This window comes from Aquila chrysaetos, chromosome 2, assembly GCF_900496995.4.
Source record: "Aquila chrysaetos chrysaetos chromosome 2, bAquChr1.4, whole genome shotgun sequence".
NCBI classification, from domain to species: Eukaryota; Metazoa; Chordata; class Aves; order Accipitriformes; family Accipitridae; genus Aquila; species Aquila chrysaetos.
Genome location: NC_044005.1, coordinates 33,400,473 through 33,472,561, shown reverse-complemented (window position 1 = coordinate 33,472,561; position 72,089 = coordinate 33,400,473). Strand labels below are relative to the sequence as shown.

Genomic DNA, 72,089 nt, shown 5'->3' with positions numbered 1-72,089 from the left:
ATACTTACAATACACCTAATTTCATTGTTTCAGTGCATGCCTGAAACACCCATTATACAAGAAACAGCGACACACATGAACATAGCCTACCTCAAGAGAAAAAAAGGCACCTCAAGTGCTTTCAAGTGTCTGGGAATGGAAGCCAGCAACACTGTCAAAGCTTGCATAATGCAGTTCACGATGTAATTACTGTCTTAATTTCCTGTGGAATATACACCAGTGTCTAAAAAGTGGTAAACCTGAAAGAAAGATTGATAAGGTCTATGTTATTGAAATATTAAAATAAACAACAAAATAAATTTTAAAAGCCTCTCCCAATCCTGCTCTTTCCTTCTGTGAAGAACTCAGCATTCCTACCAAAGACTCCAAGGAGTTATTTAGGTAAGCCTAGACAATTTATTTTTTATTTATTTGTGTATACTTTCTCTCTATCGTGTGACCTCAACTATAACAAGAGTACTCTTCAGTAAGTGTGGTTCCAGAATACGTCAACTTTATTAAGACCAATGTGATCTCTAAGGCAGATTAGGCCATACAAAGTTGAAAGTTGAGTAGGGTGACATACTCAGTAATAGTACTAAAACAAGAAGGTAAAAGGCAAGGAAAGCCCACCAATGAATGCAAAGTTCTCAGGTAAGAAATCAGTGAATCATTCCTACTCATAAAATAGACAACATATGAAAACTTTTCTAGTGACATTTCCTCAAATGTTTCATTACTGCTTACATAGAGATACACATGATCAGAATAGACCAGATTTTTATCTCAGTCTCATCAGCGTTGCTTTGCAAAAATCTGATTATTTCACTAGAATCAGGACTTATTTATTTTATTGATTTATTTTGAGCCATGTCGGTATGCATGACAAGAGCTGTGTGCTGTTATTCATGGAAAATACAGCTTCGTGTTACTTTCTCTCTTTTTAAAAAATAATTTTAGGAATTATAAATAAGAAATTCAGGCATTGTACTCAAAGGAAAACTGGAGAAGATGATTTTATATTAAAATCTGAAATGAACCACATTAAAAAAAAAGAAGAAACTTTTAAATTGCTGTTTTCTTAAAGACTTACATGGCCTTATTAAATCTGGAACCAGTGAAGAAGAATGAAGCAGCTGTTAGGAGTCTGAACAGAAACCAAACAGCCTCTTAAGAGCTTTATTGTTTTCTTTTTGTTCTTAGAGATTTATTTTATTTTATCCCATGGCAGTTTAGGAAAGAACAAGAGGAAAACATTTGCTGATGAGAATGAAAACAAGCATCAAAATTGAAACAACTGAAATGAAAACACTGTTATTGTTTCATTTCTTTAGGATACATCTTCATGCAGAACATTGGACACCTGTCAAAGACTAAAGAGATACTGATGAGATTCAGAGCCAGATTTTCAAAGAAAAAGTTCCATGAGCCAGTGGAGCTTGATTTTCAACATTTCTGCTGTACAAGAACTCTCCCTTAGTAAAGGCATTAATAAAGTCTCTCTCCCATATCTGGCTGCCTATTTTCATAAAAGTCACAGGAAATTTGACAGATGTGAGAGAGGCTCTTTCTCTCACATGCAGAATTTGACCATCTATGCCTTGTTACCTGAGCTCAAAAAACCCTGTGTCCTTGCATTAGCATTAAACTGAAGTAGTGCAAATTGCAACACAAGCAATGAGACAAGAACAAAGCCATTTTGAGGCGGATCCTGGAGATCAAGTATGTTCAGAAAAGCACAATCACAAATATAAGTTTGCCTGCCTTTCCATATTTGTTATGAGACATGCAGACTAGCTCCTGAGCACACAGTACCAAGCCCAATATCCGTTTCATTAAAATATTCTTATTGGTTAAAGGAAGGTTGGTGCTTTGGAAGAATTGCAGCTTGCAGATTGCATTCTATGTCACTAACCTTAGAAAAGATTTGATCATTAGTGCTGGCTGATGGGTGGTAGGTGGCTTCCACAGCACTTGCCATTTGCAGACTAGCAGAGTGGCTGCTTGGAAGATAACTGTTCTGTTTAGCTGCAATTTTTTCATCATATTTATGAATTCTGTTAAAAACAGTACACATAGTAATACTAATTACTTGCAACTAATATGCTAACAAATACAGTGATGTTACTCATGAATATGAATGGCAGAGGAAGTAACAACACAGGCAGAAGGTCTTGTAATGCAAAAGAAGCCATGTTTCTTAAAATAACCTTCCTTATATAGATCTATATGCAGTAAATCTATCATGTTTTCTAGAAAGGTTTACAAAATATTTACCAAATAAGCCTTGGGGGCCTTGAACACAAAAGTTTTTTCTGTTTCTGCCACATTTGTGGTATATGTTGGGGCAGGAATAGTTGTATCAAGGAAGGGGAAAGCAATATGCTAGAGTCACAGCAAAGCCAGTACTCTGCTGGTAAAAGCAGGCTGAGTTTTATCTGAGGAGCAGGGCTGGATTTTGCTGCTTTAATTTATGCTATTTCCATGTAAATAACGGTCAAAGATCTTAGCTTCTGATGGCTGACATTGACTGTGGGCTGACTCAGCCTACATAACACAAAAAGAGGGCCAGAAAGTGATAGCAGATGCCACCTTGCACTGTAATCCTTCCTAACTAACAAATGTAATTGATACTAAATGGACTACAGGCATTTTAGAAACCAATATAAATTCAGAAAAGTTAGGAAAAATAGGATTAGTAATGGAGTGAGGAACTGAGAAGTGTTTCTTGTTTGCAGCAGCAAAGTGTATATCAGCTGCAAAACCTATTCACAGTACAGGAATGAAAGAGATAAAAAATAAAGATTACTGTACCAACGTATTCATCAGGTTGACATTACCTTAATATAGCAGAATATTCTTTCTCCAGCAGAGTGGCTGATGTTGGCAGTACTACAGTAAGGCTGGCAACTTACATTAGTTCATTTTGCTTGTATTCCTTTTGGGAATATGCATGCTGTATCTTGCCTAATTTGCTTTGCATTGATATGGCACAAAGATACAAAGCATAAAAATGAATCCAAGCAACAACCAGATACCGCATATATTAATGGGCTCAGCCTGGAGGGATACTAGAGCAGAGATGATGCTGTACTGAAAACTGATATGGACAAACTGACTAAATAAGAATATCAAGCTATTTATATAACATTAATCCATTGACTTGAGAAGCTGAAGGTTCCTGGGAGACCACAGTTTGTTCTAATAAGTTTTATTCCAGCTGCTGGGTTAGTACAAAGCAGAAAGTTATTATGAGGAAATATATGCATGTGGAAATATCAGCTTCTGCCTCAGGTAATTTAAAACTTATTCACATCCTCTTTATTCTCGTTTATAGAAAAAGGATAATCCACCTAATGAATCAACCCCAGTGTTTTGAGGGCTGTTATTCTTCCCATAATTTGAAGGACCAATTTAGATATGAGGTGTATGAGACCACATTTAACACATTCCTAAGTAGATCCAAGCTGTTACAAGTGACTTACAGAGCAGAGCAGGAAGTACAATTTTCACCAGGTAGTGATATTTCAGTGCAAAAGTGTCATTTTATACATGTCTTCTGACACCGGTTTTCCTTTTCTAAAGCAAAATCTTCCTTGTTGCAAACTGAAATGTGGTAACCATGAATACAGTTCCAGCCTTTTGAAATATATGAACACCCCTGCAAAGAATTAAAATCAAAATCATATTGTCTTCTACTTACTGGAGAAATCAACTGCCTAGCCACAGAAAGGTGATGGCAACTTTCAAATTATAAATGATTCACAGGATTTGGAATATTTAGACTATTTTAATTGTTATAAGGGAAATAATTTGGAAGATGAATATTTAGAAGCCTCACAACCATTATATAATTTTCATAGAAAGCAGAAGATGAAAGAAACAGTATCAGAGTGAGAATTAAATGAAGACGATTATCTGAAAACTAGAGCAACTCAAGAGCAATTGAAATAATGATGTATCCAAGTACTTTGCAATGTGCTCTGGAGAGACCCAAACCTGATGTTTCATTAAAAAATGCCCTGGATATGAGCACATGTATGCAAGGGGAAAGGAAAAAGATATTTTTTTTTTTTATCCATACAAAGTAGATAAATAAATGAAACACATAAATTCTGTTCTACTCAGAACACAGGCTTGAAATTTTTCTGTTTGAAAGGCCTACCCCTCTCTGGGATCTCTTGAAGTCATGCCCTTATGCCATGACTGAATAAACACCTCAGCCTTGGATGACACCCTTTCACCGAAAAAACTGCAGTGGATATTCTTGGATAGAAAATATTCCAACCTTCCTAAAAATTATATTTTCCAAAGTCATTCTGTCCTGCAGTAAAGCTGACCACTATCAGACTTCCATGCTCCTCAGTGATAAAGACAGGTGCCAGCCTGCATTTACCCTTGAAGCTTTCTCTAATACAGCTACTCTACCTTGACGAACTTGCTGTCCAGACGAGGTTTTCTATCCACATGAGAGAGACACAGCAGTCTTAAATGCAGCCCTCTGACAGGTAAAAGAAGTAAAATTGACTTGACAGCTTTGCACTGCAAATATAAGCCACCCTAAACTCAAAGAACATCAATAAATTCCACAGGACTCCTGTTCAAAATAAATCTAGGGTTTTTTGCAGTTTCAACTCATAGACTGCTGCACTGAAGTTGTCTTCTTGCTAGAAATCACCAACACGTCACTTCATTTTGACAGACATGGCTGAGAACTTGGCCTGAAATTTCTTCTGGTTTCAGTCATTTGTTGTCTATTGCTGAAAAATGAATTATTTAACTTCCTTCCAAGCAAAGGGCAGAAACTCATGACTGACATGTCTCATTTATAATTTATAACAAAGAAGTCAGATTTTCAGTGATAGGCACCTGTTGCACTTAAAACTAGGTTTGCTGATAGATACTATGCATGGCTGTAACAAATCAGATTTCCCAACACCTGAATGCTGACTAGCATTATTTATAGCATGTCTTTCATTTTCTCCTCAATAATTTAGTGCCAAGTGTTGGTCTCTGAATGACTAATAGGAACCCAACCAGATGGCAATCAGGATAGTATTCTGATTAAAGTTGATTTTAAGAGTGCTAGAATTGAGTTTAGCAAAATACTATGATTGAAGTTATAAAGACTTTGGATTTTCTTTTTCTGTCAGGCATACCAGTCTTACATGTGTCTGTGGTACTTCTATCACCCTATTCTTACGGTATTTTAATGCTGCACACTTTACCCTTTTTATAATAGCCTAAAAGGGAAAGGAAATGTCATTATGCTCATTTTACTGGTGTGGCGAGAATTGAAGCATAGGAAGATTAAAAGTGGGATAAGTCTCACCTCACTTTAAGTATCTAGTCCAAACTACTTATAGGAGAGAAAGACTCTCTCTAAAGGTGGTTCATCCTATCCTAAAAGAGGTGGAAGAAGTTGCCTGCTTACATTGTCCTCCAGTGATTAGATAGATCGAGATTAATCAGGTAACTTGGTTGGTCAGCCTGCCTCGTTTTCAGACCACTACAGGTAGGCAAGAAAAATTCTACTAGGTGATTTGTTCAAGGTCAGAGAGAAAGTCTACAGCACATCAAGGAACTTCACCTAGATATTACATTTCTCACATTAGCACCTTAATTGCCAGACCAGACTTTCTCTTTAAACTTCTGTTAACTTCTTTCTGTGAGACAATTTACCATCACTGCTCAAATCTTTGACAAAGAAAAAAGATTGGTATAAAATCTCATTTCTCTTTCATTATATGCTGAAGTGCAGCCTGTGATTAATTGGCTTCATTTTCACAGTTTTAAAACAGGGACTTTATGAACTTTGGAAATAAAATACTGAAGAAGTTTCAAAAAGAAATTAAAGAAAATGCCTTAGAATTCCTGTATATATTTTCTGTCAGTATTGGAATTGAATTGCATAATAGCTATTAATGTTAACACATTCATTGTGCATGCTGGTGGGCTGACTCAGAAAACCAAGGCTCAAAGATTAGAGCACAGAAGGTGTTTTCTTCAGAGAGTAATGTCTTTAAGAAGAAATCTACACAGAAGACCTGACTCCCTGCCAAAGTCTTGTTCCCTTACCTCCTCTCCAGTTCTGTGATCTTAAGTAAGTACCAAACTCTATCCTGTTTGCAATCTCCAATTTATCATTTTCTCTCTATTCACCTGTGCAATAGGAAGCAGGTAATGGAGATTAACTCTGTTAGCCATTGCCTTGATTGTGTGTTCAAAACTATAAATTCAGCATTTTCAAGAGAAGTGTATCTGAGGCTTCTTTCTGTACGATACTAATTATTTTCTTTTTCATATTTATAACTCTGTATAGTGGTATAGCTTCAGTTGATGAATGCAGGAGTTCAATATTGGGTTATTGGTGACATTTACAGCTCAAAATTCCCAAGACAGTATCTAGTATGTCCTTCAGATATAGCTCTTGCTTCCTTTGAATAGCATTTGAGCAGCATGCATGCAGGTATCATTTACATTTACACTTCAGTCTAGAATACAGATTTTTATGTTGCTTACAAATGTTTCAATGAATTATACTGTACTTGGGTTGAAATGAATGGCAAAAATCTCTTATTTGTGTTAAAGTGAACCTGATAATGTGGGAGGGATTCATGTCACCTAACATTAAACAACATGGTGCAGACATAAGGAACTAACTCCGGGAATAGTCCTTGGAAAAAAGGGCAATTGCAGGAAAGTGTTCACTGGAAATATTTTGCTTCTTTACATTAGGGTTATTCACCCCAAATGCCTATTTTTTTCTTCAGCCTTTTTAAAAGAGCTCTGGACAGATACTCTGATGTAGGCTTTTTCATTACAGGTGCCTACATTCAAAAACAACAAAAAAAAACCTGAAACAAAAACAGAACAAACCCCTCCCCTTTAATAGTTTGGTTCAACTCAAAAAAAATCAACAATAGTTTTGTCCTTGGCTTCATTAGATCAGCTTCTCAGAGACAATGGAATGCCTTTGAATGAACAGAAAGTAGGATTACATGCTAAAAAGGGTCACTATCTATCTTCTCAGAAATCTGAAAAAATTAAGACCTTGGTAGATATAATATTAACTCTTATGAGAAAAACCTACAGAATAACAGAGGTATAATCAGAAGTTCTTTGATTTGCTAGAAATTCATAATTTTATCCTAGAAAACCATCCCATGGAAATCAATATAAAAAAAAAAAATCTACTGAATTCAGTTATGTGTAACATGTTTATACATTTTCTAATATATGTTAATATTTTCTCTTCTTCCCACAACTGAAAAGATGTGAATCCCAGTTGCTATTTTTAGACAAAGCTAAGCTGCAAGGAATGCTATTAGCAGCAAGTGGAGCTAGCAATTCCTCTGAAAATTGGGCACCTTAATTGTCCAAGTTCAGTGCTTTGAATATTGAACTACATGCTGTAGTGGTTAAAGCGCTGACCCATTCAAACCAACTTCTTAAATGGCAGGGTCAATGCCACAGTGAGTTGATAGGGTAAAAAAAGAAGAAACTGCTAAATGATTATAGAATTCTAGTATTATGCACAGTTTTAATATGGCGAGATGCCCAGGGCTCATAAAAGATAAATGAGTTTTGAAGTGGGGGGAGAGGAGGATAGTGTTGTTAAATTTAATAGAAGTTCTTTTTTCTTCTTCTTTTTTTTTTTTTTTTTTTTTTTTTTTACTGGCAAGGGAATGCGAAAGACATCAAAGCAGTTTTCAGTTTTCCTATAAATCTATAAGAAAATGAATTTCAGCAGCAACTTTTCTGCTTTTATTACTAAAGTTCTTTCAGAACCTGAAAGGGAGTATAATTCAGTGCCTTTCAAATTGCTTTGGAGAAATATAATAAATCCAATATATATGGGAAAAGTTTATGAGCTTTTTTGTATAGATAAAACATATAAAGTTACTGGATCCTTTCTCTGATTTATTAAAATGGCTTCAAAAAAATAGCTTAGCAGATCTGTCTGTGAGCATTTCACTTTGAGAAGTACTCATTAATTTCTAGACTAGAAGCCCAACAACATGATATAGGAAGTTAGTTAAATAACACTGCCGTTGCTTTACTTAAAACCATGGGTAGAAGTATGAATCTGTGATCAAAGATCAGTGGAAGAATGCACAAATCCAGAGTGCTGTCCTTGATCATGACAGCCACAGTATAAACACATTATTGCCCAGCTACCTCTAAGTTCATTACTTTGAATATGACTTTTTTGCCTGCGGGAAGAAAAACTTATTTGCCAAAGTTCACCATGATGTATGCGGACACAATTCACTTCATATTTCCACATGTTCTTTTTTAAGTCTTTTCTTACAAGACCTTGCATAAATCCTTTTCTGTTTGCATTGTCATCTGATTTTTGAAGGCTTTGCACTTCCACAAGTGGAATATGTATAAATGCAATAAGGTAGTTCATATCTACGCTGAATAATGAAACATAAACCCTCCTCTGAACCATCTACTTGATCAATGCTTGGATTGATAGATACATAGATATGATAGCATGGTCCTTCTAAGGACAGATTATCTCTGCATAGCTAATTTGTCTAGGTCTAGCACTGTGCTAAAATGGCATTGCAGTTTCTTTGATGTGGCTTAATATTTCGCTTTAGCGTTACCTGTTCCTTGGGATGAATCACAAGAATTGCTACACAGTGCAAATATAACTTATGTAGTGTTTTGTATGAGGGAACTCATACCCTTAAGGGCTGCCCAGTGTCATTGCTCCATACATTTCTTTCCAACAAAAATTCAATGTTATTTGCCATCTGCACATGATATTTACCTACCCAGTCCCAGTCAGTTAAGCTTTTGTCTTTTTTTTTTTTTTTTATATAAACTCTGCTTGAAAGTCCCAACACAATGAATTAATTGTGTGTAAATTAGCATACTAGTAATGTTAACCTGAAGGTCATGAAATAGCTAAGAGTGACAGAACAGCCCCCTTCCCTTCTCCTTTCTCCTGCAGGGATTGTCCATATTGCAGTAGATACATTCATAGCTTAATCTATAGATTAAGGGAAAAAAGGCAAGAATCCAGCTACCCTCTCCAGTACTTGTTTTCTTGAAAAAAACCCCACTCTAATTCTTCTGCTGTTGGAAGAACTATGGCACAATGATATGAAGGATATTCTGCAAATCTGGGAACATAATAAAGAAACTCATCCTAATTAACTGTTTCTTCTTGTGCAGTGATTATCTCAGTACAATCTAATGCTCAGTGTTTGTCCCTTGAACTGAAGGCTCTGCAAAGAATCACAATTCACAATTTTGAGAACTTTTACAGAATGTAAGATATATTACTCCATTGTTAGGAGTCTGACATGGAGCTCACATGAGCTGAGGAACAACCTTACAAGTTTGTGGCAGTTTCATACAAACAAATTCTGGCAATTGTCAAATTCTCAGAATTGTACCCACTTTTAACTCATAGATCAAACACCAATGTGACATCATTCACTTACGTATGTGGCCATTTCTTTTTGGAAATATAGGATCTTTCTTTCTTGAGACATAAATTTCCTTTCCTATGTGGCTTTTCTTTCCCATATTCCTTATCTTTAACATTATTGTGTTATCAAAGGATAGAATTCTTCACTTTCTATCGCTTTAATTAGTTCTATGTTCCTAATACTGCATAAATTGAACATGTACACAAAATGTGCAGTATGTAAGTCCTTTTTCTTACATGAGGCACATCTCATTGTGTTAATGACTTACGTGTTATGTTCATGTTAGCTAATTTTCTATACAATTATTTTGCACTGAAATTGACTTTCCCACCTACCTTAAACATACTTTATATCTTTTGATTTCGAATATTGCTAGTAAAATATTAATAAATATATCAGCTACATTCAAATACATTGTAAATGAACAAATATGCCAAGGCACTTCATTTTAAAAGAATGTTAGCAATATTCCATTATAGCATTCTCTTAGATCTTCCTATTTGTGTTTTTTGAAGTACCTGCAGTTATTGAAAACTTAGAATGACAATTAAAACCCTTTATCATGACTGGAAGTTTTGTTTTATAGAGTACAAGGTATGACTTTCTGAATTGAACCAAGGTGACTATTATTAATCATATGACAAATTGCATAAAAGGTAATTTTGAAATCTTTAGAAGACAGCTTGCTCAAATATTTTTGTTGCTTTGTCCAACTTCGAGTGCCTTAAGTATTATGCAAGTAGGAGTGCTAAAAAGTAAAATTTTCAATTTCAAAATGGATAGGTCACCAACTTTTCTTTGAACATCTAAGCTGTTCTCTTCCAGTATGGGGGAGAATTTATCTAAAATTCAGTTTTCAACAAGTGTGGGTTAGATCAGTGTCCAACTCTATGGGCCTAAATCAATGTTTTAAGAATCAACTAATATAGCACCAAGAGAAAAAAGCCACATCCAAGTAACAACTGCAGGACTGTGGAACATTTCTGATTTAACAGGCATTCTACAAAACTGTGAGGTAGATTTGACAACAGTTCAAATGCATTGTGTACACATATAGCATTATAATTGCAAAGGAGATTTGTAATAGTGCAATGGCTATTGCTGCATCACTTCAGGGACTTTGTGAGCTGCACATCTGAAAGGTCACAGGAATATTTTGCAGTGCTCCAGTTACCAAAAGAAGTAATTTAAAATGCAAAGCACCTATGAAAATATGTTTAGGAAAGAATGTTGCTAAACCTTCCAAATATATCTTGATTACAAGAATGTGTTGGCCTTTTACTCACACCATGCTGGGTATCATTACTGTCGTAGAACAAATTTCAACAAGAGGGCTGGAATTATGCATGCAGAGAAAGGGTAAACACCAAAATGTATTTTACATATTTTTTACAAATGGAGTCAGTTAATGTTTACTACTAATCTGTGATTTTATTGAATAGGTCTAGAAATAACTTTAGAGACTGACAGACAGACATATTTTAAACACAGAACAATCCTTGCACTATTTTAATTGTTAATTATGGCCAGCTTCAAAAGGAAGTGTAGTCTTTTGATGACAAACATTTTTATTAAGACTTCATAGCTTTGTTTTTCTCCCTCCATCGACAGAAGATAGTGAGATGATAAAACACAAGGTAATCTAAATAGAAGTAGCAAAATCTGGCCCCAGATAATGATTTGACTTCAAACTAGGAAATTTTACCTTTAGGACTGAGCTCTAAGAAAGTAAAATAAATGAACAGAGTGACAGTGAATAATCCTATCTGAGTACATTATGGATACTAATGTTTTCAGATAGGAAGAAGAGGCTGACACATGTTTCAATGAACAACATAAATAACAGCATAAAATATATGCAAAAATGGAAATGGCAATGCAGTGAGGCATACCTAAAAGGATACACCCACTGTTCCACAGTGTGTTACAAGCATTTAACACTAGACTGAAACAGAAAGACCTCTGAGAAACAGCACCATCAGGGCCTATGATGAGTGGTCTGTCTAGTGCAGGAGACCTCTGGTTAGAAAAAGGATGCTGCTGTAATTTGTAATCCTAGAGAGCCAGCTGTCCCTCTACAGTAACTTCCTTTACATCTAAGAAATACCCACAGGAGTAAGGGTGCTGATGGATTTCATAAGGAGAAGCTGCATGAAAGAGGGAATGAGGGCAGGATTCCTTGAAAGAAAGGCAGACTCTGTTTCTGAAACAACAACTTTCACTCTTTTCCTGATAAGCAGAGTTATTGTCTAAGACCTCTTGAGAAAGAAATTATTTGCATCTGTAAACCTTGTCACTAGTATTCCACAGGTGGTCCAATTAGCACCCTGGCCAGCATCCTCATCCCAGTCTTTTTCCTCTTGGACTCTGCAGCAACAAGAAATTTAGCCTCAATGAGATAATTAGTTACTGAATTTATGGGGATATAGAGTTAAGAGTATCCTGGGTTACAATATTCTCCACTAAGATAGATAAAGCTTGGTATTATGCAAATCATATCAAACAAATCAATATTCACTGGTTATGGAGGAAAAAGAAACAGTTAAAAAGAGCTGTATTCTCTGAAATGAACAAGAGGATAACCATGTGGCAGAAGGTACAGAAAGGACTTGAATCTGACTCTTCTTTTTCCTGGCTGGTTGTTGTAGCCAGAGAACCGTAAGCATTTTATACCACTGGTGATACAGGTGATAATCTCTACCTCTAAACTTGTTTTCAGGAAAACAAAGAAATGAACTGATCTCTTAGAAACCAAAACCAGAAGGATTAATTTAAGGAGAATGTTCAGGGTAGATTAATCAGATTTCTGATATCTTCTCAGATTCACACATGCAGTGCCTGGTTGTCAAGGTTTGAATGATTTTATATGATCACTGACTAACTCTAGGAAGCTGTATGTGAAGCATTATCAGCATTAGACATTTTGTTAGCTGTTTATTCATCTGTTCATTCTTTAGAGACTTAACTGTTCTGTGGTACCCTGTTGGTACCCAGGTTTAGGCTAAGCTATGTAGTTAAGCCCTGAAGTTTCTGTGTCCTTAGCTACATCTGGCAATAGGAATGGAACATATCACTGATCTTTAGCTGTTGAAAAGTTAGTTGTCTCTTCAGTGCAAGTTGTCTCACTTCATTCTATAATCAATAGAAGGAAACTAGTATCTGTCTTCTGTTAGTAACTGAGCTGGTCTGTGGAATCTATTTTTGTATGAGAGGAGTTGCCTTTAGAAGACACCAGTCTTTCTCAATTAACTGTACATAACCTGCTGAGATTAGACACCTTTATCAAATTAATCCTGCAGTTAGATTGCACAAATCCACTACTGAAGAATTATTCTGCTTCTCAGTGTAAACTTTTAAACAACAACAACAAAAATTAGGAATTAAAAATTGGTCATTGTTTCCTAAGATGTAAAATTTGCCAGTTGCAAAGAAGCATGGTTAATACATGTAATTTCATAAATACAATACACATAGGATTTTCTGAAGCACTTAGTTTAGCACACATGGTACTTTGATTTAAAATGTAAACATAGTTCAGAACAAATCTGTTAAGAATCAGTTAATTTACTACCTGAAAAATTAGTTGTTAAGTGAAGAACTGACTTTACTAAAGAGGTCCAATAAAAGCTGGTCTTTGGACTTAAGCTACTCAACATTTTGTCAATAGATAAGACTTATGTGTAGTATTATTGTATACAACATTTAGAGACGATAAAAATATTATAAGGACAATGTAATCATAGAGACAACATAATAAGTGAAGCTTTTAAAGATATATGTCTAGGACATAACAACTCAGAATTTGTATTAAAAATTACATGAAGGAGGGCTGTCGTAGAAAGCTGTAATTATGAGAAGAATGTAAAATCTGACAGGTCATTTTACAAAACAGAAAAAGTCCATCTAGGTGTACTAACTACAGAGACAGGGACTTGAGTCCCTGATTTGCAAAAGCTGATGTTGGGGAAATTATTTTGAGAAGGCATCAATATATATCAACCTTGTTCTTACAGTATTCCCTAGGCATCTGGCATTTTGGTCAATATAAAAAAAAGGTTACTGAAGTAGGTGGACCTATGATCTATCAAGCATGGGCAGCATGCATGCTGTTGTGTCCTTTAGCTTTGCTCAGATGTGTTGTAACTTAATTCATCTATTGAATACATGTACGGAACTCTCTCCATAGCAACAAGTGCAGACAACAAATGACACACATACACCTCCACCCCCCAGATAAGAATCATACAAAGAGGAAATGATCCCTTTATTCTTTCAGTAGTGAGGAACTTTTTGTTTGTTTGAAATAAACTTCAAAAGAAGAAGGACAAAAAAGCATACACTTGACCTTCTGCAAAGTGACAAGACAGGTTACGCATGTTTTGAGATCTATCTTTCTGTATTCTGGACCCCAGTTTATGAACAGTAACAGTTACACAAATTAAACATAAAGTGGAGGAAGTCCACTGAATTCCTCCATTTGACCTGAAGAACAAATACTTACCTGTAAACCATAGTAAATAGTTTATTGGAAGAAACCACTGACCTCAGAGCATATCATAACTTCTCCTTGTTCATTAAATAGTAACTTTCAAATACTGCAACTATGACTGATTAAGCCAGTATCTCAGCATCTTTTTTTTTTTTTTTTTTTTTTTTTTTTAGATTTTATTTTATTTTTATGGAAAGAATAATAAAAAAGAGTGTCAATAACATTAATAGTAAGATTTAAGGACAAAATACATAGGTGGTATATGTTTTCAGAGAAGCCAACATGCTTTATCATGTGACCTGAAAAGAGTTCAAGAAGACGCACGAATCTTCAGGAAAAGGTAAAAGCATAAGCTATGTAAGATCGCATAAAACTTTTCTGAGCTAGGTAGGTCTCCCCAAAACCAAATGGAAATAAGTAGTCTTTTCCCTAAATTCTCCCCCAAATGGAAACAAAGCAATTCCTTTTTATTCAAATCTTTTAATTCTAATTTGATATGCTTACCAATTGTAATAATTTTGAGCTTTGATCTTTGCACCTGTTGCTTTGCCAATGCAATGACTTTAACTTGATCATTGCATTTTTCCATCATCAATCAGTTCAGTGAAATCTTGGTAAATTTACATTAATATAGATAAGTTTATGTTTCTTTGTTATGTTTTTAATAAAATGTATAAATTACACAGCACAGGTTTATATTAATTTTCAATGTACACCAAAAAATGTGAGGACACAGATCACCTCAAGAAATCCGCTTCACTTCCAAGTTCACACCTAAACCATTGTAACTGTTCAGTTCAGTGTACAACTCCTGGGAGACAAGGGTCATCTACTAAATTACTAAAATGACCTTGTGTCAGAAGAAGAACCTGTAGATTAAAATCCTTTTTTTTAGAAGTGTGTAATGAGATAAAAAACATAAGTAACTAAATAATGTGTAGTAATATTATCATGTCAGTAAAACAAGAGAGTTTACTAAGTGTCCACCCTGCTCTTACTTCACCTTTTCTCCTAGTAAGGAAGCTATTTTCCACTCAATGCACAAGTTTAATTGCCAGCACTTATGACAATTGGCAATCATACATTCACACACAGAGAAACTTAATCTATAGGACAGTAATCTAGGAGAGCAGTAAAAGCAGTTTTAGTAACCTAATTCTGAAAAAGTCAGTCAGGCAGAGTTTTGTAAAAGTTGAACTAATATGTTATAAAAGCATGCCAAGGTTTTAGAAATTAGTCACAAATGAGCAAACATTGTACATGACTTTCTAAACAAATTAAAATGTCAGCTCTATCCACTGTTACACAAACAGTTTGAACATATTTACAAAATGGACTGCATGGGAATTTATTCTTAGCAAACAATTTGTAGACATGAGCAAATTAATTTTCTCACTGTTTCAGAGGGCTTAGTCCAAAAAAAAAAGAGCTACCATTTCTGATGTTTTTAGAAGATTGGGGAGCAAATTGGTACTGATTAAACAAGGAATGATACTTTCCTGCAATTCGTTATTAATGAAATTTCTGGCTTACAAAGCTACCTTGCTTCTCTGAAGCCAAGGAACAGATCTATGTGAAGTCACTTGATCAGCTCGTGGTGTTTGTTCCTTCTTTTACAAGTTTTCTAAATTTCACTGGCCTGAGGAGGACTGATTTCTTTACAGTCTTTGAGAAGGTAAGGGATATACCTAAGAATTATAATGGTGAACAGGCATGCTTCCTTTATCAGCAAGCTGATGGTACAAGTACAGAAGGAAAGACTACAAGGATTCACACAAACATTAAGCTCAGGGCTTCCTGTCAGTAATGAGAAAATGAATTTTATAGGAAAAGGATCCTGGGGATAGCTAAAGTTATAAGAAAGCTAGGGATATCAGAAAGGGCTTTGTAAAAGGCAAGTCAGAGGTCTCTGGACACTTTGATAGATTGGAGAACTCAGTAGCAGCTTTGTGGACTGTGGATCCAAGGATTAGCTGATGCAGACTGCAGGGGATGAAGACGAAAATGAAATTAGATGATGTATAAGGCAAATTATCTCTCTATTTACATACAGAAACTTAGGAAAACTACCCTTCCCCAGGGCAAAGCTAAACTTTGTGAGCTCACAAATCATAAGATTTTATTGTCCATATATTTCACATGTCTCCCTTCCAGAGATATACAGAGAGAAACCTGAGATACTTGTCAAATAATGCCCAAACTTTCAAAAGTCCTCCTTGCCACATGGGTATTTAAACCTCATTGTTTAAAATGTAGTAGAGCTTCAAAAATCAAACAGGCTAACACATTTGAGAAAACAGCACTTTGAAAGAGATAATAGGCCTATAATCAAAATTAAACCTTGTACTGCTTTTTGAAGTGGGCTTCAAGAAAATAAATAAAATAGAGCAAACACAAACATTTTTAAATGACATAGAGATGAACTAGAGGAGTCAGCCATGCATTTCAGAAGAGAACATGTTTTTACACTCACAAAATATTTCCAAAACGTCATTCTGTTTCAAGAACTTTGATCCTGTCTCCAGTCAGCTAAGTGTTGCTTTGCTGTCAAGAGGTTTAATTTAGATACCATTATTGCTGGATGCATGTATTTCTTGTGAAGATTGAAGGCCATGCATCAGACAAGATTCAAGGCAGCTTACTAGAAGGTGCTGTAGTCCACTTTCAAGTCAGAGGAGCCAAGGAGCTCATCTTAACACAGATGCAAAGGCTGGCAGGGAAACAGATCTCAGGAAAACTGTTCTAAAGATTAAGGAACATGCAAAACTCCTTTTAAGGTAAAAATAAAATAGCCTCAGCCAAACAGTTGCTCTAAAGCTTCTAGCAAAAGTTCTACTGCTGATATTCTTCAGTTTGGAATAGTATTTATGCCTTGAAATTTATTTTTCTAAGATAAGAAGGAAGAAAGGAAGCTTTGTACAAAATAAAGTACTTTGATTCAAAAGACAATTTTTTTTTTTCAAATATTATTGCCTTGTTCACTAATCCAAATTTATAAAATTTTGTAATGATTATGCCTGTGCAAAAAGACTACCATATTTTTCAGAAAGAGTTTTGAGGGCAGCAAAAAGACATTTTTATCATATTTTCTATTTATTTTCTATTAAAAGAAGAGAAAAAATATTTTTTCATTGAAGTTATTTAAGAATAATTTTTAATGTTATTTTAGTTCTCCATTTAGTCCTTCCATAATCGAAGGCTACAAAAAAAGGTTTTCGTCATTAACTATTCTACAACTATATTTACCCTAGATACTGAGTATTTATTGATTCAAATAGTGAAAATCAACATGTTGCCCAAGAAAGCCAAGATGTTCAATAAGTATTTTCATTTTATAATTTAGGTTAGATTATTTTAATCTAAATTTTAAATTTATTATGTAACTAAATGTCAGGCCTGTGAAGCCAAAGAATTTCCTTACTCTGTGTTCTGAAAGCATAAGATTTACCATAATATTAAGGAGGTTTTTAACATGGTAATTATTCCTTATTTTCTTACTGCACTACTTTAATATTACTCTATTCAGTTAAAATTGAATTCTTTCTCTAGAGTTGTATCATGGTTTCAGCCCAGCCAGTAACAAAGCACCACGCAGCCGCTTGCTCACTCCCCCCTCCCCAGCCACGGTGGGATGAGGAGAAAATATAAAGGCAGGCTCGTGGGTCGAGACAAGGACTGGGAGGGATCACTCACCGCTTATGGTCATGGGCAAAAGACAGGCTCAACTTGGGGAAGAAACAAAATCTATTTACTACCAATCAAATCAAAACAAGGATAATGGGAAGTAAAACCAAACCTTAGAACAACTTCCCTCCCCTCCCAGCTCAACCCCACTCCTGCTTCTCTCTACCTCCTCCCCCCGGCAGCGCAGGGGAACAGGGGATGGGGGCTGGGGTCCGCTCATCCCACCTTGTCTCTGCCGCTCCTTCCTCCTCAGGGGGAGGAGGACTCCTCACTCGTCCCCTGCTCCACCATGGGGTCCCTCTCATGGGAGACAGTCCTTCATGAATTTCTCCAACGTGAGTCCTTCCCGTGGGCTGCAGTTCCTCACAAACTTCCCTGCTGTGGGTCCTTTCCATGGGCCAATCTTCAGTCACAAAGTGCTCCAGCACGGGCTTTCCCACAGAGTCACGGCCATCTTGGGGGGCCTCCGGTCCTCCGCTCACCTCCATGGGCTGGGGTGGGACAGCCTGCCATCTCACCACGGGCTGCGGAGGCATCACCTCCTCCAGCGCACCTCCTCCCCTCCTTCCTCACCGGCCTCCGTATCTGCAGAGGGGTTCCTCTCACATTCCAATCCCCCTACTCACTGTAGGTTTCCCTTCTTAAATCTGTTCTCCCGGAGGCGCTACCGCTGTCACTGACGGGCTCAGCCGGGGCCAGAGGCCGCTCTGACTTGGAGCCGGGGGAGCTTCTAGCAGCTTCTCACAGGAGCCACCCCTGCGGCCCCCTCCCCCACTACCCAAAAAAACCCTGCCACAGAAACTCATAACAAGCTGCTAAGAGTAATTCAAGAGAATTTCAACACACAATATTCCTTGACTGCCAGGTCAAGAGGAAAATGTTGTTTACTTGGCACGGTGGAAATACAAGATTTCACTCTGCTAATTTACAGGTGATGATTGTCTTTGTGGAACTCACCTTTTTGCCTCATTACTCTCTACAGCTCCTGAAAGCTCACCCTGCTACAGGCAGCCCAGAGCTGAAATTTTAGAGATTTCTTCATAAATTCTTCCCTCTGGCTGTACAGGAGGTTCTTCCCTCATCACATCCAGACCTGCACCAAAAGCCAGAGTTCCTGACTGCCGTAAGCACTCACTGACTGTCTTCAGATCCTGGAGGAAACCAGGGAGTATTTTTCTTCACCAAAAGCTTAAATGGGAAGATGTGGAGTGAAGAGAGAGATTTGGGGCACTGTAATAATGGTCAGAGCAGAAGATAATGATTGAAGAAATTGTAAATAAGAAAATGAAAGATTTCAGTTGTCTATAAAGCACCATAAGCATAAACGTGTTCAGGTCTTGATACTATTGACCACTGTGTATATAGCTAACGGTGCCTAATGATGTCATGTGTTTTCAATAATGAATGAGTGTGATTTTCTTCCAAAAGAAGTAGTATTGTTTGTCATAGGCAGTAACCACTTGTTAACAAAGATACTATTTTTACGAAACTGTGACTAAAAACTGCAAAAAGGCAAAGATAAGAAGATAAGAAGAGTTCTTTTCATGAATAGCTTTTTTAAGATTTCCTGAAGTGACTGGTGGATGCTTGTACAAGGTCTTTTAAAAGTTCCATCTCTGTTTCACTCTTTGCTGGCACTGTGTACATTCCCTCTTCACCTGCAATTTCTCTCAAGTGAGCAACCCTACCAGCACTATTTTTTCTCTTATTTAAAGAATGTTCTGGAAAAATACATCTGTCTCCTCAAATATTTGACATGTGTAATACAGTGCATTGAGATTCAACAATTTATTTTTTCATATTTTACCTTTATTATTTTTTTCCCAAGATCAAGCATACAGTCTGCAAGTGAAAACATATATATAAAGACCTTGTGTGCATGGAGATGCCCTAATTTCAACATTTCTTAAATTTCAATTTCTTAATTTCAATCTTCCAGAGGGTATGAGTGTTTGGCATACAGAAGACACAAACAGAAAAGTTGGATGTTTGACATGTTTCCTTAGGTAACTACTAGAACTTGAAAAATGCTTACAAATGTTTTAAAATGAAAAAAATTAGTATAGGACTTGTTTGTTTGCTGGTTTAGCTTTTATCTGTTTCAACCTGCCTACAACAATCATGTTGGAAAAACTTGATGCTCAAGCAGCAAAGGTGGTTATGTCACATCAGAATTCACTTTTATTTCCTTTTCTTAATTATAGAAAATGTTTTTTATACAACAAATACTGACCTTAGCCAAATCAAAAATCAACACCTAATTTAAAGTAGCGGACTTCATAGAAATTATTCTGTAGACTTCAAAATTCTGGAATTTCACCCTTGCTGTTTTACTTATTTTGATAGGATATGGGAAGACAACTTTCCAAGGTCTGCATTCTCTCAGCTTGCTATCCAGAAGTTGCCTAGGATACAAACCTATGGCCTTCTATAAAGTCCCTATACTAATCATTAATAATGATAAATATATTTTCCTATAATTTTCTTGATGTGTTCCCAGAACACAGGATTATTCAGGAAAAGGACTCATATGATCATAAAATACAGCACAAGATATAATACTTTTCTTTGTAAGGGGCTCCAATAATCCCCCACTGGACAGGAGGAAGACTATCAGCCACCTCATCATCCTGTGATGGGATATTCAGATGATGATGTGTCCTCTGCAATTTAAAAATCACAAAACCTCTCATTCATATACTCTCTCTCTTTCTCTCTTATATCTTTTAAGAGGGAAAACTCTTTTGCCTACCACATAAAATTTGCACTGTTTGGTTTCCATTTGATGCTCTACTGTGGCTGGAACACCAATTTCCACTAGAATCTCAGTGCATCATGAATCACCGCAGCAGGGGGCATCTTCAGATATTTCTAAGCATATTGGCACCTTTGTTAAAAGGTCATCATTCTCGCTTTCTATGACTATCTCCAGACATTTGGTTTTGCTCTCAGGGATTATTATTCTTGTACACATAAACAGCACCATGTGTTTCACCATAGAAGCAATTTGATCTACACACTAATCTGTGAACAAGTGAAGAATGCATGGACCAAATGGCAAAACCCCAGCAAACAAGATGAGTTTATGTAGTGAAAGGTACCATTATTTTAGGACTGTCATGAAAGAGTTTGTGCTGTGTTTACCGTGCCACTAGTGACTTTGATTGTAAATACTAATTTCTCTTTCTATACAGCAGCTTCAAAAAGGTAAGTAAATTATGGTTTAATTTTTACCCAGTCCTACTAATAAATGTGAAGAAAATCTGACAAACATCCATGGAAGAAGGAAACACACACACTGGTAATTTTGTTAAAGAGTAATTTCTGGACAAAAGTATGAATTAATCTGTGTAATGAAGCCTTGTATTCTAAAGTGGAATGCTTAATATTCTGCATATTTACATTTAAAATATTGAATTTTCAGAATGCAAATCAGAATATTTTGATCAATCACATGTTGTAGCAAGAAGGAAGAAAGTGCCAAATCCAGCCTCAATACTTTCAGAAGGCAGAATGCTCAAAACACACAGCAAAAATTCTCCAAGTATTAAAGCGTTCTCAACATTCTTAACACGTCTGTGCTCTGAATGAACATTTTATTTTCTTGTCAGTGATTCAGAATATCCACAGCTACTCTTCAGTGACTAGGAAAAAATCATGCCAACTGGGATAAAGCTTTATTTTAAAGTTGAAGGCATGAAATAAGCACTAAGAAGACAATTGTACACCTGTTTTCAAAAGTAAAAAGGCATCTCAGATCTACTTTGCCTTTGAAAATTTGGCCGAGAATCGTGTTTCAGAGGCCCAATAGCTCATAACTTTATTCCCAATATTCTATCCTGTATGCCTAATTGGGCTGCTGCACATTTGCATAAGCATGGTGCTTCATGATTAATGTATAAGTCACAGCATGGATTCCCGAACAAATTCATCTGCGGATCCTCCTCCCCATCCCTACTGCAAATAACCAGTGTGCCTAAACTGCAGTCTATCATACCTGTAGATATAGCTATGTATCAAAAATCAAACTGTATAAACTTCATTAGAAAGCTGTACTGAGTTGTAAACTTCTTTTATCTAGAAATGTTAATAACAATAAAATGTTAGCTCTTATAAAGCCACTGGCAGTTATACTTCCTGTGATTTATGAAAGTATTTTTTTAAAATGTTAAAATTAAGTGTCAAGTCTATAGCTTTATTTTCAAAATTGAACCAGATTACAATTAAAATGAAGACTTTGTTAAATTAATAACCCAATAATTACTTCTGTGCTATTACTCTTGGGGTAATGTAAACCTAGAGTGAACAAGAACTTGCTGTTCAAACAGAGCAACATGTTAGTAATTCAATAACGTGTCCACTCACAGTCAAATTAAATAAGAAATCTCCTGAAAATGTCAACAAAGGTCTGATGAATAAAAGCCAGAGGATGCCACAGTAAGGGTGCCAGGAAAACGTAAGTCTAATCTTTGACGGTTAAGCAGTGCAGACATCTTGAGAGACTACAAGCTGATACATGTTCTTTTTACTGCAATTCCTTGCAATAACATGATGACTCATCTTAAGGGATCTTCCACTCAAGCTTAATTTGTTTCAGTCATAAAGGCAAAAAATTCCACTATTATTATTTAAAGACTTTTTCCTACTGTCACGAAAAGCATACACTGACTGTGCTTTATTTTCATATATTAACATTAACATTATCTTCGCCCAGCAGAGAAGGCTATCAAATGCAGTATTATTGGCAGCATCTCAAAACAGAGTATAGAGTCGATCATATTTTGTGTAACTGGGAAAAGACAGAAACAAAATAGTTTGAAGTGCCAAGGAGTGAAACCCCCATGAGCTATATCAATTTTCTTTTAAATTGATTATTGTAAAATTTTACAGGAAAAAATAATCAGAGGTTTGCCTTTTTTTTTTAATTTTTGTTTTCGTATAACATCGACATCTAAATTCTACCATCTCACTGGTGAGCAGTCATTGGTGTCGATGATTCAAATCAGTGGGATTCAAAATAGTTTTGAACATTACCTGCAGTTTAACACCAAGAATAAAAACATGACCATTTTAAACATTCTACTTATAGAGAATTAATGTGAAATTCCATTAAGTATTATGTTTACATTATTCAGAATTTAATAAAAATATACAAGATTGTATATATGTATAGTCTTTCCTACAAAAATAAGCTTACTCTCTAAACTAAATATAGTGTGCCATGAGGAAGTGACTTATGCCTTAATCAGATGAGTGCTGGTCAAAACCATCTATTTTTGGAATGGACATAAATGATAAGCACAAAACAAGCAGAAGCCAAGATGTATAGCTCTAGAGGAATCTATTCCCCATCCTAAGTAACAAAGCCAGCACAAAACATTTATATTCTATGATTCTTAAGCAGTCTAAAGGATCACCTACGCTGTTTGAATCTAGTTTGTCAGAATTGTCCAAGGGTAGGTTTCATCTCATCTAACTCTACAGTGTAAACTGTTTATCTAGGCTTCTTTAGGGACAAAGTGCTGTGTCCAAATGGAAAGTCACCCAATTTACACTACATTTTCTGGCAGACCCTCTCTCTAGACAGATATTTAAATCTTAGTCCACCAAAGAAAGTTGAAATTACAGTCAACCTGCATGCACTCTCCTAATGGTGGTTCCTAAAAAATCCACTCTTCCTCCTATCAAACTCCTTGCTATCTATATGTCCATACATAATAGAAAAGGTTCAACACTGCAGAAACATTTTGCCAAAAGCTAGTATATTTATATTGGAAAGTGAGGGAATTTCCCTTTCCACCAATTTTCTATTTTCCCTTTGAAATTGGGATCTTTCAATGGGTTGAGTGCACTTGTGGAAATAAAGCAAAGCAATCTGCAAAAATGAAGTTTTCCCTCTAAGTATATGATACCACTGCTTTAGGGCCTAACAATATTCAAAGCAGGGCTGTAGTAGCTCCTAAGAGATCATTCCCACACTGTTGTCTCTCTCTTTATACCAGTTTTTATGTGGTTAAATCCACTTCACCAATGGCACACGGACTTTCTGCATTATGTCCTCTTAAAAGCAAGTTCTTTTATAGTATACATTATCCAAAGATTCTATAGGTAACATATGGAAGGAAGTTTTCTTTTATTTTCTTATCAGTAAGACATAAAAACATGATAAGGGTTACATTATAATACATCTTTGGGTTACAATAAAGTAGATTTTATTTTAATAACACTGATATCTTGGAAACATTGATTTAATTGACTGCATTTTTTTCTTAATTTAATAATAATCCTTGTGTAATAGCAATAAAAGAGGCAGCCCACATTCTTCTGGTCTGAATTTTGCGATTAAATTTCTGACAACAAATATGTGACATTAATGGCAAAACTGATAGGGTTGTGACTTCATGCAAACATAGGAAATTAATGTGGAATTACCTATGCATTATGTTTTAGTTTTCCTGTATCCACTGACAGTTCTTTGCTTTAATATCTGAATGAAATTAAAATTAAAACTACACCATTTTAAGGGTGACATGAGAGATTTCACTTTTTTAAGAAACTTCTAAGTAGTCGGGAAATTCAATCCCAACAGCGTGCTCAAAAGCTGTAATTTTTCTGTAAGATCTCTGGAAGGAAATTCTAGGAAATATTTTTACCCCCATTTTAAAGGAATCTATTTTTTCTCAAAGCTGTATATAGGATTCGCAGTCATAAACATATGGTATATTCACAGGAATTATTATTATTATTATTATTATTATTGTTGATATTGTTGTCATTATTGCTACTACTACTATTATTATTATGTGATACATATTAATAAAATGTTAAAGAAAATATTAGATAATTTTAAAATATTTTTATACGTATCAACCAATATAAATATATTCTGTACTTATTTGAGGCTTTAGTATGGAAAACATAAACATTTGATAAATGTTCCAGGTTGTATTTGTATAAAAAGACATACTTGGTTCACAGTACACCCAAAGTTGTTTCAGCAGCAAAAAGTCTTACAATTTTCATTAAAAAAAAACCAAAAAAACCCCAACCAACAAAACCAAAACCAACAAAACTCCCAAAACAATGAGTAGAAGTTGAAGCATGGGTTGCTTATCTGTGGATTTATTCTCCTAATTTCACTAATATTCTAGCCAGAAATGTTTGGAACTGCTAATATCTTTCCAGAATTGTATGCACATGTAACAACCTGGGACCCTATATGTGAGAAAAAAGGAGCAAATAAACTGAAGGTCCTTGTATTACCTATGTGTTCTAACATGGTTTTGAAATTATTCTTTCAGTAGAAAAAATTGGCATTGCACCCTAGAAGCCAGGTTAATAGAAGATTCAACTATGCTGATTTTGAGAACTTACATACTTTGTAATATATTATGTCACAATGCTCTGCTGCTGGCTTACCTCAGGTTCTCAGTCACTTCTCTTGCTGCCTCAGTTGGAAGTTTTCTGCTACTGCTTGGCCAGCTATGCAGCCAAGGTCTTACGAATCTCTTACATGTACCAGTTTCATCAGTTTAGTATGGTATTGGGACTTAATTATCCACACATCAGTCACTCTGCTATGTGTTATGTCTCAAATACGATATGGGCAAATAAAATGTTTTCCTGTAGACAAAGGAGGGGGGGGACTGTTCATAAGTCTCAATCTTGAGAATTAGTCATGCTCACACTGTCACTGAGTTTCAGCCAAATGCTCACAGTTCATCACTAAGAAATAATAAGGAATAGCTTCCTTAACCACATCCCTACTCTAATTAAGGGAGGGGGCATTTGAAGTACTGGCATTCAGTACTTCTTAATTAAATATCTGTCGATGGATCACTTTAATTCTAGCTAACATGTTCTTAAAAAAAACCCACAACCAACAGTAATTGAAATGCCACATTTTTTCTAAGCAATCTAATTCAGGGATTGACATCTAGCTAGGGAGTTTTTCCTAATGTTTGCCATACATCTCCCACATGAGTTAATTTGTGCATAAGTATGCATCTGTTCCTCACATTGGTTAAAGGAAACAAGTCAAAGAAAGAGTTGGGTTTATCTACAACAAATAGAGGTATTGTACAGAACTATTTTTTGGCACCAGCTGTAGACTGCTATGCCTTAAAATTATGCTTGGGCAAGTTTAGACTCATGGTGAGTCTAGTTCTCCATTGTTGGAACCCATATGTGCTCACACAAATTAAATTCAAGTAGATGTTATCTTCATGTATCCTTCTTTTCTTCTTGGATGGTATGATACACCGGGTCAACATGGCTTCCACTGGATATGGTCATGAGCCATTAAAGATGTCAAACAACTGAAATCCAGCTACTTTAATGGCAAAACATTGCCATAAATGAGAAGTTTTATTTTATGATTTTTATTATTTTTCAAGTTTTTACTTTTCTAATCGATAAGCCCAAGGAAAATAAAACTATTCTGTTTAATCCAGCAATATATCAACTGTTCTGTATGATTCCATTAAATGTAGTATCACTGCACTCATGCACACATGCACATTTCAAGTTTCTGAGATAGAAATGACAGGCTCTTCCAGGGGAAAAAAAAAAAAAAAGAATTGATGATCTGCATTGTCTTATGCACTTGTCTGATACTCCAGAACAAAATGTAATTCTTCATTAGAAGCAGAAATATTCCAGTGATCTTTTGGCCATCTGTCTTCTTTTCCAGAACAGTCTGTAAGCCAGTAAGAAACAAAATGATCTCCTAGAATATGAAGCAAACAGAAGTATCAGTAAAAACCATATAATGCAAGAAAGGTTTTTTAGATGACTGCTATTTTTTCTGAAACTGAAGTTCCTAGGAACTCTGGGGGATCCCATTCTTCCTCTCAACATCTTGAAGAACCACCCCGTTCCTCCCTCATGAAATCTCACAAAACTGAGGAGACAAAAAAGATTATACAAAGTGCTTTAAATGAAGGCGCACTGGCTATCTGCAACTCTTTCCTTTAGTATCTATTAGTCTAACATGAGAAGAAAGCAACACATGGCTTGTTTCTCACTTTCCCACAATTCCTCTGCTTTTCCAGATGCTTCCAAAAGCTATAGGTACGTGTTATATTTAACTGTCACTATAAAACTACACAATGTGTACCTCACTTTCCTTTCTGGGAAAGATTCTGGTTACAGGTGTTTAAATCAGTCCAAACAACTATTTTTGTGTTATTTCATTACATATTGAATATTCAGCATCAGTATTTTCAGCACAGAGCAAGTCATCATGTTTACTTAGTGATGTCTGAATTCTCTCCTACATGACTTGCTGATTGATAGGCTCAGAGAAAGCTGTCTTTTGAATATATATAGGATTTATTCCTGAGGCAGATAATATTTCTTTTCCATTTGAATGTACCTGTTGTCAGCAGTCAGGATTTCACAGGAAGAGATAATCCCAAAGACAGCTTAAGCCAGACCACAGAGAGGTCTGAAGGTGCAGTTCTAATTCCTGAAAAATCTCACAATGAGAATTCAAAATAAGAAGAAATGTGATTGCAGGCTTTGGTTGCTAAGACTGACAGCTATGCTTGGAACAACTTGTATTGCTTTACAAACACTGCCTTCATGCCTACACATAGACAACTATAGCAAGCTGCCTAACAACTAATTAATGAGCAATACAATATCACAACACCTAACCCCAAACTCAGGGAAAGGAGTGCAGCCTTCTCACCTAATAATAGTGGAGCAGTTTTCCATGTGCAGCAAAGTCTCGTGGCATCCAGAACAACAAGGACTGCAAGGCAACCTGATGTTGAGATTTTGGGGACAAAACTCTCAAGAAAAGTGTCCAGTTACAAAGAATGAAAATGCTTCAACATCCTTCCCAGAAGGTTCACTCTTTTAAGAGGACCACACAGGAATGAAAAAAACAATGAATAAAACTATCTTTTTATTTATATCACTTTATACCCATAAATTCAAATTAATCTATGAGCACCATGGAGTCAGCTGAAATGTATTAAGGAGAAAAATTACTAAAAATAGCATTTGTTATGAATTTTATTATCCTCTGCTTTATACCCTTAAAATATTAGAAGCCTAAGAAGTCTCTGTTAGTTTTCATTTGACATGTGACTGACAGTTTTCAGTGATAGAAGATGGAGGCAATCCCTTTATTTTGTTTTTTGCAAAGGCAAAGTTTGAGGATTTTTTAAGATGGTAGCAAACTTTTCAAAACCTCTGAGTTCTTGGTCACATCTTACCTTTTCAAGTTGTCTTGGCACTAGAACGGGTTCTTCTTTGCTGCACTCTACTTAAACTTAAGCACCTTTGCATGGGAGAGGAATGCAAAACCAGGTTAACCACAGTTTTGAACCAAAGAGGTTTACAGGTGAAGATAAAATGCAATAAAAATATAAACGACTTCTAGGTCAAAAAATGGTGCTTCACCAACACCAGGAAAAATCAAGCATGAGGCTTATCTGATTACTGTGAAGGTAGCTGGAGTTTTATAAGTTGGAGAAGACAGTACAATGAATGTTGCCTTGTAACACTCTGACGCGCACATACACTAATGCTCGGAACATGAGGAATGAACGTGAATTAGAGCTCTGGGTGCAGCTGCACGAAGATATGGTGGCATGGCTCCCTTGACTGGAGTGTTGCAGTGGAGAGATACAGGCTGTTTAGGAAAGACAGGCTGGGAAGATGAGGAGGAAGAGTAGCTCTTTATGTGGGAGAACAGCTGGAATGTATGCTTGGGGATGGATGATGAGCCAGCTGAGAGCTTATGGGTAAGAATTAAAGAGAAGACACATAGGGGTGACATCGTAGTGGGTGTTTACTACAGGCTGCCTGACCAGGAAGAACAAGTGGACGAGGCCCTATACACAGCAGGTAGGAGCATTCTCAGATTTGCAGGCCCTTGTCCTCACGGGGGACTTCAACCAACCTTATATCTGTTAGAAGGACAGCACAGCAGGGCATAAAAAATCCAGGAGGACGTTGATGACCACTTCCTCACCCTGGTGATAGAGGACCCAACAAAGAGAGGTGCTCTGTTGGGCCTCAAACTCACCAGCAATGAAGGGGTCATGGGGGATGTGAATGTCAAAGGCAGCCTTGGTTCCACTGACCATGAGACAGTGGAGTTCAGGATCATGAGGGGAGAGGGGAGGGGGAAAAGCAAGCTCACAGCCCTGGACTTCAGGATAGCAGACTTTGGCCTTTTTAAAGATCTGCTTGGTAGAATGCCATGGGATAAGGCCCTGGAAGGAAGAAGGGCCCAAGAAAGTTGGTTAATATTCAAGGATTACTTCCTCCAAGCTCAAAAGAGTTCCATCCCAGTGAATAGAAAGTCAGGCAAAAATGCCAGGAGGCCTGCATGGATGAACAAACTCCAAAATCAAACACAGAAAGGAATCACACAGATGGTGGAAGCAAGGACAGGTAACATGGGAGCAATACAGAGACATTGTCCGAACATCCAAGGATGAAGTTGGGAAAGCCAAATCCCAGCTGGAATTTAATCTGGCCAGGGATGTCAAAGAGAACAAGGGCTTCTATAAGTCCATAGGTGGCAACAAGGCTAGGAAAAAGGTATGCCTGCTGCTGAACGAGTCAGGGGACCTGGTTACATAGCACAAGGAAAAGGCTGAGGTACTGAGTGCCTTCTTTGTCTCACCTTTACTAGTAAGACCAGCCTTCAGGAATCCCAGGTCCCAGAGGGAAAGGCAGGAGCAAGGAAGACATAATGTTGGTGGAAGCTGTTGGTGGACATACTCTTCCCAGGTCAGGCAATACTTAAGCAAGCTGGACATACATAAGTCCATGGGCCCTAATGGGATACACCCACAAGTGCTGAGGTTGCTGGCAGATGTCATTGTAAGGCCACTCTTGAAAATCTTTTATTGATCATGGCAACTGGGAGAGGTGCCCTAAGACTGGAGGAAAGGAAATGTCACTCCTATCTTCAAGAAGGTCAAGAAAGAGTACAGGCTGGAGACCCTCACCTTGATCTCTGGGAAGGTGATGGAGCAGCTTATCCTGAAAACCATTTCCAGGCACATGAAGGACAAGAAAATCATCAGGAGTTGTCAGCACAGATTCACCAAGGTAAAGTCATGCTTGACCAATCTGATAACCTTCTGTGACAGAATGACTAGCTTGGTGAGGAGACAGTGGTGGATATTGTCTACCTAGACTTCAGTAAGGCTTTCAACTCTGTCACCCCTAAGGTCATCATAGAGAAGCTAATGAAGTTCAGGCTGGATGAGCAGTGAGGTGGATTGAAAACTAGCTGAATGGCTGGGCCCAGAGGGTGGTGATCAGTGGCTTGAAGTCTCATTGGAGGCCAGTCACTTGCGATTTACCTCAGAGGTCAATACTGAGTCCAATCCTGTTTAACATCTTCATTAATGATATGAATAATGGGGCAGTGTGTACCCTCAGCAAGTTTGGCAATGACACAAAACTAGGAGGAGTGGCTGAGATGCCAGAGGGTTGTGCTGCCATCCAGAAGGACCTCCACCGGCTGGAGAAATGGGCTGAGAGGAGCTTCATGAACTTCAACAAGGGGCAAGTGCAAAATCCTGCACATAGCGAGGAAAAACCCCATGCACCAATATACGCTGGGGGCCACAAGGCTGGAAAGCAGCTTTGCAGGAAAAGGTCTGGGGGTCCTGGTGGACAAGTAGAGCATGAGCCAGCAATGTGCCCTCATGGCAATAAAGGCCAATGGTATCCTGGGCTGCATTAGAAGAAGTGTTGCCAACAGGTCAAGGCAGGTGATCCTTCCCCTCTACTCAGCACTGGAGCTACTGGAGACAGTCCAGTGAAGGGCCATGAAGGTGATTAAGCGACTGGAGCACCTTTCATATGAGGACAGGCTGAGAGAGCTGGGACTGTTTAGCTTGGAGAAGAGGAGGCTTGGAGGAGGGATCTCAGCAATGTCTATAAATACCTGAAGGGAGGGTGTAAAGAAGAGAGAGCCAGACTCTTTTCAGTGGTGCCCAGTGACAGGACCAGAAGCAGTGGGCACAAACTGCAACACAGGAGTTTCTGTCTGAACATCAGGAAATACTTTTTTACTGTGAGGGTGACCTAGCATGGGTACAGGTTGCCTAGTGAGATTGTGGTGCTTCCATCCTTGGAGATACTCAAAAGCCACCTGGACATGGTCCTGAGCAAGTAGCTCTAGGTGGCCCTGCTTCATCAGGGGGATGGACAAGACAGCCTCCAGAGGTCCCTTCCAACCTCAAACATTCTGTGATTCTGTGAACACAGGGAGTATGGCACACTTTTTCTTTTTTTTCAAGAGCATGTACAGATCAATGATAGACCTGAGATAAGAATGTATAATTTAATTGAAATTAAAGGATTGCATCAGGTTTCCCTGGGTCTGAATCACCAAAGAGTTAAATTATGTGCACTTTGCTTCTGAAGTCTTAAGTTTCTTTGAGTCAAATGGAAAGACTGTACATGTGAAAAACACTTGTATTAAATTATGTATTTGAATGAATGTTAAGATTTAATGATGTAAATGTTAAGTGCAAAATTATGCATAGTAAAAGAATGCTGTGTCAATGTACTGAAATGATCATTTATTATAGCATAGCAACAAGCAGTGCTTTCAAGCCTTCAAAGTTCTATAATATTCTCATTATACTTAAAGGGGTCATCTGAAACTGAGAGAACAGCTGGCTTTTCAAAAGACAAAAGGCCAAGTGAAAAATAACTATCCCTGAAACTTCAGTACAATGAATATTTTAATATTAGGAGTGAATGAGCTGATAGTGTTTTTCATTCCCAAGAATGCTAGGGTTACTCAAATGTTTTATAAACTGCACCAAACAACATTCTATGTGGCATGATCATCAAGAGATCATGTGTGTCAGAAACTGGAAGAACTTACTCTGCACACCAGTTTGTGAGCATAGAACATATTATAGGAATGACCACGTTGATGTGAAAAATGCTGTTAGCCCTGTCTTCTGACTCTGAAATGGCCAATAGTAGACATTTGACAGAGGAGGATTATCAAGGGCAAGATTGTTTCTGTAGTATATCCAGGATTTTGTGTAAAACAGCTTCTACTGGAACATCTAATCACTTTTGAATCCTTATGAAATGTTGTCATTCACAACATTCTGTGGTAATGATTTCTACAGTTTAGTTACGCATTACATGAAACGTACCTTTTGTTTGTCCTGGGCTGGTGCCTGATAATTTTACCCAGTACCCTTAGCTCTTGCTCAGTGAGAAACATGGAGTAATCATATGCAGCTCCAATCTCTGGCTAAAGATCAAAGAGCCATTCTATCACAGAGTAATGCAGGGAGGAACTAAATACTTCTCCCTTGCTTATTTTGTTGAGAAACTTATAAGAATCTTGAAGGCCATTCAGGCTGTAAGTTAGAAATCAAAGAACCATCATGTTCTGCAGTTCAACTTTGTTGATCTTGGTTTTAATTACTTGGGAAGGAAAGCTAAGGAGAGAGAGACCTCTGCACACCTGTGTGAATGTGTTTTAAGTGTCATACAGCCAAGCTCTTTCTTACAAGCAAAGAGGAAAAAACAAGTTCCAAAACTGAAGAACTCCTGACTTTATTTATTGAGCTCCTGACTTTAAAAACAAGAGAGAACTGAATACATGGGAACACTTTCCTACCAAAGGTTCCTCCTGCCTTTTTAGAAAGAGGGCTTTAAAGACTTCCAGAATCTGTTTTCCTTCCAGAATCTGTTTTCCACTAAGACTACTTCTGAGAAAGCTTGCTACATCTGTTAAAGTTGAAAAAAATCCCTTTTTTTATAGTATCAATTAATCTATAGTATGGAGGCAACTAAGAGGAAATCACTATACATGTGAGTATACATATTGATGTAACCAGCTCTCTCCTTTGCAAAAGAATTGGCTAAAATATAACTACTATTTGCAAATAGACAGTGATACTATGTGATGTTTTGTAAAGATCAAAAAGTGATCTGGAAATAGAACTCTAGGCCAGATGGTACAATGTACAAGAATTTGAAAGAATTATGCATAGAAAATTATTTCTGTTGTGTGTACCTCAAATTGCCAAAGACACATAGAAAGTAGTTCATTATCCTGCTGACTCTGGGTCCTCATCTTTATGTTTACCCTAGTGTTCTCTAGCTGTCTTTGTGGTAAAATAAAAAGTATTATTTTTATATAAATCCTGACATAATGATGACTTATGTACTATGCAACAAATAGCAGAGTCTGCTGCTCTTTCAAAGGATAAAATAGCCTTGTTATTTAGAATATGAGTAGCAATGTGAAAGGAGTTGAACACAGATATAGGATTTAAAAAATCAGGAATAAAGTTTGGAATGTTAAATAATCTTGAATGGTTAGGAATTAAATGATTATGGCCTCTACATCCACCTCTTCATTAACTAATTCTTCCTCAATGCCTAGCCTACTGTTTACCTTCTTATTCTACCATAGGTCTCACCTATTTCATCTGTCATACTTCCCTCTTATTTTCTCCTTTACCTTCTAACTCAGTTTCTTTCTTCCTCCTGTGTAGCCTGATTCTGAACGTGTAGAGCCACTGGGAGACTTGCTGGAATAGCCTTGTATGTTGTTGCATGAACATAGATTCCACTTTCACTGTCTCCATTAACCATTAGTTCTCTGTACCAGCATCTTCATTTGTAGTCCCTTTCCATTGATACTCATAAACTGGTCCCTCTTCTTAAATTTCAAGCACAAGCTACCTTACTTTTTGACAATTACTACTTTTATACTTTAACATTGTAATACTGCAGTTGGGGTATGGCAATTTTAATAGAGACACTACGGATATAATTTCAGAGGAATAATAGGAATCATTCCTTACTGACGGTATCCATGTGCCAATAGCTCACGGCAAAATAAAATAGTGGAATTCTAAAGACAAGTGATTTAGTGACGTTCATGTCACCTCTGACTAATTTGTATCCAAAGATTCGGGTATTTAGTAGTAACAGATTTAAGTCATGCTGCTATCTCTTCTGCCAGTTTACATCACCAGGGAGATACAAGATGAGAAATGTCTTACTTTCTCTGAGCTGAGCCAATTTGAGGAACAGTGTTAATTGTAAAGACTGGAGAAAAACATTAATAACATTCATTAATTTCATGATGAATGAAGCATGTTAGAAGGGACAGAATGAGACCTAAGAGTAGTTAATCTGTTAATATTCTCTTTTTAACATTGTTGCTACCAGACTAGTTCACTAAAGGCATTGATAGCTGACAGTGATTTGAAAGGTTGTCGAAATAAACCTGTTGAACTTTTGGAAAATTTCTGCTCAAACTTTTTGTAATGAAAAGTTTTCCATGTAAAAATCTCAATTTTACTACAAAACTTCAGATTTGTTTTAGGGAATTATGAATATAAAATTTTATTTTGGGACAAGTGGATCTGATTCTTGACATTTTTGTTTTGTAAAAATGAAATTAAAAAATGTTTCAGATTTTTTCAATATTTGTTTGCCCTTGCATTAGTCACTACAGAAGCGTGTAGCAGTTTTAGTTAGAATGGCCCATAGCCCTTTTCTACAGGGAGGAATCACTGACTGAATTATATCTCCCATAAAGTACTTCAGTTTCCCCTCTGGTTAAATGCATGACTAAAGCTCCTAGAGCTTTATACTATAGCTCTATACTCTGAGAGATTTAGCTTACCCAGCATTTGGAGTTCATAGTGCATATGGAATTATAATAAATCATCATGGTATTCAGGTTTGCATCAAACTGAGAAGAAAGCAAGCATCCAACAGTAGCTTGATGAATAAAAAGAAAATATTGTAATTGCATTAGTCATATACATTAATTCTCCCACTTTGAGACTTGTTTAATGTTTTTAAACATCTTCTCTCTCTATCGTTTTTTTTTTTTTTTTTCCACCCAGTCACTTCCCTGATGGAACTGTGACAGTAACTAAGACTGAGCTGCTGGACAGCTGGAAATCCCAGACAAATAGCTGTTACTCTTGTGCACCTCAGTTTACATGCATGCATCATCCTTCTGTCCAGGATATCCCAGACAGATGGCCCACAGGTTATTTAATTTTCATATGGTAGCAGGTATGATTATAAAACCTAAAATTAACAGGTTGCTAAGAGGAAAGTTTCGTAAGCTTCCAGTGCAGGGAGAAATTTTGATACTTTGCCATTTCATTCTAATTCGGGATGAAAATAAGAGTTGAAATAATTAATTTCCTTTGGGGAAAAAAAACCTCTGTCCCCTACTACTTGTATTATTTTATTTAAGGGTGATGAAAAAATTCATAGATCAAATGTCTTTAATTATGAAAAATCCCCTTAAGCCTCTGTTTCTAGGAAGGTGATATTTTTGTAGTTCTTGCAGAACGGAGTAAGCAATTTTGCAGTAGGGCAGAAAACTTCAAGTTTTGTATGGCATTAGATACAGTGAAAATAAGAAAAATAGGGGAGATGCAGGAAAATTTCTCCAGTCCATCCACTTTAGGCTGACCAGGGATTTAAAAGCAGATTTCTGACATCACTGAGAGTAAAATTGACAGGCTGTAGTGAGGATTACACCTTGGCTTCTCCTCTGCCATATATTTGGCCCCTATCTCAGAGCGCTCCCTTCAGGATCAGGATCAGGTTGCTCTGGTGTAGCAGCTCCAAGAACACCACTTCTGAGGACCTTACTTTGGCATGTGGCAGGTCTCACAGCCAGTCTGAAGCCAGCAGACTCAGGCATCACTTGACTATGTTTGAAGATGTCAGGACGATCTTAGTAATGGAGGTGCCCAGATAAGGTCATATAACAAGTATATAACAAAGAGTTAGTGGAATCTAGCTTTTCAAAATCTCGGGTTAGCATCTTAATATGCTTTTACTTGTGGTTCTTTACCTGTTTTGCATTTTATGGATTTTTGTTAACTGTTATATAAGAAATATTTTGTCAATAGCCCGAGAAAACAACAAAAAGAACAACAATGAGAAATGATATATGTATTCAATCAAAGAGAAAGTGAAAAACCACAAATCACACAGATCTAGAAAATAATAACCGGAGTAGAGAGAAGGGATGTTAAAATAAAGAGCATGATTATATTGTTTAAAACCCTGTCAAGACATGTCCCTGAAAAAGTAGATTACTTGAATTACCCCCAAAGAGGAAAATCTGGAAAATTACCAGAAGAGTGTTTAAGAGTTGAACACAGAAATGTTTAGCAGGACAAATATAGTTACAAAGCCCATAATATACTTGTGGAAGTTCACACTGCCAAAAAAAAAGTAGCTATGGTAACATTACAGTAAATAACCTACTTAGAACTTTCTTACCCTTCATTCAGGTTCAGCAAGTACCTCTCCTACTAAAGAAGAGAGACACCTGAAAAAGGCAAACATGTAAAGTCAGCACAATTTTGCAATGGGCTTCCCAGAGCCAGCAGAAAGAGATAGAAAGGATAATGTTTTTTTATAAGTTTTGCTAGTTTTGAATCTTTTTTTCAGTACCAGCGCTTAGAAAACACTCAGTCACCATCAGCTATGGGGATTTCAGAGAGTTTGATAACTGGATATTTCTATACATTTTGAATGCCATCCCAAGGCCAGCTTTGCAATCTTTATTCAATGAGCTGTCACATACAGTCCAGGTCCTGTGCTTGTGAACTATATGTGTCTTTATTGTGCCTGGTGCCTTAATCTGCAAGGTGCCTCAGATGCATCCCTGTGGTCATTTGGCAGCTGGATCATAAAGTATATTGTGACCTGCTATTTTCAATGTTTATATCAACTGCAAAGCAGAAATAAACATAGTGATTACAAAAGGCAAATAATACTTGTTTTATTGCCCAGTGAAGGCAAAGTTGGGACAATAGCAGACCAGCTGTTTGGCATACTTTCTGGGATTTAGAATCTCTAACAGAGACCTAAGCACTTGTATGTCCATTTGTGAAAATCAGCTTGGCTGTTTGTGCCACAGCCCTATAGCTGCCAGCGTTTGTTTGCTCTTTATGCTGGGAAGAGTGCCAACTTGCCTATACATGCTAGATAAGCAAAGGCAGTGAGCACATTTAGGGGAATGACCAGGGAAAAGGCATTTTCATTTATTTACTGTTAGCACTGAAAAGCAACTAGGAGTGAAATATATCTGCTGCCACAAGCATGAGAGGAATGGTACCCTGGGAATGGCATTAGGCAGCAAGCAAAAAACTAGTTTCCAGTCTGATGCCTCTTATATTATGTGCTGCTTTTCAAAGTAAAGCCACAAAAAAAAAAAAAAAAAAAAAAAAAAAAAAAAAAAAAAAAAAAAAAGAAAGAAAATGCTATATGTCATTCTTTAGGTACCTGTAATGTAGCTTCCAATAGTAAAATTTCTACCTCCAACAAAATAAAATTAATGGATTTACTAAAGAAACAAAATACATAGCAACAGATATTAGCTGTATACTTAGTCTGACAACTCACTTTAAAAAGAGGTTAAATCTGATTTCAGATGGGTGAAGTTTATGTTAAACTACTCGTGAAACTTCCACAATGTAAGTGGTTTATTTTTAGAATGAAGTCCCTGATATGACCCCTACAGTTCTGTTTTCATTATGGCATGCAAAAGAACTAGGAATTTGTCTAACATCCACTTAAATTAGCTCCCGCTATGTGACTGCCTTTTGATTCCTTCTCATCTGATAGTATTGATGGATATATTAATAACAGTTGTTTTTCTTACAACATATTTCAGTCTGTGTCTGGCCTATATGCATTATTCTCTTATGATTCCACTTGCAGAGAGGTGCCATGCCTTTAGACCAGCAGAAAAAAAATCTTCGAATTTCATATTTGACTTGAATGTATACAGTACCATCATACATAGGTGAATTTTACAGAGAACTATATAGATATTTGGGTCAAGAGGCAAAAAAAAAAAAAAAAAAACAAACAAAAAACCAAAAAACCCCAAAACCAAAAACCCAAAACAAAACCAAGAGTTCAACTGGAGTAGATCCACTGAAAATAGAGGATATATTATGAATATAAAAAAAAAAATACAATGTGCCACAATACTTAGGGAGAAGCAAATATAACTTTTAAGTGTAAAAATATTGATTAATTAATATTTTCAATTACTGATGTTCTCATGTGGTAAAAGAAGTACTTGTGAGTGGAGAGCTTTAAGAGCATTTCAGACAAGAATGCCAACATATATAATGAGTTACCTAACACTGGTTTCTGGCAGTCTGGTGCAGTATACCATCCAAACTGAGGAGTAGCACATATATGTAACAACTAGTCAGTTTTTGATTGTTTGAGGGGTTTTTAATTCTTTTTTGATAGCAAGTGAAAACTGTCATCATTGGCTGAATGGTAAGTGGATTCATTGCAGAAGCAATTAAATAGTATTTACTCTACTGCATGGTTTTTAAGTGGTGAATAGCTCCACAGATCTAAATCCTAAACTTAAGCCAGCAAGACAGTTTCAATTGCATTATAAATTAATTATGATCTGCGTAATCTCCATCACAGAGAAACTTCAGACCTAGTGAAAGGAAGAGCCTAGAGCATACCTTGAGTGCCTTCCATCTCAGCCACTCAGCTAAAGAAAAATGGCACACAATGAGTAAAAAAGGAAAAGCAGAGTTGTATTTTAACCTATGTCTTTGAGCACTTCTCTTTCCTTCTTTCTTTCTCTCTTTAATTCTTTCTTTCTCTTTTCTTTCTCACTTTATCTTCTTACTCCCCCTTTTTTTCTCTGCTGCTGACACAGAACTTTTTTTCCTTTCTAGTTAATTAAACTATTTGCCTCCTACCTGGACTGCTACCTCCACCAAAGATGTGGAAAGACATTTACTGACAGCATACAGTTCAATTGCCTTGTTTGTTTCCTTTCTTACATCCACCTCATCTGTTTATACTGTAGGTTTTTCAAGGAACCACTACTCCATGTTTGGTCTGGCAAAGCTAGAGTTTGCTCTTACTTACTTCCTAGTCATAACAATTATTAACATATTAATAACAACAGGTATCATAGGTATTTAAGCAGACTTCGTTACCTTTTCTTGACTTCTCACTAAGTTTTTGTTACTTATGCATGAATTTTTTTTTCCTGTTGAAATAACTTGAGTGTACATTAAGTAAGTTTGCTGATGATACTAAATTAGGAGCTGTGGACTCCTTTGAGAGTGGAGAGGTTTTACAGAGAGATCTGGATATCATCAACGTGTGAAATTTAACAAGAGCAAGTGCCAAATTCTGCACCTGGGATGGGGTAATCCTGGTTATACGTACAAACTGGGGGATGAGAGGCTGGAAAGCAGCCCTGTGGAAAGAGATCTATGGGTTGGGGTTGATGGTAAGTTGAATTTGAATCAACAGTGTGCCTTGGCAGCCAAAAAGGCCAAATGTGTCCTGGGGTGCATCAAGCACGGCATAGCTAGCCAGTCAAGGGAGGTGGTTGTCCAACTCTACACTGCACTGGTGTGGCCCAACCTCAAGTACTGTGTGCAGTTTTGGGGGCCTCAGTGTAAGAAGGACATCAAACTATTAGAGTGTGTCCAGAGGAGGGTGACCAAGATGGTGAAAGGCCCCAAGGGCAAGACTTACAAGGAGCTTCTGAGGTCACTTGGATTGTTCAGCTTGGAGAAGAGAAGACTGAGGGTGGCCTCATAGCAGTCTACAACTTCCTCAAGAGGAGCAGCCCAGGGGGAGGTGCTGATCTCCTCTTTCTGGTGACCAGTGATAGGGCACGAGGAAATGGAATGGAGCTGTGTCAGGGGAAGTTCAGATTGGACATTAGGAAAAGGTTCTTCACTGAGAGGGTGGTTGGTCACCGGAACAGGCTCCCCGGGGAAGTGGTCATGGCACCAAGCCTGTCAGAGTTCAAGGAGCATCTGGACAACACTCTGAGTCATATGGTTTAGTTTTAGGTAGTCCCACGGGGAGCAGGGAACTGTATTCAGTGATCCTAATGCGTCCCTTCCAACTCAAGATATTCTATGATTCTATGAATTAAAGAAAGAAAAGGAATTGATGTACAGAGCTGGCCAAATTAAGGAATTAAGTGGTAGTAAAGTTTTCTTAAGGTGTTTGCTTATTAGATTGAATAAATAATTTTGAGGCCAAAAGCCTTCATAGAACATTTATTTGGACTAGTTGTGTTTTGACTGGTCACAGAAGTCAAAGTGTTTTAATGTCATTAACTGATTAAACTGGTGTTAACAGCTGTTTTTAAACTACAGAAAAATAAATGAGTGAAGAATTCTTAAATATTGGAGATTTTCTCAGCTAGTAAGTATTTTATTTCACTGTATCTTTTTAGGAACTTTGTAAACTTTATTAGGAGCCAGATGTCTTAAAAGTATGGTTAGATATGCATTCCAACAGTCAGGACTTATATATATAAGATCACCCTCAACAATAGACACACCAACCACTTGCCTTAAAAACTCTTTTGCCAGTTTCTGGCAGCTACTCAGCCCAAAGCTAGAAGCTCTGCTCAACATCTGGGTTAGAGGTTGACCCTATCCTGTGTCTTCTTGCAGTGCCTTTAGAAGTCAGTCAGCCACTGTTGGAAGTCTTCCTGTTCACCACTTCCACCACATCTTCCTGTTTTGATTTCCAGCACTCTCGTGGCCTATTTCTTCTCTCTACTGTGTGTAAGTGGAAACAAGGAGGATTCCCTGCAAGTTGCACTGGACGTCAAGGAAACACAATATAAACAAAGTTATAGGGATTCAGGAGCTATGGCATAAACACAGAGTAGCTTACAGCTTTAGAGCTTTCAAAGGCTAGTTCTCATCTCTGTCTTAGTGGTCTAGGCCCTGCTTCCATGTTTGAAGGACAATATTGGTGCATGCTCTAGTGTGCCATTTTAAAGAGAAATACAGTTATACATTCCTTGTTCACGATATAGAAATCTAAACTTCCTGGAGAGATGGAAACTACAGCATGGTCTAGGTGGGTGACTACTATGGGTTGGGATCCTAGACTATATGTAGTTAATGTGAGTTAATGACCACAGGACCTATTCTGTTGACTTTCATTAAAATTGCATTGGGCTACATGAAAAATCCAATATGAGAACCCAGTATTAGATGAGATAACACTAAGCATCTTAGTCCTATACTCACCAAAGTGTGGACTTGCAGTAAAGCAGTCAGTCACTTGTGAAAATAATGACTCCACTATTTATTACTGTGAATAAGCACTCACAAAACTAAATCTTCTAGGCATCTAGCCCAGTGTTCACTGATATGAGATGCCAGGTATGAAGATGTTTTGATTAAAGGTGAACATAGACAAACAACATTGTACTGTTAGCTTGTGTAGTAATATAGTAAGATATTGATTACTTTCAGAGATCTCTGGCTAGCTTTTAAATACTACATAATAATGACAAGAAATATATATACATATTTTTTCTGTTAAAACCCAGCTGAATGCTTGTTTCAATCACTTCACAATACAACATAGTCCCCGTCCCTAAGAGTTTCCAAGTAAATATGTATATCAGCTATACGTGTTTAAAAAAAAGGTCAGATGATAAAGCAGTAAGGAGGAAATATGTGAGAAACAAAATTATATCATGCAAGATTTATTACCAGATCTCTGTTCATTTTACTTTCCGTAACAAATTTGCATATATGAGGGAAACAAGAGGGAAGAAAGAAAAAGCAGGAGTAAGCAGGAGGAGAGCTAGGAATAACATACGTCAAGAAAAATGACAAAGATTCCAATTACTGTTATTAGTAGTGTCACTAATAACCCACTGCAGCTATGGAATCTTAATATGTTCCCATATCCCATGACAAGAAACTGTGTCCATCTGGAAAAGCTGCTTTTGTTTTCTAAATTATGTGACCAAAAGCTGTCACCTATTGTTTTCTTTGTACAAAGATGTATAGCCAATCTGTAAAACAATTTACACTTTAAAAACTGTATTGTATTACCTCAGATTCAATTTTAAAGCACAATATGGGCTTTCCTGTATACTGTGTTATTTTAAGGAACTTCAAAGTATGAATGATTAAAGGACAGGCTATGCTGTAACGCTTGATAGCAATTTAGCATTTATTCTGATGGGTGTGTTCAGCGGTTCTCTCCACTGAGGGATCAGTAATACCGGACCATGCAGAGTTTCCACAACAGTAACAAAATAAAAGGAACATAAAAGCAAATATACCCATGAGGAACTACTTAGATCCAAAAAAGTTACATCTCTTAACTTTAAAAAGCTTCATGTGCTAAGCAAGGCTTTGGAGTATTTTGTGGGTTTTTTCATGTTACAATAAGAGAAGGGACAGACCTGAGACTTGAGAGTGTATTTTTAATCTTAAGCCTTTAAGAAAGTGAACACCTATATTGGTACATGCATCAGTTATCCCTTTCAATAACTACAAGCATTCTGCTTTTAAAAAACACAGTAGCCTTCACAAAGAAAAGAAACAAGAACAGAGGTGACATTTTGTACCATATTCTCTCACTGAGATGTTATGTAACGTTTGGAGAGGAAGGTACCTAACTTCCTTGAACCTCCGCTTCCTTTTCCTCACACTGAAAAATATAATAATTCCAGTTATATTAAAATCTCTGCAACAATTGGACTTGATCCCATGAAATTATTTTAATGAAATTATTATCCTGCTTAAAGATAAACATATACTAAAAGCATATAAGGATTGAGGCATATGAAGGTTGTAGGGTCAAGCCATAAAGAAATACAGAACATTCCATAGAAAATTTTTACTAATAAATGGTTTTAGTAATGAGTCTGAAGTAGAAACAAATGCATCATCCCTACTCCACAATGTTGCACAAAAGCACTTGTGAAACAAATGTTTCAGAGGGAACAGCTCTGAGTGGATTCAGTTTACTCAGTCTTGCTCAATTTTGGGAGACAAAACACCTTGAGCAGTTAGGTACCATTAAATTGTCATATGCAACATGCATAACCTTAAGCTTCCTTAGAAATCCCTACCTAAATATATATTCTTAAATTTTTTACACCATAAAACATTCACATAGCTGCCTATGCACAGCTACATAGCTTAATTGTAAGTTATCATTGGTATTATTTTCAAGTTTTGAAATCAGGGGAGTGTACATACTGCCAGTAGAGGGGGGGGGAACCCAAACCAAAAACCAAAACACTCTTACCCATGGTTTGACAATTTTTGACAATTGCACTTTAACCACATTTTGTCAAAGCAAATGAATTATTCAAAAGTTTTTGAAAGTCACTATCATTTTTTTCTAGATACTGTGCCAAAATAACTGTGCCAAATTATAAAACTTTGATAAGTTTAAATTGAAACTTATTTGCTGAATCAGGTTATAAATGAGAGATTTTTAAAAAACATTTGTTTGCACTCTTGCACAAGACTCTATTTGTAGTGCTTCTGAGATTGCCAAGCCCTTGGTGTCTCAGAAAAAAAAAAGTTAACACTTGCATAATCCTTTTCATATGCGGACATCCATCAGAAATTGAACATAAGTAGTTGTTTGCAAAGATATGGAAAGATAGAGACCTAGCACTAACAGGGTACCATGATTACTACTAATAAACTTTTAATTCTGATCCCATAAGTTCTCTGTCATGAATTTCAGAAGGATATAACAGATTGCTCAAGTAACAGGTCCATCATACTGCAATTATTTTCCCACCAAATAATCAGTTTGGTCTTTTTCTTTCTTTCTTTTTTTCCTTCCTTCCTTCCTTCTTTTTTTTTTTTTTTTTTTCCCCTGGCTGGACCTTGATTGTCATTTTGGAATACTTTGTCATTTTGAAAATGGAGCACACAAGTAACAAATTGAGCCTTTATTTCCTTGGATGAGCAGACTTAGACAAATATTAATAAATTAGAGCAATTTACTGACATGTTAATTTAACTAACTTAACTTAGCTAACCTTATTATTAACTCAAGGTCTCTCTTTGTAAATCAGAACCTTCTTCTACTTGGCGAGGAAAGAACATAGTTAAAACACAGTTCCAAGATAGGGAGTTTAGCTACATTTTAATAGGATTATTCACTACAACTTGCCAACATGAGTAAGTTTTTCACATCTGATCCAATGCAAATAAAATGTAGTTGGGAACTAAGTGGAAAAAAAGTGTTCACAGAAAATTTCATCAACCATATGCACATCAATGGACATAACATGCTGGTAAAATTCTAGATTTTTAAAATTTTTTTTACCTTTTTTCGAGAGAGTGTGCAATGATTCACTAGATAGCCAACGCCACTAGGTGGCATTTGTGATTTATTAGGCGGGAAGCAATGGTTTATAAACGTTTCATCTAATCCCTGGTTTCAAGAGAACAAGACATTTCACATTCGAAGACATTTAATTCAAGAAACCCTCTCCATAATTAGATAAATGTATAGAATTTTCACTTCTGCTATATCATTTGGAAACCAAATTTCTGAAGTTTCCATTCAAATCCTAGACATTCTCAGGCATGTATTTCCTGACCCCACAGCACCAACTTACATAAGTAATTACTTGTCTACAATTAAGCTGTAAATAATGCAATCACTCCATTCTTGTCCTGTCACTCTAGTCCCAACCACAACAAATAGGGCTAATCACATACTTATTCAAGTGTGTAATTATTCACAGTTAAACTTCTGTCACTTTCACCCTGTTTGGAAACAGTAGAACACAACCTGTAATTAGCAAACGTTGCTGCAGGCACTTTTACTTGGAAATACGCCATGGATTCAGCACCTATGTGAGCAAAGAGCTAAACCCTTTCATCTAGGATCCTGGCATGGTTTCTTCCCCTTGGGCTATTCTATTATCAGCCCTCAATAAGGCAGAGGGATCAATGAATTATTATTATGTCAAATAAGCCTACTGAAAATCACTCATGTCCCCTTTGTCAGAGAATTTGTATGCAATTATACCATGCTTATATGCATGCATATATGTGCATGCATATATATACCAATGTATATGCATCAATGTGTGTCTGAAGATGTATGAATCAATCACATATACACCTGATTTGGATTTTCATTGAAATGTCAGTAAAAATCTCGGTATTCACAAATTAGATTGATGGATATAGGTCTGGAGTTGTCATTCCTTTTATATGATGTTTCCTTGGTTAGAATCTGAGACTGTGAAAAAAGATACTTCTTTCTTGAAATGCAACCTTTCAAAGCATTATATTCAGCAAAACACAATTATACTAGCAGGTACAGAAACAACTGTATGTAGACATGCCACTAAAAAGACTAGTTGTAAAGCAAATGCCTTTAAGTCATGCTCCAGTTTATTGTGCTGAAATCTTCCAACTAAAATCATTCTTATAGTAAACTGAGCACATCACACATGTAACATTAAACTGTGCATGCCCTTATTTCATACTAAGTCAGGTTCTGTCACATGTACTCAGCTTGAGCTATTCCTTACTCTATCCCAAGGGCTGGTAAAGAACTACTCAGCCTGAACAAGGAGGCAGAATTTGTCCCATGGAGAAGACTGCAAAATTAGAAAGAACTCATTTGCCACCTGCCCTTAGCAGTGATTTCAGAAGCAGATGGAATATGAGATTAAAACCAGGACCTGTTTTTTGCTTTCTGGCATATAAACAGATAATTTAGAAGAAAGGCTGAGTAAGAACAGGCACAGAAAGTAATTGTTGTAACACTTGTTTTCAGTTTATCAAAGAAAGTGGACAGTTCATTCCTTCCTCCCCTTTGTCCTGTTCCCTGCTTTGTCCTCAACATGGCTATGGCTCATTTTGTAACCGTTCCCATGAACCAAAGTTGTTTTACACCCAGAAATCAGAGTGGGTTGACAAAAGATAATACAGATTGCAAATAAGCCTTCTTTGTGGGAAGACATTGGCTTTGAAATTCTTCAACAGATGCATTGGCCAGTATCAGATGTGAAATAGCTCCCTGTATGAGATCCTGTATGTTTTGAGTCAAGCAGGTATTTTTACTGGTGCATGTTAGTGTAAAGAGGGGAGGGGATTAACTAGAATATGTTTCAGTAGACACTGAATGCAAGGAACAAAGGGAGTCAGAAAAACAAGCTATCAACTTACTTTTGTGATGTGAATAGTCAGAATCGTATACTATGAATCTGGAAATCATGAAAGTTAATTATTCAGTGTACCTACTGGTCAATCTGTAGAAAGGAAAATGCTGGCGTTTACTGCCTTGCCCTTAATGCTGTCTGGCGAACAGGTTTTAACTCACAGATTTCAATAAAATGCCAGAGTATCCAATTGCCATGGAAACAGTCATACTGGATGGACTCTGTGGCACGTAGCTAGTTAGTTAGTTAGTTAGTTGCTGCTGAATTACAGTGATATGAAATTGCCGTAGTCTCAAGATATTTTTTGAAATAGCAGTAGCTGCCTCCCAGTATAATGACTCACTTAAACAGTCTATATCAGCCAGAACAAAATGCTCAGTAAATGTTTCCAAGTTGAGAGATATGCTGTTAGGGACCTATTATTTGTTGCCAATACGATGCAAGGAGAATGCAGACATGCTGGCCTTTGTTTACTTTTTTAGCTGCCTGCTAAGACCATGGCCTTTTGCTGCTGATCATATACATATGTTGAACATTTGTTTAAACTGTCTTCCCACCACTGATAAACACAACCTTCCAGATTACATTATGCAAATGAGTTGCAAGGGAAATAAAACAGAATTTCGTATTTTCCTACCTAGCAATGCTTCCCACAGCTTTGTATTTATGACAGTTTAAAAAAATATGTAATCCTTGGAGGAAAGTGAGCAATTCATATAGTTATTGCATATAATTCTTCCACAACACCAGAAAATCTGTCAACCTGTCATTGCAAGCTGCCATCTGAGAAGCTGCCCTTCAGAGTCTTAATTTCCCTTTCCTTCCCCCTCACACCCCACTAAGATTATTTACAAGACTCTTGCAACCACATCTGAAATCAGCCCTTGTCAGATTACTCAAGATTTGTAAACTGCATGAGAGGAGTAGGCTACAAGATATGCTGATAAGGACTTGGGTATATCGGTAATGAACCTACCCAGTTTCTTGTTATCATTTGAGGGCAGTATATGCTTCATCTCTCCTCTTTGATTGGGCAGTTAAGCATTTGCCTGCACACTGAGTTTGTTTCCCAGGTAAGCCAGCTGCTGATTCCATTCTCTTTCCACAGTATATTAAACACCTCCTCGTGTCACCAGCAAGAACAGGAAATAAAGTGTGTTCGGATTTTTTTCTTTATTATTCACTGTTCTGAATACAAAACAGAAATATGTCTGAGCTGCAATAAGTTATCAATGCTGCTAAATATATGTCGTAAAAATACATTGTATTAACTAGCTTTTCACTCTCCTTAGCTATGTGTTTCATGGAGAAGGTGGTAACAAGCCTTTGTTCACATTTCATTAAAAAATTTTGCTTTCTTTTTGTTCACTGAAATGTGAGGTTTTGGACCCTTGAAGCTCAAAGTGATATTCAGCTTGCCTACAAATCCACAATATTTTTCTGTCTAAAAGCATGTGAAACTGAACTAATGACATCATTATGGTTGCAATCCATCACACTGGAAACCAAGTCTAAGAAAATCAGCACTGTAGGCTACAAGCAATATGCTGAATGGCTCTACAATGTAAATGTTACACTTCTTCCAAATCCACAGAGATTTGGAGTGACTTGTTAGAAGCTGTCATGCATTACAGAACTTCTTTCTAAATCCAGAAGGCTGTCAAAATATTTGAGTTTTTCTGCTATAAACTTTCCTATCTTAAAAACTACAGAAACACAGATATAATATATGTCAAAAGATAAGTCTTAATCTGACTGCTGTTTTCTTAGCCCTGAATTTATTGAAAGAATTTACATGGTCCAGAATACAGATAATATGGACGATCATCCACAGCTAAAGCCAAAAATGTTGGATACTGTTTCAGGATTAAGGAAATAAATCATACAACGTGATTAAGCTGAAAATTTGGAAATCCCTAGCCCAGATGCACTTGTTGAATAGCATTTCAAGGTGAAGTTAAAATGTTAACTCACTTTAATCACCTGAAAGCTTTTTGCCTTTTTGTCAGCAGAGGGAAGAACTTGTTCTACATCTTATCTGTTGCTCTTCAATTCTAGAAAAGATGAGTCATTAGTCACTTGGAGCTGGGTAAGGTAAATCCACCCAATTTATACTTTTTTGCAATATAAGAAATTCCATAGCAAAATAAATGTTATTTCTTGCCATTAGTTTTAGGAACTGATTTGCTAATCCTTTATCTACATTACCTGTGTGAGTCTGCTTCTACACAATCAAGTTCACCTCATAGATTAACCTACAAACAAAAAGCTCAGCATTTGGAAACATCTGGATGTTTGGCTTTTGGCAGAAATTTTCTGGAGCTGCAGCTTGAAACTTTAGGAAGCTAGTTCATCTGTGACTAAGTCGCTGAACTGCAGTTAATACTAAACATCCACACAGGAATGTGGTTTACAAGAGTTTGGATCTCATACCTTTGCAATTCTGGCTAACAGTTGGTTTGAAAAGTCGTCCAAATTACTTCAATGGGTCTACTTAAACAATAAGATGCTTTTGCATGGAAGTGAGGATTTCAGAAGCTGCCTTAGAATCTCAAATGTTGGTCAGCCTAAGGTGATCATTAGAAGACAGGAGCTGGGAAAAAAATATACAGGCAAAGGGAAGAAGGCGGCAATTCCTAAGTGATTGCATAGTTATAAAGACTTTCTCTAAATAACTCTGTCAGTGTAGGCTCTAAAATATCAAGATTTTCTTATGTAACAATTGCTGCATAATTCTGGAAAAAGGATAAGTGGCAACTCATCAATTTTAAATAAAAAATGGCAGATTTGTTAGGGTTTTTTATGATGTTTCTCTGAAGTTCTTACTGATTGTCACTGCTAAAATAATATAACAGCATGTGCGAGGACATAAACCAACTTCATATTGTATGTTTCCCATGGCACAGGATTATATATTTCCTATACCATATATGCATGTAGTGGTTGTGTCACTTATTAAAGCTGAACAAATAAAGTACTCATAGATTTCTGTTATTTTATTGTACAATTTATGGCTGGCATGCAAACTTTCAGTTCCTTTCTTTCTGCTATTTATTTTTGTACAATTATTCATTTAAATAGGCTTTTCTGAAATGCAGAAGAAATTAAATGTTCTATCCACATTCACGCTAAATGAATTCATTCTGATTAATGTTACTCAAATGAATACAAAAGGAATTAATCATCATTAGAAAGATATTGAAATGTTTTACCCTGACTTTTTAAGCTTTAACATACTGCTAGGTTGCATGACATTAGATATGAACCCACAGCTAAACCCCTAGATGCAAGGATTTGGGGAGGATTGGGAGGAGTCTACATCTGAAACTAGACTGGGAATTTTTCTCCCATCTCTCTTTGAAAGTGATACTTATTATGCATGCTCTTTTGAGTTCTTAATTTGTTTTTAATTGGTTTATGTTTTCTAGTAGCTTTTAGCCACTCCCTTGAGTCAGAGGGCAGAAAGGAGCTATATATCTGCATAAGCTTGTTTGGATATATACAAGCTGGTATGAATAAAGTATTAAAATTCAGAGGTTACACAGTGGGGAAGAGAAGAGGATGGTTAGAGGAGATGTGGAGAATGTGTGCTGCTTTGACTTATTCTTCCTTCCATAAGTAAAATGCAGAAACTGATCAGTGCCTCCACAGTTTTTCTCTCCAGTGATCAATGCAAGTTAATGTTATTTCCTAAATTCTTAGCCGAGGTATCTTTGCTGATCATAAGATAATCAAAGATAAGTTTCTAACAATTTAAATGTCTGTAGGATTGGTTTCATAATAAATTACACATAGCTCCACATTTATTTCCTTCTAAATTTTAATCACTGCTATCCCCCTGCGATTCCCTGACATCTCAGTACTAGATAATGTTGCGGTATGCTGAAATCATAGAATCACAATACCACAGAATAAGCCAGGCTGGGAGGGACCTTAGTAGGTCCTGCCAAAGCTAGGCCAGCCATGAGGTCAGACCAAGTTCCTCAGTGCTTTATCTAGTTGGGTCTTGAAAACATTCAAGGCTGAACACTTCACAACCTCTGTGGGCAATCTGCTATACTGCTCGACTGTCCTGATGAAGAAAAAGCTTTTCCTTATATCCACTCGCCCCCCCGCAATAAACCACTATGAAGAGACTGACTCAGACTTCTTGATAACCTCCTCATAGGTGTTGTCAGGTTGTTGTTAGCTGACACCTTCTCTTCTCTGGGCTGAACAAACTTAATTCCTACACCTCTACTTTTTCTTTGTCATCAAGCTTTCACCAATTTACCCTTCTCAGTCACTGTTGTTAGCCATCAAACCTGCTGGCTTCAGGAAAATTGGATGAATGTCTCCAAGCATGGATTCCATTCTGGAGAATAAAGACAATTTGTGGCTAGGTTTGAATTTGTGCAGTAGTTTGCCTAGTCCTTCTCTGCTGATATTCTCATCTCGATTGAGTTACCTCTAAACAGCAAAGCACAGACTTTTATAAATGAACAATAGGGAAGTCAGTGGTTATGCACTACCATATTTCTGAACACACAAAAAACCTGTTCCTTCTTTCAGAAGCACTGTCGAAAGAAAAAAGAAGAGCCATTGGTAGATACGTGTAGGCACAGGCTGCAGTGACTATTGCAACAAATGCATGACAGGGAAAGGCCATGTTAGATGGAGGCTTTAATGGACCCTTTAATGGATTGTTTGGTTGCCCATCTTGTGAAGATAATCTTTCCAACTGTTCTTATGCAGTTCAAATTTCCTGGAAGGAAATGTGTAAATCTGTCCCACCAGAAAAGATGTCTTTGGATTCCAAGCTCCAATAAAAAAGTTAATGCCTTGACCCCAGATTCAGAGTTCTGTTCTAGCTCTTTTCAACTTAATACTTCTGTTCGTGAACTAAAATTCTATTGTGAATTAGAATTCTCTACTAGAATGACAGAATTAAATTATAATATAAAGTTGAACAGATGAGGTAAAGTTGTCACTTCAGAATAATGAAAGGGGAATAACTGAAAAGAATAACTGTCATAGGTTCATAAGAAAATTGAGAAAGATTCTCCAGCATTTTCAGTAAACTGTTGCTTATTTTGGAAGCAAGACGAAGAGGAGAGTAGTAATACCAGCAAAACTGAAATTTCTCTCTATGTTCTGATCTGTGATAATTGTTCTGCATGTGAATAGTCACAATAGTGACATCATGCCAGGTTTATGCTTTGCATACATAGTTTAAATAAGGACCTGTCGTCTGCTAGGCCTTGCTTACTCACCACAAAATCAGAAAAGTACTATTTTGAACTTCAGTTCTAGTATCTACTTAAACATTTTGGCACATAAGAATGTCCCAACAACCAGATGATGCTTTCAACATGTGATCTGCTCTGTGTAACACCATCATCATGAGAAACAGTTGAATACCGATTTGTCTGCAGCTTTGCTGAAAGGTTTATAGCACAGTAAGTGGTAATCACATTAGCTGCCTTTATCACTTGGACTGTACATTACATTAACATAATACAATTTTATAGCTTTAAGAAATATTAAACAGAAATGAAGGCAAGCAGCGCTTCACTAATGGATTTACAACATCTCTTATCCCTGCTCAGCTACAATGTCTATAATCGGAGAGAATATTATTTGCACTTCTTTAGAAAGAGCTGTTAATTTCAAACACCATGTTATTCTGCTAAATATTTATCATCTAATCGGTTTGTTGAGAGATGGAGAAACTGCTTTTGTCCTTAAACCTGATTTTAAATTGTTATAATTTTTTTTTCTCATATATGTCCATAACAGAGAGACACATGCATACACACACACTTCTTCTGTAACAGATTAAGAGATGGAAAACCTCTTCACTATGAGCATACCACTGAAATTCAGTATAAGATGAATACCTAATTTACCTTGGGTCTTTTAAAAGTCTCTGATTTTCCTCTAGGTATCTGAAGTAGCTTTGGTTTGTCTAGCTGGGAAAATCAATAAATTAAATAAACAGCAAAAGGAATCTAATTCATCTTCTCATCCAAATCATTTCCCTGAAGTAAGGGAAAAGAACATGGCAAACAAAAACAACTGTTCCTATTCTAAAGGGAGTTTGAATGAGTAATATTAAAAGCATATTTTCCTTGTTTCCACACTCTGACAGAAGAATGAAACTTGAAAATAAGAACCAAAGGCATTACTGAAACAATCCTCATATACTTAATCCCTTATTCAATATAAATTTTTTGCCAATCCCAGTAGAAATAATTACTAGTGCTAGCCAGACTCTGAAATTGCTCTGTGCAAATAGTTCATAAGAAGACTTATATCACATATCATCATTCTTGAGTAAGTCCACTATTTGTGTCAGGACTATCAGTGTTCCTAAGCCTTCATTTACTGTTGTATTCAAGCTCCTCATTTGGTAAAGAGCTGATCCACAGCTCACTAGCACTGGTGAAAACAGAGAAGGAATCTAGAGTCTGCTCTAAGTCTCTCACCTCCTATTATCATCCCCAGCATTATGTCTTGTTCTTTTGGAACATGGGATGCAGTTGCAGCCACAAATCCTGAGTATTCAGGCTAAACATTTCCAGATTGACTTAAGACTTGGGACAAGGTTCTGATACTAAAGAAGTTGCTCACACTGAATCTTCATGCCAGATATCCTTAGAAGTCACAGTGAGTTGCATGTGAGATGTAGCTGTAGGACTGGCCTCAAAGCCCTTGTATAATTCAGGTGAAGTTTTATTGTTTTTTCTCCATTAGCAAGTGTTTTACTGTAACTGGCTTCCAGGAAACAGATGAGGATTACACTTTTTAAGCGTTATATGTATTCTTTTGCCTGTGTAATTCACTGTTCCATGGTCCTTTTTTATAAATGATTTGCATTTATAACTGATTTGCATTTTCCCAAGTTAAAAAACATATGCAGTGAAGTTATGCTAAGGAAGGAAGAAAGGAGAAGAAAGTCTATGGTTACTTTACAAAGCTGTTCATGACAATTTAATTTTCCTTCATGTAATTTAACTTGTTCTGGAGAATTGGCACCTGGGAATCAGCCACACAGGAGTATATTTATGGAGAGGCTGATACTCCTGCCAACCTTGTGGCTGTCCCAAAGGGTCCACCTGTATTTCCAAAAAGTTAAAAAGTCATCCAAAAAAAGTCAGAGATGACTTGGCAACCCCACTGCAATGAACAAATACACTTTCTTGTTCAGGGCTTAATATTTGCTCTCTTTTAACAAAAACATGGGAATGTCCTGTCTCTTCACCACAGGATTTATGGCTTGTTTGCCTGTGGGTTTGTCTGATGGTGTTCAAAGGTGTCAAATATTTTAAGGTCTCTCTTGTGTTGAACCTTTTCTTACTGAGGCAAAAATTATTCAACAGCTGTCAAGCATGGGCCTTTGTTTATTGTTTTATCCCATCTACAGTTGGTTGGAATTTTTCAGTCAGCTACTGTCTCTTACCAATATCCTTCTACCTTTGGAGTTTATTTATTATGGTGAGAAAAAAAAAAAAAAACTGTTTTGAAAAAGCCTCCTAATAGTGTCTTATGGTTACGTAAAGTTATCCTCATCTTCCCTGTAGATGAACCAGTGGAATGCATATATTTAGTTGAATTTCCACTCTTTATAGATATATACACATACATATACACGCTGCATTGACTGTATGTATTTAACATTATTGTGTGCTTCTTTTCTTTTGGTGCTTAAAGAAAACACATGGTCTCTAGGCTAAAAATTAACCTAAGAATCAGCATCAATTTATTGTGGTTCCAGTTCAGATACTGACTGCAGCAAATGTGTGCTGCAGTTTTCCTGTACCTCAGATTATCCAGGTAGGAAATAGAGATGAAAGGTTGTTAAACTTGCCTCTTGGGGGTGTACAGAGACTTGTTATCTTCAGCATATAGGCAAGAGATGCATGCATTATTATCAACATTGGAATAAATCCACTAACTACTTACATGCAAAGTATTTCAGGAAATCTCTAATTCAGTGAATCTGGTGAACAAGGGATGCATTCCTTGACGAATCTCTGCCTGGACTTTGTCAAGAAAATGTGTGGTTAAGTGTTGCAGCATCTATAACTTCCCAGCACCAGAAATCAGCAGCTGAGAGCCATGATTCACAGAAGACGACTGACCTGCAGTAACAGTCTGCCTGCTCCCCTTTGGTCTCTGAAAGGGAGACGTGGTGTGGCACTGAAGAGTTTGAGGGTTAATATATTTGCTACTTAAAAACCAATTTGGACATTAAAAGGAGTCTTCATGTAACAGATTTCATTCATCTGTGCAACACAGTAAGCTTTGATTTAGGCAATCAAGATTTTCTTTATATTTAATTGTGTACAGTGTTTTTCGTTCAGTCAATGAGTTGTCAGCTTTTCATGTATTTTTAAAGTCTCATGAGTGGATGATCTGAAGTGCTGTTAATTATCAATTAAATTTTCTCAGAGTAGATTGTAAAAAGTTCAGATGAACCCAATTAGGAAGAATGCAGCTTCCTTCTGCACCTCTAGGCTCAATTATTTTAAAGTATATGATAGCACAGGAAAATAATCAAACTTTTCCTATCAATTATAAATGTGCTTCTAAAATGAGATGCTAAAAAAGTCAGAAATGCATAATTCAAAAGTGAAATTAATAGAAATACATTATTCTTTGTTTGGCTTTTTACTCCCTGCATGGTCAAATGCTGTTTTCACAAAAGAGATGACCTTGTAAATTTGTAGACCTTTTTTATCTGGGATATTTTTGGTTTAGAAATCCTTTACTGGAGGCTTGCTAGAAATGCTGCATTTCTGTGAGCCAGTTATAATCATTGTAGTATAAATTTGGATGTTTATTTTGCTAGTTAAATACCCAGATCTCTCCGTTTCATAAGCACCTGCAAGATTTCCACTGTTCCATCATGTCTTCTCTTTTACCTCACTTGGTCAATACCTTTCCGCAGCATCATAAATGTACTTGATGTTTCAGAGAACCCTGCTGACCTGAGTTTATTATCTCAACACATTATGCTAGTGAAATAAGACAGTGGAAGGCATTTCAAGAGAAGGTTATCAAGGAGTTTGTAAATATTCTGGCCTAAAAAAAGAAAAGATTTCCTCAGGAAAGGTGTTCAAAGCAATGAAGGACGTGCAGTTATCAGGAAATCTACTTTGCTTTTGCCAGGAGACATGAGAGAGAAATCTATTCAAGACTGGATTAGATCAGTATTTTGTCTGAAGGCTCAAGAAATGCACAACTATGGATAGGAGTGAATCTCCACAACCACTGAGTTTATTTCCTTGTTTGGAAACAACTGAATGTTACTTTCAACGGTCTGGATTGAAATAGCAACCATCTTACAGCTGGGTTTTGTCCCTGCTAGCTGTAATGAAAGGCCGTTCAAGTACCACTCTGACAAGTGAAAGCATTTCAGTGTTCAGACTCAGTGTATTCATGAGCGGTTTGCAATCATTTATTCTTTAGCTTAAATAAATCTTCCCCCTTTTGTTTAACTCACTTTTGCATTTACAAATAACATTCTTCTCTTAAGACTTTCTATTCCTTTGGTTATCCCAGCAGCACTTACCTTTACCCATGCAGATGACTGATTTTTTTTTTTTCCTTTTAATATAAGCGATTGGACTAGTACGCCATATTCCAGAGAAATGTTGTGCAGAGTGATACTAATATTTCAGGTTTTCAACTGGAAGCATTTTGCTATACATATTCTAGAATCGCACTTACCTTTCTCTCAGCTGTTTTCTGTTGGTGACTTAGTGTCATCTTCTGATCCACTAATAAGGCCACCTTCTTCTTCATTTGCTTCCAGCTGATGATCTTCCAGTTTATGACAAATTCTTGGTGTAACTCTTACTTTGCACTATCGGGGATACTGTACTGTTACATTTAATCCTATTTCCATTAATCCACTCCTCATAGTCACCCACTTCTTGCATGTTTTCAGGAAGCAGGTTAAGGAAAATATTCATCAGTCTCCTTTGCAGTTCTGATGAATTTTGTTTGTTTCTAGACCTGCATCGGACTTGTCTTTTAATGAAAATCGTAAGTCTTTATCATCTCCCTTGTATTTTGTTCCCAAAGGCTGCTTCTTATAATCTTCCTGCTCTCCCTCTTTCTTCTTTTTTTTTTAAATTTATATTATTTAGCATAAAACATAAGAGTTTTATTGCTAGAGAAACTTTATATTTGCTGACTATAACTATTTGGATCAGCTTTCAGCTTGATGTTTGTACTGTACTGTGCACAACAGAGTTCTGCTTATGGTAAGAGTACACATGACAACAGAAATAATTAACAAAAATATGGTGTACACACACAAAAAAACCCCTTCAGCTAACAACAGGTTATTAAGCCTAAACTATGCGCAGTATGCTTGTCTCTAAATAAACACATCTACACAAATTGATTCAGCACAACAAGGAGATATCTTGGCAGATGTTTCAACCTTGATATGCTGGATATTTTAATGCTCACTGCCTATAGTCATAATATCAAGGAAAAGTGGCTTTAGTGGAGTGGTGGCTGATCTCAGCTTTGAATTCCTGTTGATGATGTGAAAAATATTCAAGTTTTTCATGTATTTTAAAACCTTTTAAGAGTGGTGGAGATTTAGATAGATAGGTTTTCTGTGAGTATGGTTATTTGCATCACTCTTCAGTGTGGCACTGAAACATACTTGTTCCTCTTTGACAATGGCTTTTTACAGGGCACTATAGGCACATATACCCCTGAGTCAGATACTAATTCACTTTAAACTATGAAAATTAATCTGAGAGCATTCTAAGATGTAATTCCTGAGACAAAGAAAAGAATAAACCTTTGCAAACTCAGTCTTGTAAGTCTCAAAAAAGTGAATGTAAGACTAAAAATATTAGTATCATCTACAATCTTTCCTTCATCTCAGAGAAAATAAAAAAAAATAAATACATGGGTGACTTGGTCTGAAAATTATCACTTTTTCTTTTGCCTTCATAAATCTGGGTAAAATGTCTGTTTTTTCATTCCTTCCGGAGACCAATTTCTCTCACCCCACTACTATCCAGCCAAGAAGCAGCTGTATATTAAAGTATGAAGAGATGTTTTTCAAAAGCAGATCATTATCTTGGAGGTCTGGTTTGTGTGGTTGACCTCAGACACCTTTAGGTTTTAAGAAAGCTAGTATTTTCACACCAGCTGGTTTTGAAAGTCTCTCTTATGTGCCATCGCAAAAAGTGTATGCAAAAATATCTTTGCTGCTTAATCTGGTTATTCCTTTAGTTTATCAAGGTACCCCCAGTTTATTGTCTGCTTTCTGAAGTCTGTAGTTTCTAGAATCACACTACTGCTGAAAAGCTTGACTTTCATCTCTAGTCCTCACATTTGTGGTGAAAAAGCATATCAAATTCATCAAAACCAAAAACCAAACTGCTCGCAAAATTAGATTTTAAAACCCCATCCCATTGTGTTTAGGCTTGATTTATAAGGCTTGAATACTAATGGTCTGAGGTCATTTGGAACAAAATATTAAATACAGATAATAGTGTTAAATAAACATTGTGTCTACATACTATTTCAATATTTTCCATGTTTCGTTTATAATTTTAGCTAGCATTTACAACAGGAAGATAATCCAAACATCTGTGGTTTTACCTACAAGTTATATAACTGTATTTTTCGAAAATGAAATAAAAAAGTCTGAAGAAATTATTAGTCCACTGTGGAACAAACAATACTATGAAACCACAAACACCCAAAACTGATTTTTTTTTTTTTTCCCAAAGGAGTTGCTTTCATTCTGCTGTTCCTTCCTTAAGCTATGCAAACTCATGTACATGCTGAGCAAATTGTGTCTATAGTCATATTTTTTCTACCCACAGGTAACGCATTGTCATAGCAATTCTCTTTTTGTGCTGCCCTGAGTTACTCAGCTCCCAAGTTTCCTCCTGACTGAGATATATGTTTCCCACCTATTGAGGCTATACAATTTTCACAGTGGCAACTCTACCTTACTACATTTGTACCAATGCTTAGAAAGGACTTCCAGTCTCAGTGCGGAGTACCATTTTACAACCAAATGATAAATTAAATCATACTGCTATGCAACTGTAGATCAGAATTAGGACTACTGCTTTCAGAAAAGTGAACATTAATATATGTGGTCTAGAGTCTTGCATGTCTCTACTTTAAACGCTACTTTACATGTACTTTGTCTTTTAGTAATTAATTGGCTCAAATCCATACAAATATTTAACCACTTAAATATACACTTTACAGACATCTAGTACTGAACCTAAAGTTTAAATTCTCAAAACACTTATTTAGTACCTTCTGAGACTAAACCTTTGGTAATTTCTGGAGGTGCCTATGTTTTGTTTATTTTAATTTTTAGGTTCTGTAGACATCTAGATTGTTTTATTTTGGCCAACAGTTGCTCAGGTGCCCATATTTTTGCATCTAGTTGTACTCCCCAGAAGCTTGCTCTCTCTCTACTGTGTAGCTCATACCAGCTGAGTTGTATCTTCCCTTATCTCACATACAGAACTCATCTGAAAATTGCATTGTGAAAACACAACTATTTCTGCCCCCCAAAAAAAGCAGGAAGTGAGACTAAATGTATTCCTTCTTTTATCAATTAACTCAACAGCTAATGCACTCAGCCAAGCTGTAAAAGATCTAGGTTCTGTTTTATACTCTGCCTCCTCTCTTGTAGCTCTCTGCATTTTTTTTTAAGTGACTTTGTTAGTCATCAAGCTATAGCAAAAGCTACTAGTGAAAAGTATTGTAAATTTCTTTTGAAGGTGCTCTACTTTGCATAGTCTAATTAAATGCTTGCTGGGTAAAAGGGAAAAAAAAAGAGTAAGTAAAGCAACCACTAGGGAGAGAACAACTGAATTTTAGTGTTATTTGGCACCTTACGTAATAACTTTAAACACTAAATACAGCAGGGAAGTTCCTATGCCAGAATACTCACTGTCCTGGTATTTAGTAATATTTGCTCAGAAAGTGGAAGAAGTTTCAAATCCCAGCAGGCACTAAACAAGTGTTGTAACCCCTATGTTACTGCATAAGAAAGTAGAAGTATAAGAAAGTAGCTTGAGAGCTCTACGGAAGAAGATCATGACAAATGAGTAGCTTCTGGAAGTAGTTGAAATTGTGATACGTGCCCATTCCGGGCCTAAAGTTAGGCAACTGAACAACTGAAAATATGCTGTTCCATTTGGGCTCTCTTTCTGGCTAGCCTAAACATGCCCCTGATATGTATGCTGGTTTCTGCAGGTTTCTTTCTGAAATAGCTAAATTTGTACTGTAAATAGAAACTAGATATTTAACTTCAGGCTGTCAAAGTTGACAAAACGGCTATATTGTAGTGTAGAAGACAACTAAAGTATCAGAGGACTGCTTCTTCCTTTGTATCATGTAGCTTGAATTTTGCTGGTAATTTGTGTAGCATGCAGTCAAAGATCTTTAAAGAAACAGGTGTAAGCTTCTAAAGATATTTGAGTTGTATTTAGTCAGTTTTTCTTCTTTCCACCTCCTTCTCCAGAAAATGCTGGCCACTTGTCTAGTGGCAAGCTGCCTTTAAAATGGTTAAGATTAAATGAAGCTTATATTTCCTTTTCAAAGAAGAAAAAAAAAAAAAAACCAAAACACCAAACAGAAACCATTCAGGTAATATTTTACAACTACAAAGTGCACCATGGACTATGATATACACTTCCTTTCTGGGTTCTAAGCAAAACTGCTAAATACCTCTACAGTCATTATTGCTAAGATAAAAATAATTTAATCTACAGAATATACTAATTTCTTATTATTACTGCAATTTCTTATCAAGGACATTTTAATTTTCTTGTAAATTTGAGCTTCTGTCGTACACTGTCAAAGTCAACCTTTTAAAATTTTGATTATAACTCAAGAAAAAGAAACCAGTCTGATATTAAATATTATGTTATTTTAAATGGATTTTTTTTGTTTTTACACTTCAAATTCTATTTTTGCTACAGATTTTCTATTATTATTCCTAGCAAAATGATTACAATTAAATGCCTACAGCCCATCAAATTTCGATATTGCAAAATGTATAGCAAAATAGATAATATAACTGCAGAGATAATGAACTACAATACTGAGGTGAAACCATCCCTTGGGAGGAAAACTGCATCATGAAATCTTTCGTCTCAACATATTACTGAAGAAAAGGCTACAGTGGTATTTGGCAGGAGTTTAACTAAAGTAATAAATAAAGAAGAATGAAAGCTTACACTTCATTAATCGAAAACTACATCAATCAGGTTTGCCCAACAAATGTGTCAGAATCCAATGCAAGACTGAAAATGTATAGGTGATTCAAATACTGCAGTATATTTTGTAGCAAAATGCCCCTTCAGGCACACAACACAAACCCAGACATGAGTAAAACCACGGTTTTCCTAAAAGGATTATTTGAGAACAATCAAAGAGTAATAACTTCAGCAATACTTAACAGTTCAAGCCCCTGAATCTTTCTGCCAATGAAGAGGAATGAAGTAATGTTATAAGTGTGCCAAATTTATAAAAATAAGCAAAACACTTTATTAGAAACTGAATTTTCTGCTGATCTTCCTATTTTTGCAGGAGGTTGGAATAAAAATCGCACTATGTGCCTGTCATTTATGTTTTGTATAATGGCTTCTTATCCTTCTCCTGTCTTAGAGAAGTGATACTGACCAGTATTGAGAATTGCATGAGAATGGATTTCAGCTCAAACCCTCAAAAGCTGTTTTCAAGGAATCACAGCTAGACAAGGCTGAAAGGTGTTATACCCTTCTTAAAAGGGGGAAGTGTTAAAGGGGTTCATCCATATACAATGCGTGCTTTAAAACAAAGGAGAGGAAAAAATGACTGATAAGAAAGCTAACCGATGTGTACATGTGACTAAAAATTAAGGGATAAAAGTGAGAAGGAAGCAAAATCAGCCCAAAAATTTGGGTATTCTAAAACCAACTGGCTCAAACTGGGCTGCTTATTTGGGCAGTAGCAAAGCAGTCATCTCTGTCTTTAAAAGAGAACACCAATAGGCATGGGGAGAGGGACTAAACTATGAACAGTTGTCCCACAAAATAGTGTAACATGAAGTTTGTTCAAGCAAGAAGTGTGCAGGTCCTTCTGCCTTTCAGATTGCTTTTCCAGAGGCAAAGGTTTTAACATTTTATGTGGTTTTAATCCTCTGTATTATATCAAATTTTACTGGAATTATATATTATTGTTGTCATTAAATTGTAATATGCTTCCTCATGATAGGCAAAAGATAAGTAATACAAACAAAACTGAAAAGGACCAAGAATTGAAACAGGTGGAGCGTGATTACTTCCTGGAACCTGTGAAGTTATTTCCAACAGTAGATAACACCAGCTGACCTGTTGACCATTTGGCTGATCTGCTTTGCAGCCAGTTAATATTTTCCAGCAAGTATTGTCAATTAGCATGCCAGAAACCAAGGAATCAAGCCTTTAGCCTGAGTGGTTTCCAAATTTCTTTTCTCAGTCTTGGCCCTCAGACCTGCATCTGTGATGGTGGGTCAAGAGGGAAGTACGTACCTCACGTTAGTGGGGATGGGAGAGACAGTATATTCCTTTTAGTATCTGAGAATATGGGTAATTGTGCAATTGGGGCATACCTGTCTTTCAGACTGTTCCATGTACAATTCAGTTAAACCAGTCAAAACATATCTGGAAGTGGGCATGCCAAATTTTTGCTGATTCTTTCCTCCATGATACCAAGTGGTGGATAGGGTAGGCAGGCAAATGATCTGAGGTGGTGTGAACAGAAGGGACATAGCAATCAACAAAACCAGGCTGAAGTGGGATCACCAGAAGCATAGGTATGTAAATAAGGAAGTGCTTGCACAACAGCCTTGTGAGGAAAGCTCTCATTCTGGGGAATGAGCGCACTTGGGTGCCCCTCTGAAATGCCTGTACACTAATGCACACAGCCTGGAAAACAAACAGGAGGAATTAGAAGCTACAGAATTATGACCTCATTGGAATAATGGAGACATGGTGGGATAGCTCACACAACTGGAGGGCTGCAATGGAGAAACACAAGCCCCTTAGGAAGGACAGCTTGGGAATGCAAGAGGGAGTTGCCCTATATGTGAGAGACCAGCTGGAATGCATAGAATTCTGCCTTGTGATGGATGATGAGCCAGCTGAGCTGATGTGCTGCGAATGGTGGGCAGATCAACATGGGTCATTCCTAATAGGGAATAGGGTAGTTGAGGCCTTCTTCAGACAATGGGAAGAAGCCTCATATTCTCAGACACTGGTTCTCATGGGGCACATTCATCACCCTGACAACTTCTGGAAAGACAACATAGCAAGGCAAAAACAAACTAGGAGGTTTCTGGAGCGAATTGACAACAGCTTCCTGACACAGGTGATCCAATCCATGAGTCAACAAGGAGAGGTGTTCTGCTGGACCTGATACTTACAAACAAGAAAGAACTGGTCAGGGATGTGGAAGTCAGAGGCAGCCTAGGGCTGCAGTAACCATGGGACGGTGGAGTTCAGGATCCTAAGGGGCTAGAGCAGGGCAAAAAGCAGGATCACAGCCCTGGACTTCAGGACTTTGGCCTGTTCCTTTTGTTCAACAGAGGCAAATGTAAAGTCCTGCACCTAGGGAGGAATAACCTCATGCAACAGTGCCTTTTGGGGCCAACTGGCTGCAAAGCAGCTTTTTAGAAAAAGACCTTGGGTTCCTGGTGGACAACAAGTTGAGCATGAGCCAGCAATGTGCCCTCACCGCAAATGTGGCCAACTGTATCCTGGGCTGCATTAGGAGGAGTGTTGCCAGTGAGTCGAGGGAGGTGATCCTTCCCCTCTACTCAGCACTGGTGAGGCCACGCCTGGAGCGCTGGGTCTGGTGTTGGGCTCCTCAGTACCAGAGAGAAATGGAGCTACTACAGAGAGTCCAGTGAATGGTTACAAAGGTGATTAAAGGACTGAAGCACCTTTCATAAGACAGGTTGAGAGAGCCGGGACTGTTTAGCCTGGAGAAAAGGAGGCTTGGAGGGTGATCTCATCAATATCTATAAGTACCTGAAGGGAGGGTGTAAATAAGACAGAGCCAGCCTCTTTTCAGTGGTGCCCAGTGACAGGACAAGGGACAACACAGGAGTTTCTGTCTCAACATCAGGAAATACTTTTTTACTGTGAAGGTGACCAAGCATGGGTACAGGTTACCTAGTAAGTTTGTGGTGCCTCCATCCTTGGAGATATTCAAAAGCCACCTGGACATGGTCCTGGGCAACTGGCTCTAAGTGGCCCTGCTTGATCAGGGGTTTGGGACAAGATGACCTCCAGAGTTTCCTCCTCGCCTCAACCATTCTGTGACCCTGTGAGAGAGGTTCTTGAAAGAATCCCATAGGATATGATCCTGGAGAGAAGAGTGGTTCATGAGAGCTGATTGATATGCAAGGATCACCTACTCCAAACAGGCAAAGGAAAACAAGCAAAAGTGGCAGGAAGCTTGCATGGATGAGCAAGGAGCTCCCGACTGAAATCAGAGATAAAAAGGATGCTTACAAGAGTTAGAAAATGGGGCAGGTGACCCAGGGAGAATATAGAGATGCTGTCCAATTGTGCAGGAATGGGGTTAGGAAAGCCAAAGCCCACCTGGACTTTGAATCTGGCAAGGGATGTGAAGGGCAACAAGAAAGGATTCCTCACGTATATAAACAGCAAAAGGAAGTCTAGGAAAAAATGTGTGTCCACTGATGAATGGGGCAGGGGCTCTGTGACAAAGGACGTAGAAAAGGCTTAGCTACTCGATGTCTTTATCTCAGTTTTACAGGTAAGACTGGCCTTCAGGAATCCCAAGTCCCTGCAACCACAGGGAATGTCTGGAGCAAGGGAGACTTTCCCTCAGTGGAGGAGGATCAGGTTGGGAACACTTAAACAAACTGGAGATAGAACAGTCCATGGGGCCTGATGCGATGCACCCACAAGTGATAAAGAAGCTGGCTGATGCCATTGCAGGGCCACTTTCAATTATCTTTGAAAGGTCATGGGGACTGGGAAGTGTTCCTAAAAGGCCGGAGGAGAGCAAATGTCATTCCAGTCTTCAAGCAGAAGGATCTGGGGAGCTACAGGCAGTTCAGCTTCACCTCAGTCCCTGGCAAGGTGATGGAGTAATTAATCCTGGAAGCTGTTTCCAGATACATGAGGGAAAAGAAAGTGATTGGGGTAGTCAGCATGGCTTTATGAAGGAGAAATCACATCTGTCCAACCTGATAGCCTTCTACTATGATGGGACTAGCTTGATACATGAGGGAAGAGCAGTGGATGTTGTGCACCTTGACTTTAGTGAGGCTTTTCACACTGTCTCCCATATTAACCTTATAGACAAGCTGATGAAGTATGGATTAGATAAGTGGACAGTGAGATAGATTGAACAGCCAGACCCAAAGGGTTGTGATCAGTGGTATGAAGTCTAGTTGGATGCCAGTCACAAGCAGCATACCCCAGGGGTCAAATACTGGCACCAATACTATTTAGCATCTTCATTAATGACCTGGGTGATGGGGAAGGGCTCATCCTGATCAGGCTTGATACAAAACAAGGAGGAATGTCTATAATACACTAGATGGGTGTGCTACCATTCAGAGGGCCGTCAACAAGCTGGAGAACTGAGCAGACAGGAATCTCATAAAGTTCAACAAAGGCAACCTGCTTTATTCGACACTGCTTGAGCAGTGGGGTTGCACTAGGTGTTCTCAAGAGATCCCTTCCAACCTCAATAATTCTGTGATTCAGTACTTGATGAGGTATATTCTGCATTTATTTTTACTGCTGTTGATAAGAATATCATTAAGTGTCTGACCCCTCAGAGGCATGTAATGAGTGAATGCCTCTGCGAGCTAGGTACCATGCTGTATTTAGAAGAGATCATGTCATAGGCTGATAAACTTAGAAAAGGCTGTAAAAAAATCACCTGTAAAAGACTTTGAAAGAGCTCACTAGAAAGAAAGACTGACTAATCATAGCTCAAGACAATTGTGCTACTTAACTTCTAAAGTGATATTACAAAGCTCATCAGAGTAATTTCTTCAACATCTATTGGCTCGAATCAGGCCCCTTTTGAATAAATAACAAGCAATGAATAAAACATACAAATAAAGAAACATTTCAAAGTTTCTGTCTCATGGACAGAAAAGGTCTACCTCATATAACTTTCTTTTGTCAAAACAAAGAAAGAAATCACATTATCAGGAGTCTTGGTAATTACAAAATAGTTACGGAACTTCTACTGGATGTGGTGGAGGCATTTTTACCTCTTTTACACACAGGAAAACTAATAAATAAGCAATCTGGGCCCAAGAATAATTCTTGCTATGTGTGGTGTAACTTGTTACCTCACTTGTGATGATAAAGTTGTCTGAGGGTAAGCCGTGTGCTGAAACAATCCCTGTCAAAATACTGCCCTTCTTACCTACTGTGTTTGGATATTTTGGGGTTTTTTTTAAATTCCCAGTCATTTAGGCAATGATGCCTCTACACAGCTGTACTGTAAGATGGGAGGGGCTGTAAACTTAGGGTGAGAAGAGGGAGGAGTAGGTACCTGGGGAAGAAGGACTCTAATTTACCTTTGTCTTCAAGACCAGAGTAATGAAACACCAGCCTAAAGGCTGGCTTTGTAAAGAGTACCTTAGGTGTCTGAAGACGCAGATGGATGCCTAGTGTGATCTCAAAGATATTAAGCATAATGATTTCAGCGAGTATTTCCAAAACTGAAAAGCATGCTTCAACCTGTAATTGCCTAGGTACCTTTCAAACTAGACCCGAAGACCATGAAAACTAGCTCACAAAACAAGCGGCACTTCTTGTTCCCAAATTAGATTATCGCTGAGCCTTACACTCACTTACAGTAAGTCTGGAATCTCCTGTCCCTTGAGATGGCTTGTAGACCTTGGATGGAAAAAGCAGAAACATGACTTTTACATTGGCTAAAGTCAAACTAGTATAAAATATATTTATCTGTTGTCTCTTATGTGGATGGTCTTAAATCCTGCTCTGAAACAGGAAAGAATCAGCAAAAATTTGGCATGCCATTTTCCAGATAAATTTTGACTAGTTTAACTGAATTGGCTTGTAAAACACACCATTTGATTAAGCTAATGCAATATTGGGTGTAAATATGAGCCAGCAAAGATGTTTTCCTTATGTTAACTCTGAAACTAGTGGCTTGTATCTATCCTAGCTGATCCTTTACACATGGGAGAGGCATAAGGCTACATAAGCTTATGGAGCTATTTAGCTGTTTTAGTCACAAGCAAATCTCAGAGAATTCCATGTGCACAATGGAAAATATTCTGAGAGGACAGGCTTTATACTTTTTTGGATTAAGTTCGTATTCTTATTTTCCCAAATGCATGCATGTACCTCTGAGGGACAAAACTTCCTGCTATTTGCCTGAGACTGAGTAGTAATCAGTTTACATACATGACTTAATGGAAGTTTGCTCTGTTTGTTGTGTGGCTTCTTGAAATTCTCATTAATCACCTATGGGAATTATTCATGCATATGAATAAGGAAACAGATAATTCCTCCTTTTTTATTTTTTTTTTTTTTTGCATTGTTGAACCAGTATTCACTTCTAATCATTTAGTAACTGCAGTCTGAAAGCATCTGTTCACTTTCCTATGTTCAAGTAGTCAATGAGAGAACAAGCTGTAATATTCAGAGAACTTAAATGAAATCAACAAGGAAAATTTAGATTGGGTATCATGAAAAATGATTGACTAGGAGACTTAAGGGAAGGCCTCCCAGAGGAAACCATACGGGGTCTTAATCTAGAGATGTGCAAAATTCAATTGAAAAAAATAGCTATCAGCAAGTCTGCATTAGGGAACGAGGCAGAGAACCTAGGCAGGCTACCAGGTTTACAGCAAAGCACTACTGTTGCCTTGAAATATACTACTCCTACCATAGAGTCTCAGGGTTAGCAAGCTCATCCATTAAAAGACTGAATTAGAGAATGTGGTGTGGTAGTAATGTTGATAGTCATAATTTATATAAAAGATGATATAATGCACTTGTCTGTAAAGTCAGTAAAACTAAGAGTTTAAGCCTGTATTTTCTAGAATAACTTAATCACCAGCAGGCTTCCTCTGGGTGGGAAAATTTTTTTTCAAAGTACAAATGAAAAATGCAAAATTCATGACCACGGAGAGGAAGAAGGAGATGAACAAATTCTGTTGTCTAGTGGTTTGGAAGATGGAGGGTAGCAGATTCTTAGATTCTGATCTCCTCAAGGAATGATATTTCTTGAATGACAGCATGGCCTCCATTACTGGTGTGGCACACCTTCAGTGCCTCAGGTGATAGTCTGATGGTTCTTGTAGTATGATATACGTTCAGCCTCCTCAAAGATGAGAGGAAAAACAGTGAATTCAACCCTCCCGCTTTCTGGTTGAGTGCATCGGTTGGTAGCCAGTATTTAGAACAGAAAAACTATCTCCTCTTCAGGCTGTAAATGTGGCTGTAGCAGGACTTTCTAAGGTGTTCAGACTGGGAAGGCTTAACAGCAGCTGTGGGCTGATGTGGTTTAAAATAAACAGCACCCAAAGACAACTGGATTTCTAGGCTCGACAAAACTCTAGGGATTTTTTCGTTTGTTATGTTATTTTTGATTAAGTTGATCTTTTTTTTTTTTTTTTTTTTTTAGGATTCTTAGACTCATTGCATCTAGCCCAAACCACATGCAATGTCCCATTCTTCAGCTCGTCTAAGCTCTTTTGTGACAGCCTATTCCAAACCTTGCCTCTGTTATCACACTAGCTGTGGGAGAAAGGTATAGGTGGGCTCCATGACTTATTTGACCTTTGGTGCCCTATGGCTAAGTTTGATTTAACAACTGTATATCCTGCATATATCATATTTTGTATACAGCCTGAGAAAACACTTGATTTGTTCTGTCATTAAAAGAGTTGGTGCCAAGTCCAAAAGACCTCAAAAGATTGGGTCATTTTCTACCTTCAGGATTCAGAAAGAAGAAAAAAAAAAAAAAAAACCCCACATTAAAGATAATGTAGTTTATTCAGCCTTTTAACATACTTCTTCATATATTTATGTCCCTCAAAGTCTTCATGAATTTGAATGTTTATAATTTATTTTAACTTAATATAACATAACCTAAAGTAATGAAAGTAGTGAAAGACAGAGCAGGCAACTACCAACTTAACTGCAGGGTTCAAGCGTATATACACTTGGTAATTCCTAAGGTCCAGGCACAAACAAAGAAAAGAAACAGAAATGTCCATTCCATGTTCTGAAATGCAAGCTTCCTGTTAGCCTACTAAAGCAAAATCTTCAAAGGCAGTTATTGAATAGAACCCCGTCTATATGACTGATAAAAATTCAGCAGCCTAAAAGGTCCAGGGAAGAAGATCTTCACCTTGGCAACTGTGCCACATTACATGCAATATTACTGAATGTAAAATGGAAGTGAATACTGACTCAATTCTTTTAAGATAAAACAACTTATTTTTTCACATTACTGCACTCCAGTATGCTTCATACCTCTCTTCCAAGAAATGAGTATTCTATCAAGCACTTAAAATTTTATGATTGTGTTATAGTTCAAAAGTTCTTAATGCATTTTGGAAATGATGGTTGGAAGCAAAATTAATGTGATTTTGCTTCCTTTTTGTTTGTTTGGTTTTTTGTTTTGTTTTTTTTTTTCAATTGATTTCATATAATTCTGCTAGAAATATAAACAGCTGGGTTTTACCCATTACTTAGACAGCATCAATGCCATTATGTGTATTACCATCCTCTCAGCTTACTGCTAGGAGTACAGCAAACCATAGGGTTTTTTACTCTGCTTTTGCACTTGCTCCTTGATTTCTCTGCATCTGTAATGATGACTTCTCCTACCTGGTATATGACTTTCTGGAGGCTAGGTAAGCAATGGAAATGTTCTAACTGCCTCCCTAGCAGTTCTGGGTGGGACCAACTTGGGAGTAGATTTTTTTTTTTTTTCTTTGGTGGAAAGGAGTACAAGGGGAATTTACGCAACATGACTATGAATCCATCTGACGTGGTGAAGTGCTCATACTTCACCACTTCACTATATTTCACCACCACCAGTGGTAGTGGTGATTCATGTGCTCCAAAGTAGAATGCAGAATTACATAAATGCCAATCAAAGTAATTTTCAGTCTGTAGCCTTACTGGAGGTGCGCAAAACTGGGAGCTCTTTTTTACAACACTTTTTGATGGTGTTATATCACACCAGTGACATTTATTCAGAAACTCTTGAGCATATAATCATTAAAACTTTGTAATATTACAGTTGCATAGATCTATTGTAAAAATATGGTGAGTAGGAAAGAATACAATGGTCCTGATGACAAAAGTGAGAATTACCATGTTATCAAAGAATTATTTCTACTGCTCCATAGTGAAAATGCAAAAATGAGTAGCTTTAGTACTAATGATGAACAGAAAGAAATTTAATGAGATATCTCCAAACAACAGTGATAGACGGTCATACAAAACTATCTGATGGTGCCTTAATACAAGGGATATACCTCATTTTAAGTTAGATACACTTGATATAGACACTTAATACACTTATACTTGATAGAGACATATCATATACCCAAGCCTGAGGGGCGGGTATAAGGGTTGGGTTCTATACTTGTCTTCTGCATGGGGAAGCATACAGGCAGGAATAACAGTATTTCCTGTACAAGGCGTCAGAGTATTGCCTTTGTAAGGCTACTCGTACAAAACAAAACGTCGGAATATTTGGGGGTTTAATAAATGAGCCTTACAAGCAGGAGCTAGAAACAATTTCCACAACTGAAAACATCAGATCTTTCTTCCAAGCGCACCTCCAGTTGCAGCCTATTTCCCTGTAGTGTGACCATTTTTCCTAATTAAGATTATCATCTCTGCCAGGTTGAACTGTATCTACATCTATTAACTTACTCAAATTGATTATGGAATATGGCCTAGAAGGAATAGTGTGGCACTCAAGTGACATTTTCTTCCATATGTCTTTTACACATGCCTTTGTCCTTTGATCTCTAAAAGGTCTCATTGAATGGCAAACTCCACTCACCTCAGACAAGTTCCAAACTACAATGCCTTATCTGTGTGCAGAGCACATTACACAATACGGGCACCTCTGCAAAACCAATACTCATAGTGATAACAGCCCCAACTTTATAATGTTTTCCCTATGTAGGGCCAAATTATGCTGATGCCCACACAGAGGCCTTTTTAACCTCAGTAGAACTGACTTATGTAAGGAGAACAGTGTTTGTTGAGACTTACAATACTGGTGCAAACACAGAAATAGCTTTTTTACACAGAATAACTTATCAAGGTAAGTCTTTCAATCCATTAATGCTAATTTCATTAGAATCTATGAAATAATAACATTACATGATAAAAAGCCCAAATCATTGGCTTGAACAGTGAGAACAGTTTCATATTCTTCGAGAAGGGACTTATACACAGAGATTCTTCATTTTCTTCAGATCTTACCTCCAGAAATTTTTTTTCTCCTAAGCCACACCATTTTCAAAGAGGGTAGTTACCGATAGCTTCATTGCTGCAAACACTCCTTTAAAGTGAAAAGCTGCTATGTAACTATGATGGTATTCTCTAACATTGTATTAGCAACGTAATAATAGTTGACTTACACCTTCTTGTGGCTGCAATTATTTGTAACAAAGCACGTGGACTGTACAGATAGAGCAAGGAAAGGGGATGTGACAGCCTGCGTAGACTTCCCTGTAAGCCTGTCCTGCATAGCATGAGTGCACACAAAAGGAAGGAGTAGAAAAAGCCAGATGATAATAAGCAATACTATCCCTTGCCATCATATCAGATATATAACCTTACAGAATATGGGTTGCATGAAACAGTGTCATGTCAGGATTTTCCAATTTCTATTTAGATGTCTGGAATAATTAAAAAACAAGAACAAAACCCAGTAGAAGGTCATGTGCTCATAGTTAAGATCGTGGCTTCACAGAAATTTTATCACTGACTTTTAGCAAAGCTGAGATTTCTTCCAGAAAATGTTAAGGGAGAAGAGATGACCTACTAATTATGGACATATGTGGTACAATGAAAAAAATCGAGCCTAGGTACTTGGCTCACACATTATGGCTGTCTATGGAATTGTCCTTTACCTAAAGAATTCACATTTCTAAAATGTGTATACTGTAGGTCAAGCAAGACTTTATGCAGAAACCACTGGCAGCGCCTTCCTTTGAAGTTCAAAGAAAGCAAGGTTCAAGACAAATCATGCCTGAAAAAAATATGATCTCTCAGTATGAAAGGATTTCCAGTTATGTATTTTATCATACTGAAAAAAAAAAAAAAAAATGGCACTAGATAAATCTGTTTAGACATAAAAATCTTGTAACTGGAGATGGCCTTGCAGGTCGAAGCCTAGGTGGAATACATTGTGTACTCCTTGGAAGACTGAGAGAGGAGAGGGAGAGGCACGTGTTGCATGTAGACACGTAGACTGCTGCTTTTTAACCATAAAATCTGTGAAGCTGGCAAAAATCCATGCTTGCTTAGACACATACGTCCAAGTGGGCATTGGTTTCAAGTCTTGTAAAATATACTTTCAAAAAAGATATGCCCTACACTGTGTAACCACAGCCTCACGTCTGGCTTTGTGCTGATGAAACTTGTCTGATGCTGTATCTACATGGAGAAAATGATGAATGAAGAAGACTCCAAGGAGGAATAAATTGCTGGACTCATCTCCTAGAAGTTAGTCTCTAGTTCCACCAAAATCAGTGCCAGCTACATGAGTATTTTTTTTTCTGCAGATAGAATGAATCCTCAAACACAATGGGTTTAAGTTAACTTGCTTGACTTTGCCTGTCCCTACCCTAGATAGCACAAAGGCTATGACACTGCAATATACTGCTCCGAGTGACTTAGTAGTCAAGATCATTTGTAAAAATCGGCAACTACGACATGTTGCAACTTTTTTAAAATCAGAGCTTTCAGGTAGTAGTGCACCTTACAATTTAAGTATTATTCAATTATGTTCAGAAACACTGAAATTAAAATGATTTACAATTGGTCTTATAATATAGTTCTATACAAAGACCAGATTATGTGTAGCCAAAATGATCTCTTTGCTGCGTCTCTTGAGGTAGGATATGGGAGATGTTAACTTACCGTAAGTCAGTTCCAGTTTTCTGAATACCTCTGTAGAAAGTGCATAATTATTTCAAGTGAACTGGACAGAAAAAATCTGATAAAACAAAGCTGTGTCAAAATTACCATTCATTAAGTTTGAAATATTTGGTGGGGGGCAGGGCCGGGGGGGGAACATCTGGCTTTGATATAATGATGTGGAGTCCAGGGAAGTGCTCTCTGCTAAAACCATAAACATGTATATATATATACACACACACTGGAAACAACTGCTACCTGGTTTTTTTGCCTGCTCTAAGCTCGCAAACCTGCGTGGTATTCTACTGGGCTAAGTGTGCTTGTAC

General features: G+C 37.1%; 1 long non-coding RNA gene across 1 annotated transcript; it reads left to right on the top strand.

The window, feature by feature from the left end:
* The first annotated feature begins 15,041 nt into the window (after positions 1-15,041).
* Positions 15,042-30,220, top strand: LOC121233158. The gene is made up of 3 exons (XR_005931977.1): positions 15,042-15,052; positions 20,585-20,590; positions 29,945-30,220. It is a non-coding gene; the product is annotated as an uncharacterized LOC121233158 (long non-coding RNA).
* Positions 30,221-72,089: the final 41,869 nt, after the last annotated feature.